The following is a 69275-nucleotide window of genomic DNA, read 5'->3' as shown; positions in this document are numbered from 1 at the left end:
ACACTGTGTTAATAAAGTCAATTGTTTTCTGGTGGCCATTTGGATTTAATAAATCAACATTTAGGACCCCATAAAATAGTCGCAGTTTTTTATCATTAGAATTTCTAAACATATTCGCTATTTTTTCATTGAAAGTGTCAAGGCAGGATCCTGGTGTTCTATTGACACAGCTTATGATGATGTTGGATGATTTTTTTAATATGAATCTCAATAGTTACACTTTTTAGGCATTGAAATCTTTGAATGTTCAACAGCATATTGTAATGAATTGGGTTATCTGTGTTGTGGTCGGAGTTGTGATGTTTCCGAGGTTCATGAATGCATCGTACGGCAAGCGAGTGGTGCAGCGGAGAAAGAAGAGTGCGAGCAGTTGTACTTGGATTAATAAAAAATAGTTAAACTCAGAGCTGGGCAGTCCGTCCCTGGGCCGGACCGGTCGGACCCTCCGGCCCCGCCTGATATGGCCATTTTTGGCGTTGGGGGGTGGGCGTTGACAAATTTAAAAAAAAATGGATTTTAGTCCGGCCCACTAATCGGCCCTCATGCATGTGACGTGCTCGCGAGGTGGCCAAATTTCATCTCAGCCTACTCGGTGAAAGGCTTCTTTTCAGGCTTCTTTCTACCCCCCGTGTCGGCGCGAACGACAACTGATGTTATAGGGATTGTGGTATTGCCCCCCAGTGCTCCCCAGTACCCCCCGCCCCCTCTTGTAATGGTATGCCCCAGTTGCAGGTGGGAGGCGCGGGTTTACGTGAGGTGACAATGAGGAAATACAAACACGCTTGAAAGCACGTTGCTGTCTCACGTCTCTTCTTACACAAACAACTGCTGCATTGATTCACATGATTGATGCATTGTGCTGTTGGTGACAGGTCTGCAACACATGCCACGCACACATCAGGATTTGTTGGTGCTCTGATCGGTCCATTATGTTGCAATGACATACGTTGTGTCCGGGAGTACATTCAAGCAGCGCGCAGCACTCAAGTATGACACTGGCACATCATGCACTTTCCTACTTTCGGAAATACGCTGCAGCAAAACTGCTGTGTACTGGTTTGCTGGCATGGTTTTATTTTGAAGGCCGGGAAGTGTGAAGGAGGAGAAGTGTGCAAAATAAGTAACTTGTTGAATGCTTGCAAACTTGTCGTCTGTTGGACCCAAATAATCATACAATAAGACAAAACCAACCCCAGCGCTCGCAATGGAAGTAAGCACACGCAGCTGGGTGAGTACGTGAGTAAGTGGCGCGTTTAAAGCCTGTCCACAGCGGGTTTGAATAGTAAGTTAGCCAGTTAATTGTCTTTAAATAAACCTCTTCCGTTAGCATGCATCTCTCCCACGGGGGAATCCTCGTTTTTTTTTTGTTGTTGTTCTTTTATTTTGGAGGGGCAGGGGTCGTAACGGGGTGGGGGCCGACAATGTTTATGAATATGGCTGCGGGGTCGCGGCCGGAAGGGTACCCAGGTCAAGGGTGGAGGGTTGCGGCTGGACGGGCAAAAAAGGGTCATGTGCCCAGCTCTGATTAAACTACGTCTGACGGCGTGTTCCTGGAAGACGCTAAAATATGATAAATCTCGCTATTTAAGTTTGACGTTTTGGGCTAAAAAGACTGCTTGCTTCCTCCTCGTCTTAGAAACATTCACAGTTGGATGATGCCGTGCATGTTAGACGTGCTAGCCGCTAGCAAACAGTCAGCGTCCGTGTGTAAGCTCGTGCTAATAAGTGGACCGAAACGAACGCAAGCGGACCGAACTGAACATGCCATACCGAAACGTATTAATACACTAGAGTGTTACACCCCTAATATACACACATATACATACACATAAATACATACATATTAGCGATGAGAATTTGCCCGCCGACTAGTCTCAAATTTTATTTGCGACTAATCGACTAGTCTATAAGTAAGAAAACTTATATTTTAATACATATTGAATTCAACCTTTAAAATGTAAATATTTTGTGTATTTACAGTAGGGGCTATTTTAGCCCAAACATTCAGGACAGTTTGTTAATTTAAATTCTATTGATGTAACAACAATTGACTGAATAAAGGTGAACAATTGAAAGAGAAATACATTTCTGATACATTTTCCAATGCAATGCATGGCATTTATTATAAATAATGTAATGAGTAATGGTACAGGCTCCCAGTCCAACAGGGTCACATTCGCCAGCACCATGTTAGCTGCATTATCATGCACACAGGCGATGACTTTCGTTTGTAGTGCCAACGTACCCATCACACTCCGCAGGTGAGCAGCCAAGTTTTCAGCTGTGTGTCTTTCCTCAAAGGCACATGTCTGAAGCACACAGCAGTGTATATGTCCTCCGTCCACATAATGACACGTTATAGTCATGTAAGATTCGGTGGCTATGGACGTCCATCCGTCTGTAGTTATGGCCACATAGTTGACCCGCTCAAACGCTCGTAGCATCTCCTCTTTCATTTGGCTATGGCTACTCTCGAGTTGGGACGTGATTTTTTTTTGCGACTTGGCACCGCGTACTGAGGCCCGATATACAGCATTAATTTTTCGAACCCTTTTCCTTCAACAAAAGAAAGCGGCAGCATATCGCGGGCAGGCATTTCACAAATTAGTTAGGTAATCTTTGCTGTGCGGTGAGCATCACGGCGCCTGGCTGGAACAAACACTCTCATGCTCGTCTGCCTGGTCCCACCGCCATGCCCACTGTCATATGCTGCATCAAAATACTGCCAAACAGTGCTGTTTTTTTTTTCGTGGTAGCTTTGACATCTTCAGAATTTACTTTTCTAAATATCCTTCCCCAATCTTAGTGTCCCCGCCCCCTACTATGTGTGTGTGGGTACGTGGGTGGGTGGTTAGGTCGGAAGGAGCAATTCTCTCTCTTGGTGCTCAGCATGTTTACAGAGGCTGAGGCAAAGGCGTGTGGAACAAGATGCGTGATACTTAATACCACGTTTAACCGACTAGTAAAATACAAAACGTTTAATAAATCCTAGGCGGTTAAACGACTAGTCGTGCACATCACTAATACATATACATACATACATACATATACATACATACATTTGCATTGTCCAATCTTTCCTTATAACGGAATTTCCTTATGTGGGAAACTAGGACTACTAGGGTACATGTCCTGTATAAACAAGTATGTTAACAAAATACATGTATAACAAGTTAACAACACAAGCAATATAATAATAATAAAAAAAATATTAAACAAAAACTGCACTATAAAGTACAGGTATATTAACAAAATACAGTATAGTATAACAAAAATGGTCCAAATATTGTTGAAAAAAAACCCAATGCAGTACAGTACTCTACTTAACTAGAGTAAACTGTACTGTATTTTAATGTTGACTTTTCTCAGACTTAAAAAATGTGTCCTTTTTGAGTTGTGTTGGCTTCAGTCTTTGCTGTATGAAAATGTTTGTCTGCGTATCATACAGTTTTGTTGCTAATTGCAAGTAACTGTCCCATTGATCATCATTGATGTCTGGTGATTCTTGTGCATACAAAAGGACACGTTCATTTACGCCACTGTACTTTGTCCGTCGAGCCGCAAGCAATTTCATTTGAGTAGGCAAACTGCTGGAATCGTACTGAGCCAGAATCGATTCCTTGTTTTTCAAAGTCTCGTAGATTTTAGTTTTTTTAATCCAAGTGTCTCATGGATGTTTTTTACTTTGTGTCCAGCTTCGTTTAATCGGATGCATTTCACTCTCTCTTCCACGGTCATTACCGTTCTTCTTCGTTTGGACGCCATGAGCTACGGACGAAAATGTAAATGAATACATTTGAATTCTGTTGCAATTCCAGCAAAACGCATGCCAAAGAAGCAACTTACATGTCGCCGTTTTGGATCCGATGATGGCGAAGTGGTCAAAGTTTTTCCATAGTATCGAGTGGGAACTGCTTGAGTTTGCTCTACTGCGGGCTTCGCTATGGCTTCCGGGTTCCGGATACCGGAACTTCCGTTGTCAGGAATCAATCATTAATGTAATATAGGAGTAGAAAATTTAATGCATACGTTTTTTTTCAGAGTGAGGGAATTTCCGTTTGATCTAATGATGGCGGAGCGGTCAAAGTTTTTCTGTAGTATAGAGCAGGGACTGCTTGAGTTTGCACTACTGCGGGCTTCGCTATTGGTTCCGGATATCGTAACTTCCGTTGTCAGGAATCGATCGTAAATGTAATATAGGAGTAGAAAATTTAATACATACGTTGTTTTTCCGGGTGAGGGAATTTCCGTTTGACAGAGGTCCGTAGGTGGGAATACTTACTGTACATACATATACATATAAATACACATACATACACACACATGCACACATACACATATACATACATGCATACATATATATATATATATATATATATATATATATATATATATATATATATATATATATATATATATATATATATATATATATATATATATATATACACATACATATATATACATACATATATATACATACATACTAGTGTTGTTCCGATCCTAAAATGCTGGTATCGGCATTGGCGAGTACGAACAAATGAAGCGCATATGCTGGTTATTGATACTGGTACTCATTCTTTGAATGCAGCACGCATATTTGAGAGCCGCACACCGGAGGGAAACAGAAGAGCCTTATCCAAATGCACATGCATGTCGCAATCTCACCAGCACGAAGAGCTATGGAAATAGGCTGTTTATTCGACACACGTATTCTGTGTGTGTATATGTTACAACATAGGGCCGTGCAATTAATCGAAATTCAATTACATTTTCGATTATTACACGCCAAGATTACAAAATTGGCATAATCGTAAAAAAACTATTATTCATACTAATTTTGAGTTGTTTTGCGGCATGCGCTCACAAGTTACTCCGCCGCCCTCTCCAAGCTAGGTAGCTAGCGAGCTCGCCAGCCATCCAACCCGTATATGTATATATATATATGTATATATATATATATTTATATATATGTATATATATATATATATATATATTTATATATATATATATATATATATATATTTATATATATATTTATATATATATATATATTTATATATATATACATATACGTATATATATATACGTACCACACTGACGTTAGAGACGCCCCAGCCAGTAGAGGGTGCCACAACCACACCGCAGGTAGATATGACTACTAACACTTCCCAGCTGCCTGAAGAGGATGAGCAACAAATGATGGCAGGCCAGACTAGTAGCACCAGATTAACTTCTACTAACCCCCTTCCACTGAACACTGCCAACCAAGGTGAATTTAGGAAAGAAGAAAGGGAGGAGAGTGTCTCAGAAGGAACCGATTCAGAATTCAGCCAAGACACCTTTCCCCCCGACCATGTGAAGCCATACAAGGGGGAAGATTTCCATCACTTCCAACCAGGCGAGTTTTTCCTAGACACCCATCGAAATGGTAGGCCCCCCAGCAGAAAGCCCTGCTCATCCCAACGCAGGAGTGGCAGCCAGCATTCAAGCAAGTCAAGCATTAAAAGCACAAGCTCCGAAATCCTAGCCCAACTCCTGCAACAACAACGCGAGGACGCACTCGTAGGCGAGGCAAGATGCGCTCGACAGAGAAAGGAGAGCCGCAGAAGCAATGGAACGGGAGCACGGTCGAGCGGCAGCCCAAGCCTTGGAGAACACACGGCTTGCAGCCGCACAACTGCAACTTGCCTCTGCCTCGAGGCAAACATCGAGAGCATCCACCAGAGAAAACTCACCTACCCGCTGCCAGCATGGAAGAGAGGAGTAGATGGCGAGGTCTCCCAGACCCCCAAGGGGGGCCCAAGCCGATTCTGGAGACCTGGAAGGGCGACTGGCTCGCCTGCGAGAAGAGTGGCACGCATCAAGTCACGGTGCCCCCCCCTTCTCTACACTAATGGCTCCTCATCAGACCTATGGCCAGCTCAAGCCCCGAGTGGCCCCCAGTTACGACCCACTCCCACAACTCCCTCCAGGGAGCGCCATCCCATACTTTAAAGATGATTCTAGGAGCCAGTATCATGACATGAGAATGTGCCTTGAGTTCCTCTTAGGTGGCACCAACTACAGCCAGCAATAGAAGTTCCTCGCGCTGTCCATGCTCTGAAAGTTACCAGCAGCCAAGCTCATATGCACTGCAAACGCATATTCCCCCACTCCCTACACTTCATCCATACAGGCTCTTGACAAGCGTTGGTTACGCCCGTGGGACCACATATTGGATGAGCTCTATGAGCTGGGAGAAATGGCAGCCATAAAGGACGACCATGCTCTGGATGTGTACTCCCTGAAGATACAGGCTCTGGTGAGCATGCTGAAGTTCCAGGGGGACGCCGGTCACAGAGAGCTGTACGTAGGCTCCAACGTAGAACGCTTTGTTAGGAAGATTCCAAAAGAGAGGGAAGAAAGGTTCGGACGGGAACATGAGCGTCTCTACCCCAACCAACCGCTGTCTAACCTCGTGGAGTTTTCGGAGTTCCTGAGGTCTGAGCTGAGGCATATCCGCCTCCCCAAGTGTGAAGAGACGAGGCGCTGTGGACGAGACAAGCCTGACCGAACCTCAAGCAACAAGGGACGGTCCACACGGGTACTGATGACCATCCCTGAAACCCCAGTAAAGGAGCAACGAGAGACCCTGAAAGGCAAACAGGGCGGCTCCTCAAAGAAAGGAGAGAAGAGACCTCCACCCCAGTGCCAGTGCTGTACCGAGACCCACTGGCTGGACAACTGTCCCGTATTCAAAGAGAAGACTATAAAGGAGAAGAAACAGTGGATGCTAGACAATAAACGGTGCTGGAAGTGTGCCCGTGAGCACCTAGCAAAGGACTGCACCTTAAAGGGACCCTGCAGACAGATTGGATGAGGAAAGACCCACCTTACAGCCCTCCACGACCTCAACATCAGGGAAGACAAAGCCAAACCTGACGTCGTGAAAGCCCAAAGTGAGCCACCAGAAGCAATCCGCACCTACTATGTGGGCCCTGTTAGGGGTAGCAGTCCCCGCGTGCTGTTGAAAATAGTGCCAGTGGTCCTTTGGCACCGTGGCAAGACCCTGGAGACCTATGCAGTTATTGACGATGGCTCAGAGCGCACTTTGCTAATGCGTGAGGCTGCCATTGCATTAGGGCTCAGGGGCCAAGCAGAGAATATGAATCTTCTCACCATCCAACCAGGGCGCATGACCATCAGTGGAGAGAGTGTGGCCCTTACATCACACCAGTCGGACGGCCTAAAGAAGCCTACGAAGTGAGTCACGTGTTTACTGCCGCCGAGTTGTGCCTTTCCCAGTACAGCTACCCCATGGAGTACCTGATGAAGAGGTACCCTCATCTCTACAACCCAGGGATCGACTCTGCAAAGGAGGTGAAGCCCACCCTCCTGCTCGGCTCTGATAATGTGTGTCTCACTTTATCCAAGCACATCATTCAGGGTCCACCCGGATGTCCTGTTGCGCTGCAGACCCCATTGGGCTGGACCCTCCAGGGCCCCATCCATCAAAGAAATGGGAACACCCGTCGGACCCACTGCCTCTACATAGGAGCTGGACATGAGGACGGGACACTGCTGGAGAATGTCCAGAAATTGTGGCAGATGGACATCACTCCATACAAGAATGAGAAGATGCACACTCGTTCCAAGGAAGACAAGAGTGCTATGGATCTTCTACAAGCGAGAACCAAGCGTGTCTGGGTGCGCGGTGTCCTTAGATATGCTACACCGGTCTTGAGAAGAGAGCCCATGCCAATCTTCAAAGTTCACCCAAGCATAGCGATGCCGTGCCTGCTTAGCACAGAACGAAGACTCAGCAAAGACCCCGAGACAGCTACCGCCTATGCTGAGGAGATGCACAAACTCATTGAGTCGGGACTCATCAGGAAGCTGGAACCTGCGGAGGCGGAAAGAAGTGCTGAGTCATGGTACCTTCCCCACCACAATGTCAAGCACAATGGAAAGAACAGAGTGTTTTTTAACTGCAGCTTCCAAGTATGCCAGCAAAACCTGAACCTCCACCTCCTGCCAGGCCCCACTCTGACTCCATCCCTCCTCGGCGTCATGGTGCGCTTTCGAAGGCAGAAGACCACAGTCAGTGGTGATATAAAGCGTATGTTTCATCAGGTCTGTCTGCTCGACGAAGACAACCCACTCATGAGGTTCCTGTGGAAAACAAATCCGGATGACCCAGAACCGTACATCTATCAATGGGGGGTGCTGCCCTTCGGGAAAACTTGCAGCCCTTGTTGTGCCACCTACGCCCTGCAGCGTCACATCGACGGCGGCACCGCGCCCCCTGGGGTCTCCGATGTTGTCTATCACAGCTTTTATGTGGACAACTGCCTCCACAGCGTGGAGACAGCAGAAGAGGCACGCAAGCTGGTGCATGATCTTCGCACCTTCCTGGCCACCGCTGGCTTTGATGTCCGACAGTGGGCCAGTAATGACCCTGAGGTCATCCAAGACCTCCCGGAGGAAGCAAAGTCTGACAGTAGTGAGACTTGGGTCTCCCAGCCCAGTGACAACGCCCAGGAGATGACGCTGGGTCTCCTTTGGCTCGCTTCAAATCCGACACCCTGTGCTACCGGCACAGGAAGATCGAGCCTCATCATTACGTAACCATGAGGTCGATCTATAGTACACTGGCAAGTCAATATCAACATCAACCCCTACACGACCCGCGCCAAGGTTCTGGTCAGAGAGCTTTGAACAGAGAAAAGGGTGTGGGATGAACCCCTACCTGAGTCACTTGGGGCGAAGTGGAAGGAATGGGGGGAAGAGCTCCCCACCCTCCAACAGGTCGAGTTCCCCGGAGCTACTTTCCTCCGGGGGTGAGTCTGACCAGCAGCAAGATCTCCCTTCAGGTGTTCTGTGACGCATCCGAGATGGCCTATGGTGCAGTAGCATACCTGCGTGCGGAAGAGCCCGATGGTACAGTTCACGTCTCCTTCATCCTCGCGCGCTCAAGAGTTGTGCCCAAAAGGCAACAGTCAATTCCCAGACTGGAGCTCTGCGCTGCTCTAAGTGGAGCTCAGATGGGAATGATGCTAAAGGAGGAACTCCACCTGCCACTGTATGAGGTTTGGATGTGGTCCGACTCCACAACCGTCATCCAGTGGATCCAGTCAACCTCGTGCAAATACAAGGTCTTTGTAGGGACTCGGGTGACGGAGATCCAAGAGCTCGTGGGAACCAGCTGTTGGCGCTACGTAGGAACCGATGTCAACCCGGGCGACGTGATCACCAGAGGTGCAACCCTCGAGCAGTTGGCCCGTCCCAACTTCTACCACCAAGGACCAGATTTCCTCCGCAAGACAAAAACCAAGTGGCTTCCTCCCCCACACTTTGATACCGCAGAGGTGGAAACGGAACTAGAAGTCTATCTTCTGCAGACTCACAGGACTCCAAGACATTCAGACCGATGGTCCAAAGGCTGAAGACTGCCATACATTGGAGGAGCTCCAGGAACGGACCTTCCGTCATGGGAACCCCGACCTGGGAGACACCACCCCCCTTAGCGCCGACGACTACGCCACAGCTGAGATTATGTTACTGCAAAGGTTGCAGCGGCAGGCTTTCGCAGCCGAAATTGCATGTCTCGAGCGTAAGGTAGAGCTACCACGAGACAGTAAACTGAGACTACTGGCCCCCGAGCTGGACGATAAGGCCGTCATACGCGTTGGAGGACGCCTTCGACGGGCTCAGGGCCTCACAGAGGATAGCAAACACCCCATCCTACGCCCCTTGAAACATCCAGTGACCAACCTGGTGATCCGCCACCATGACACCAAGCTGTATCACCCTGGTGTGGAGCGGCTCTTTGCTAAGCTCAGGAGGAGGTTTTGGATTCTTCGCGGACGGGAGGCTGTGCAACGATACCAACGGTCATGTACAGTCTGCCAGAAGCTAAGAGCTCAGCCCATCATGCCACGAATGGCTGACCTTCCACCCTCCCGCCTGCGCCTCCAAGAAGCGCCCTTCTACAACACAGGTATGGACTGCTTCGGTCCATTCACCATCAGGGCAGGAGTTGGGAGAGGAACTGCTAAAAGATGGGGAATCATATTCAAGTGCCTCACCACGAGAGCTGTCCATCTCGAGGTGTTGGCCGAAATGACAGCAGACAGCTTCCTCCAGTCGTTCCGCCGATTCACGGGAAGGAGAGGGCGACCCCATACCCTCTGACGAATTTCCGTGGAGGAGAAGCTGAGCTCATCAGGAGCTACAACCAAATGAGGGAAGAGTTGAAGAAAGAGCTAGCCAGTCAGCAGGTCAGTTTCTCCTGCAACCCTCCAAACGCACCCCACTTCGGTGGGGCCTGGGAGAGAGAGAGGTCAGGCCCGTGAAGTCTGCCCTCAGTGCTGCGCTCGGAGCTCAGGTCCACAAAGCAGAAGTCTTCAATACCGTGCTGGTGGAAATTGAAGCAATACTGAACTCCAAGCCACTGGGGTACGTCAGCAGCGATGTGGCCGATCTTGACCCAATAACACCGAACAGCCTTCTGATGGGGCGGCGAGACGCGGCCCTCCCCCTTGCGGTCTATGCCTCCACTGAGATCAAAGAAAGAGGCAACCTAGAACTAGGAACCCCAGTCATGATCGTGGATCAGGCACTCCCCCGAGCTCGCTGGCTCATCGGACGGGTGAAGAACATCGTGAAAGGGGACGACGGAAGAGTCCGCTCAGCGGTGGTGGACGCTGGAGGGAGATCTTACCACAGACCAGTGGCACGACTGATCCAGCTACCTCCGTACTCTGACCCGCCTGACCTGACCGACTGAGTACTAGACCGAACACCCTCATTTAGTAGTTGCAGATTCGCGCCGCGAATCAGGGGGCGGCTGTACTGAAGGGTCTGCAATTTATGTGGGAGCTTATCACAATTTCCCATATTTCATATTATGTTCGTATAAATAAATAGGTTCTAGTTTGTTACGCCTGTTTGTATACTAGGTTGTAGTTTGTTCTGCGGATGGTTAAGTGAAGTGTTACGTCATGCGACTGTCCTGTACAGCATTAGTACGCCCGCGGCGAGTGCGATGAAAGTTGGACATTTTTCCCCACCGAACGGAGCATGTTCGAGAAGCCGAGTGAGACCAAAGAGAAGTAACGGTCAGCGAGGTTACTAGCTGCAGAGTGCCTCCAACCTTTGCTAAAGAATTTGAGGAGTTGTTCACCACGGCGGAGAGAAAGCATTTGCCGTTCGAAGCGCGTTCTCAGCCCGGCGGCCACCAGACACGATCGCGAGCTAGCTAGCAAGCAGCTAGCTCACAATACGGACACAAGAAGACACCCGCAGCCGTTCGTGGCGTGTCACGGTCTGCAAGGGCAGGCTGTGAGCCTCGGGTGTACTGGGCAGCGTCTTCGGAGTCCCTCGTCATCACAACGGTCGGCCACCCTCGACAGTGGAGCTCCTCCCCGACGTTCGGCAGCAGGTGCACTCGGTCACTCGCTGGCGGAGAAAAGTTCCCCGCCTCTCTCCTCCATTAACCGTGGCAACGTTGGCCAGAACATTTATTAGTATTAATTTGGGCGCCCAACTAAATCTGTTTGTCATTAATATTCACTTGTTAATAAATTTGAATTGTTGATTTGGTTCCCTCTCGTTCTCTCTACACCTCATTTGAATTTGGTACAAGTAATTAAGTAGTTAAGGCATCCGTCAAACCCCTAAAGCGAAATTCCTCTAAGCTACAGCACAGGTATCCTTTATAAAACCAAGGATATCCTAAATAAGGCATCTTTATATATATTATATTGCTCATTATTAATGCCATACCTGACATACGGTGTGGAGATATGGGGACACACTTATAAAACAAACACTCAGTCTATCTTTAAGTTACAAAAAAAGAGCCATACGAATTATTAACCACTCATCTTGTATAGAACCAACTAATCTATAATTTATCAAGTTAAACACTCTCAAATTCCATAACTTAGTTGAATTTAAAACAGCACAAATAATGTATAAAGCCTATTATAATCAAATTTGCCACAGTATCCAGAAGCTGTTCAAAATCATAGAAGGTTGTTATAGGTTAAGGGGCACAGGTGTCTTTAAAAAAATCAAGGACAAGCACAAACATAAAGCAAATGTGTGTTTCTTCAAAAGGTGTGAATTTGTGGAATAATTATGATATACAACTGAAAGGTTGTAAATCATTTTCAGTATTTAAAAAGAGGTTTAAAAATATAGTATTACAAAAATATATAAATCAAGTATAGACACAGGAAATGAAATTGAAACTCTTAACTGCTTTTAGTTTTTGGTTCATGAATATGATTATCCATACACGTGTATGATAGGTGCATGTCTGTTTATATTTATTCTTTTGTTTTTTTTGTTTCTACTTATACCGTTTACTTTGTATTTATGTAAAATAAGTGTTTTTAGTTTAGTATTTATATGGGTTATGTTCAGGTATATGTATGTATGTATTTATGAATAACCCACCTTAGTATTAATAGAATATGATTTCCAATATTTTATAGTGAACAAGGGGTAGGAATCTACAAGTTTTTTACTTCTTCCTACTCCCCATGAACATATAAACTTTACTGAATTAAGATAAGTACTGACCGTTTATTTTGATTTTTTGTGTTGGTTTTTTGGTTCCTTCGTGTTTTTCATGTTATTTATATGTTCAATAAAATCAAATACATACATGTCAACGTATGTACATGCTTATTCATGATATGTTTTTACATTACATGCCATATTCTTGACCTATTTGACTGCATTTCATGTCATCAATTGATGATATTGACAATACATTTGCACCGCTACGGTCAAACAAATATGTTCATTTAATTGATAATGACTCAATGTAATGTTGCTTGTGTGTGTGTGCATGCGTGTGTCTACTCTTCTCTAATCCGCTCCCAGCTAGTTGAATGCCTCATGAAATTGTGAACAAAATAATTCTCACCCTACTTATTTTTTAGATGTTTTTTTTTTTTTTTAAAATAGCGCTATTTTTCTAAAAAATGGTATCGAGCCGTTTTTCACGCTGAAAAATCGGGGCATGGTACTGGTATCCCGTAGCAACACTAATCACGATATAAGTATTTCATATTAGTTGATATTGATATATATTGAATTTTTGGTCCTTTTATGTCCTTTTCTTTTCAACTATTGAAACCGGGGGAAAAATTGAATTTAGTTACCGTATTTTCCGGACTATAAGCCGTGACTTTTTTCCTAGGTTTTGAGCCATGCGGCTTATAGTCCGGTGCGGCTATCCACCGCTCGGGGCGCTCTAACCGGAATTACAGTACAATTCAATTCAATACAATACAGTTGCCATTAACTGGGTGTGACTGCAGGTGGAGGAGTTCAACAAGCGAGGGCGCTATGCACTAAGTTATTGCATTAGGTGATGCAATGCTTTGATTTTATATTTTCCGAGAGGTCCCTGAAGTGCACATGAATGCGATTGGCTGATGTTACGTATGTTCTGTTTTGCTGTGAAATGCTATTGTTGATTTAGTAAAGTTGGCAGCACGTCGTGTGTTGGATTGGCTGACTTTATTAACATTAAAACAAGACAGGTGCATATGTAGAATGTAGTAGAACAATAGATGGTGGAATCTGGTGGACATTAGCTGACAAACTGTAGCGGCAGTACTGAAATGATGATCAGTACTGTTTATTTTATCTTGGTTCTGTTCAGTTTTAATCAGCAACGTTGCTGCAGTGTCAAAAGGCACTGTTAGGAAAGAATCTGCTCAGGTACATACATGTACATTTACAGTTCATAATCGTTCTGTAAATGAGGTAATTTAAAAAGTTTTGAACATGGATAGGTGCGGCTTATATAAAGGAGCTTCTTATGTTTTTTTTTTGTTTTTGTTTTTTTTTTTCAAAAAAAAAATTCTAAAAATGGATTGGGTGCGGTTTATATCACAGTGCGGCTTATGGCCCGGAAAATACGGTAATTTTATTTTCACATCTAATACTTCATATTAAAACTTCAAGAAGTCAACAGAACTATGAAAAAAGTCAAATAAACTGGTCGATATGAAGACTAAATAAACTCCTTCTTAAACATAATATGCTTTGTCTAGGTCAGGTGTCGGCAACCTTTAATGCTGCGTTCACACCAAATACGTTGGGAGCCTTTCTAGCGGCGCGTTTCAATTGGAGTCGATGTAGTTCTCGCAGTTGCCTGCGGAGCGGTGCGAATGATGCGTTTTGAGAGGTGGGACGCGGAGTGAAGCACCGAAATCCGCCCATTCACCGCGTAGAAATAAAAAACTTTTGGCCATTTTGCCTCGCGGTAGTAAATCAGCATCGGTCATACTACGTCACACACAATCACACAGCGTCCTGTTCACTCGGCGGCTTTTTAACATTTTTTTTTTTTACAGTTCTTGAACTTTACCAAGACAACAATATTGTTAGCATTAGCGTAGTGTGACGGCCACTTGATTGCGATGTTGAAAAATGCTGTTGTCGTCTACTACCAAGCGAAGCCCCTCCCCTCTCCGCTGTGCGCGAACGAGCGGCTGCAGCATTCAAGATTCAAATTTCCCGCGGTCAAACGTGAGCGAATGAGGCGAAGTGGAAGGCGTCATCTGCGATTGGTGTGAACGTAGCATAACAGTTAAAGAGCCACTTTGACCCGGTTTCCACGGAAAATAAAGCACTAGGAGCCGCAAACAATTTTTGACATTACCCTCCAAAAAATGCAAACTTTTTTGAGTTCCCAGGCACCGCTTCGTTCAAGTTGTATAATACCTTATATTGCTTTTGCACACTCACGTCCACATATTTCTAAAAATCCGGATAGGTGGACTGGTCCGTCACACAGGCGATATGCCCAGCTCTGCAAAATAGTATTCAAAAAGTAATAAATAAAGTAGAGAAATATACATCAAAGTGAGATGTGAATTCACTTGGATAGAATAATGACAGAAAAACGCAAATTTTATCACTGCTCTCCATTGTAAATCCTTCGCCCATCCTGCCAGCATGACTGTGTAAACAAACACACGCGGGGATCAGTGAGGTGACGTATATATATATAACGACAACTTTCTCAACGTCGGAATTAAGTGATATCGTCTTCATTTTATTGCTTTTTGTCTTGTTTTATGAAACTTTTTTTTTGCAGCGCATAAAGTCCAGGCAACGGTCGCTGGCCCAATTTAACCTTTTGCGATTTTTTGGAGTATTAATTTGACTATTAAAAAAATGATTTATTACTGCCTGCGGTGCAAAATATGTACAGAAATAGGATCATAATAATGTCATTCATATTCATACACTGCTCAAATAAGTCTCACCATTAAAAGTCTCACCATTAAAAGTAAACATGTGAATGTTGTAAAAGTGCTTGTCAATACACGATCGGTGACCCCTGCACAATGTGAGCCACGCACACGCAAGGTCGGCCAACTACAGCAACGACACTACGTCAAAATAAATACGGAACGCCAACACAATCTGCGGGGCACATTTGTAAAAAGAGTAATTATAAAAGAAACACACATACAATCTACAATGTACCCTTACGTCTAATATATTTCATTATGCTTAAAAAATAAGTTCTATTAAAAGAGTACCAAATAAATTAGAGTTGGAATTACACTGAAATACCAACTTGAGAAAAGGAAAAGAAAAACATTTTAACATGCTAAATGAAATCTGTCCTTTAATGATTTTCTGAGACAATACAATTCCAGCCTATATGTCACTTCCGGTTATACCACGACTGCTGCCTAATTTCTTTTTATCTTTTATTTTATTTTAAAAAACAATCAGGGCTTTTATCACAGTAAAATACAAAATGTACATAGGAACTAGTGTACAATGCAAAGTTAAGTCAAGGCAAAGTTAAAGTTAAAGTTAAAACTTTGACTGCTCTGACGGATCAAACGGAAATTCCTTCACTCGGAAAAAAAAACGTATGCAATAAATTTTCCACTACTATATTACATTAACGATCAATTCCTTACAACGGGAATTCCAGGGCTGTATACGGAACCCATAGCGAAGCCCGCAGTAGCGCAAACTCAAGCAGTTCCCGCTCGATACTACGGAAAAACCGCTCCGCCATCATCAGATCCAAAATGGCGACATGTAAGTTACTTCTTTGGCATGCGTTTTACTGAAATTGCGAAAGATTTAAAATGTATTCATTTACATTTTCGTCTGTAGATCATGGCATCCAAAGGAAGAAGAACGGTAGTGACCGTGGAAGAGAGAGTGAAGTGCATCCGATTAAGCGAAGCTGGACACAAAGTAAAAAACATCCAGGAGACATTTGGAGTAAAAAAAACCTCAAATCTACGAGGCTTTGAAAAACAAGGAATCGATTCTGGATACCTGGATACCAAACACTCATCCATGACCATATTAAAATCTCCTCCCATAATGACAGAAGCAGGAGGATAAAGATGTTTAAGGTTCCCCAAAGCTACAGAGATAGAGATCAATTGCCTATTAGTAGGCTGCCTCTGATCCGCAGGCAGCCAGCTGTGACCCGCATGGTTCAGAGATGGTCTGGAGAGGCCGAGGAGGCCTTAAAGGACTGCTTCAGCACAACTGTGTGGGAAGTATTCAGCGATGCTCACGGGGAAGACATTAGTAGTCTAACGGACACTGTCACAGACTATATAAATTTCTGTATGGAGAACACCATACCCACCAGGACAGTAAGGTGTTTCTCCAACAACAAACCCTGGATCACACCAGACATAAAAGCTCTCCTGAAGGAGAAGAGGAGGGCTTTTGCGTCAGGCAACATAGAGGAGCGGAAGACTGTGCAGCGCCAGCTGAGGAGGAGGATCAGAGAGGGGAAAAGGTCCTACAGGAAGAGGATGGAGGAGCAGCTGCTGCAGAATAACGCCAGGGGAGTCTGGAGGGGCCTGAAGACCATCTCAGGCCACGGACAACCCAAGACCTGCAGTGGGCAAATGAGCTGAACCTCTTTTTCAATAGGTTCGATCAGATGCCTGCCCCCACTCAGTCTCTCCTGCTGCAGCCTCCACCTATTCCTCCTGCTGGGCGTGTCACCCCCTCCCCCCTTTTCTCCACAGTCTCCAGCTCCCAGCTACACCAGATAGCCACCACTCCCTCCTGCCCAGCCTTGGCCTTCACAACATCTCAGGTGAGGAACCAGCTGAAGAAGATGAAGGCGAGGAAGCCAGCGGGTCCAGATGGCATCCGCCCCCAGCTCCTCAAATCCTGCGCAGACCAGCTGTGTGGAATTGTCCAGCACATGTTCAACCTGAGCCTGAAGCTGGTCAGGGTCCCCCAGCTATGGAAAACATCCTGCCTGGTCCCGATGCCAAAGACCCCCCACCCGAAGGAGCTCAACAGCATCAGACCAGTGGCGCTGACGTCTCACCTGATGAAGACCCTGGAGAGACTGGTCCTTGTCCACCTGCGCCCCCTGTTGAGCTCCTCAATGGACCCACTCCAGTTCGCATATCAGCCTGGCATCAGTGTGGCATCCTGTTCACCCTCTACACCTCGGACTTCAACTACAACACCGCTACCTGTCACCTGCAGAAGTTCTCTGACGACTCTGCGATTGTCGGCCTCATCACAGGCGGAGATGATCGGGAGTACAGAGAAATTACTCAGGGTTTTGTGGACTGGTGCCAGCAGAACCGCCTCCTGATCAATGCGGGGAAATCCAAAGAAATGGTGGTGGATTTCGGTAGGCGCCAGCACTCTTCACCTGCACCAGTGAATAACCGGGGAACAGATGTTGAGAGAGTCTCAACTTACAAGCACCTGGGTGTTCATCTGAACAATAAACTGGACTGGTGCGACAACACAGACGCCCTCTATAGGAAGAGTCAGAGCAGACTCTTCCTACTCAGGAGACTGAGGTCTTTTGGGGTTCAGGGGACACTCCTCAGGAACTTTTATGACTCGGTGGTTGCATCGGTCATCTTCCAGGGAGTGGTCACCTGGGCAGGCGGCGTCTCAGCCCGGGACAAGAAGCGGCTGGACAAACTGGTCAGGAGGGCCAGCTCTGTCCTGGGCTGCTCCCTGGACTCTGTGGACTCGGTGGGGGACAGGAGGATGTTGGCCAAGCTGTCATCAATGCTGGACAACCCGGACCACCCACTCCAGGGCACCCTAACAGCACTCCACAGCTCCTTCAGTGAAAGACTGTTACACCCTCGCTGTGCAAAGGAGAGATTCCGCCGTTCCTTCTTGCCTGCTGCTGTCAGACTCTTTAACAAGAACATTGTGTAGTCTCTACAAACTGGCGGACATTAGTGCAATTGTGCAGTCCTGCACCTGAGCTCATATCGTGCAATACCCAATATTCCCCACTACTGTAATACCGTGCAATACTCAACATTCCCCACTACTGTTAGTCTAGTTTTATTTTTATCCAATGCTGTCCCTTACATTTCACTACAGCACTGCAGCACTGTCACTTACTTAGAGTATTTTTCCTCTGTACTATGTACAGGCCAAAATGAGTGTTCCTCATACTTTTTATGTAGATGTTGGTGTGTATATACATGTGTATATACACGTTACTGCGTATATTTACATAGGTTTGATCCTGAATGTTTGCCGTCAATGTTTTACATTAATGGCTACATTAAGCCGCCGTCCCTGTGTGACCTATATCTTTGCTGCTGTAACAATGAAAATTTCCCCACTGTGGGATCAATAAAGGCATTCTTATCTTATCTTCTTAGTATCGTTGACATGTTGCTGAAGTGATGTTGCCCAAGTCTACATTTGCTGTTCCGTGTGATTATGAATGAGTTGAAAACTGCTATCAGACGGACAAACAGCAATTATGCTGTGATCTTCCCTTTTCATGCTTATTGAGCCGATTAAAATATCGCTTCATACGTTGATGCTTCATTTTTACATCAATTCTTTTTACATCCATGCATACCTGTATGTCATCAATAATTTTGCCGCAAATGAGACCATGGGAGTGTCAGGTGCTAACTTTAATTAAGGTGAAAACAACACAATTCCGACCATGTCAAGTTGACATGGGCATATATATCCGGCACCAGAATAACTTGTGCCGTCCATCAGGGAACTTCTTTACCTCTCCAAGTCCAAATTTAGCACGGCTAAAAGTGTACCAGCTCGTGATATAGTGCAGTGTTTTTCAAATCCTGTGCCAGTGTGCCGCGAAATATTATCTGGTGTGCCGTGGGAAATTATCTACTTTGCGTACCTGTGTGGTTTAGCGCCTGGCAGCGTAATCATGTCTTTACTACATTGTAATACTCTTCCATACCAGCAGGTAGTAGCAGCAGGTGGTAGCTAATTCTCAGGGCTGCACATAACTGGTACGCAGGTACGCATGCGCAACAGAAATCACTGATGCGTAACGTCATGTGAGTCACGACGCGCCTTTGCGTACCTGTACACAGTGGTGCAATGGATCATCTTTGACCCGTGAGCGGTACGGATCAAGCATCACGGTTCGGGCCGGGCACGATCCACAGAATGGCTGGCTAATAAAAACCGTGCGTGGTCACATTAAGTCAACGTAATTAGTTCGCATTCACCGTAATAGCAGCAGAGAAAGTTGGAAACCCACATAGCTCACATAAGCCACATATGGGAGCGCTTTGCAAACATACCGTATTTTCACGACCAAAAGGCGCACCGTATTAAAAGGCACAGTCTCAGTTATGGATGCTTTTTCTGTACTTAACATATACATAAGGCGTATTATTGGGCGTGAGCATGGTAAAACATATAATAGCTTAAAACACACGGTAGCATGCATGCATGCTAAATCATATGCTAGCAAGCATGCTAACGTATGTTTTTAAAAAAAACAGCGTTAGCTAAACTGAGTTTGGTTGTTTTTATTGAAACATTTAACAATGTACTCACGTAATTGTCAGTGATTAACTATCATCCACAGATCCATCAAAGTCCTCATCTTCGGTATCCGAAACGAATCGCTGGCCAAGCTCTCCATTAAACATGCCAGGTTCCCTTTCGTCATTGTCCGAGTCAGTCTCGTTGCCGTGCGGCTTCTCAGAAACGATGCCGGCTTTTGCCAAAGCTCGCACAACAGTACAAGCAGACACTTTAGCCCAAGCATCCACAATCCATTCACAATTTGTGGCGTAACTTGCCCGGCGCTGCCTCCGAGTCTTTGTGAAGCTGTGTTTGCCGTTCGTCATACATTGCTCCCACACCGCTCGCAATTTAACTTTGAACGCCCTATTTACACCGATGTCCAGTGGTTGGAGTTCCTTTGTTAAGCCTCCGGGAATAATGGCAAACTCGGAGTTCATTTGCTTCTCTTGTTTTTTCACAGCGGCTGTGGGATGGGCGTGCATGCAGTCACAGATTAACAGCGATGGTGACGTGTGGAAAAACATCCAGTGTCTTTGGCTAGGTTCACACCGCAGGTCTTAATGCTCAATTCGGATTTTTTTATTTTTTTGTGTAAGCGTTCATATTACATTTTAAATGCGACCTCGGTGTTCTGAAAGTGACCTGCATGCGAGACGACGTCACTCCCGTGTTTGCGGATGTAAATGTGGTCCAGCGTGTCAGGCATTTATACAGTGAAGCGATTAGGTATGAGGTAGAAATAAATACAGTATTTGGGGAAAATCACCCGCAGTCAGCCACTCTCTCCTTTTTCTCCTCGTCCACCCAGCCCTTTTGATTGGCCTTAATGATGACTCCGGCCGGAAACTTTTCTTTAGGCAGCGTCTTCCGCTTAAAAATCACCATAGGTGGCAGTTTCTGTCCATTACCATGGCAACCAAGCACAACAGTAAAAGCCGACTTCTCGTGCCCCGTTGTGGTATCGCTACCGTGCTGGTCCCTTTCTTCTCCACGGTGTGGTTCACCGGGATGTCCTAAGTGAGCGGCACCTCGTCTATGTTGGTGATGTGGTTGGTCCGGATGCGTTTGTCGGCAATCTTTTTACTACAGTAGCAGCGGAAGATGGCCAGCTTTTCCTTGTAATCTGCCGGAAATTGCTGCGCCACGGTTGTCCTTGTCGGGATGTGTAACAATGTGATATGTTGTTTTTGTTGTTGTAGTTGTTATCAGTTACGCCAATAGGGGGCAATCACGCACTGTTGAGAGAGTGGAAGCCAAATGTATAACAGGTTGTTGACGCTGATAAGATGCATGTTCGAATAAATGCCGACCGAGTTGGGCCAAAGCAATGTTCAATTTTCATTTCTTCTGCAAGCGTTTTTGCTCTCTCTCTCTCTATCTTATAGCTTGCAGTTTGAACTGTGCTTTGTAGGCGTGTCTCTTGGTGGGTGCCATTTTCAATGTTGTTTTGCACAATGAATGCATATACCAGCACTTGATACCTACTGGGGCGTGCTTTAGTGTCCTCTGTCACACCCACCCTTCTCCCTTTAACGTCCACATGGTGTCCTCACTCACGTCCGCCTTTTCTCTATATAACCAGCGTGTTGGCAGCAAATGCTCCCAGTCAAACGCAGCGCTCAACAAAGTCACATAACAATCACAGATATTGAAACTCGGTGCACACATAAGCCGCACCGTCCATTTCGGAGAAAATTTTAGTCTTTTAAGTGCGCCTTATAGTTGTGAAAATACGGTACTCAATGAACACACCGCCTCCGCACAGGCTAACTTCAAAATAAAGCTTACCAAATAATACATTGCGTCATTGATGCCAATGCAATAGCCTTAGTAGACTTTAACTTTGAAGTTGATCTACATGGTGGCGTGACAGCTAAATTGACTTGTTTGTCGACGTCTCAGCGGTTTTAACACTTGCTACTCACACCAACGCAACGCTGTGTCGAAATCTTTTTCATTCGCTAATTTAGGACACGAACAAACCGCTGGTTAATTACGCTGTCATTGTATAATACGGCACAAGTTTCCGGCATTAGTGGCTAGGAACTGTTATCAAAGGTCATTGATAGTGTGGTGGTACACACGCCTCAGTTGTGTGCGGGTAGCGTGGGATCGATTCCCGCTCAGTGACGGTGTCTGTGTGTGCCCTGCGACTGGCTGGAGACCAGTTCGGGGTGTAGTCTGCCTTCGCCCGTTGACGGCTGGGATAGGCTCCAGCACCTCCCGCGACCCTGTATAGGATAAGTGGCTTGGAAGATGACACATGATGAGCTATTATCATTAGCAAAACGTGCCTGGCTGGTAGTCCTTGGCTTACTTTTTTTTTAACTTCTTAACTTTTAACTTCTTTTTCAATATTGTGGAGATTATTATGTAATGCGCTGTCCATGTGTAAAGGAAGGTGCCGTAAATTGCGCTTCAAGGTCTTTTTCATTATGAAAAAAATAATAAAATAAAACAGTGTCTTTATTTATTTTATAAAAACACTTTTGCTCATTAAATAATTTAAAGAAAACATTCAGCTCAAAATGTCTGGCAGAATACCTTGTTATTTTACACACTGTACCACATATAAGAGAATGTTCTTATTTTACTCTTATACAGTGTAGAAAATAACAAGGTATCCTGCCTTATATGACAGTTTTTAAATCCTAAATGGCCATATTGCACATTAGTTTTTTGTTTTAATGGGCAAAAGTGTTTTATAAAATAAATGAAGTCAAAGTTATAATTATCTTTTTTTTTTCTTGATCCGAAACACAATACGATCCATGACTCAAAATCCGTGACCGATCTGAACCGTGGTTTATGTGATCCGTTGAACCACTAGTGAGTACCTAAATCAATCTCTTGGTAGTCATGTGAGTAACCCATGAAAAAAATTATGTGCACCCCTGCTAATTGTCTTTGTTTGAGACAAGCAAATTAGTGACGCATGTTTATCCAAACAGGCCCATGTTTCACACTGAGTATCAATATAAAACATTATAAAAAAAAAATCTCTTTGTGTGTTTATTTAATTCCTATCCAAGACGTTACAACATAACGTCATTCTTCATTGTTAAAAAAATGCTTATATAAACAATATAACACTTATATTGTTAAAATAGGCTTTATTTTTTTTCCCCACAATTTCAGATGGTGGTGTGCCGCGGGATCTTTTCAATGAAATAAATGTGTCTTGACTCAAAAAGGTTTGAAACACTGATGTATTGGTTAGCGTGTGGAACCAACAGTGCTTTGTGTCTTAGGGTTCAAACACCGCTCTCTTACTTTGTATGTATATGATTTACTATGTTACAATTTCTCACAGCCCATGGGAAGTCGTAAACGAGGCGTTTTGTTTCACACAATTATTGAAGAATTATGTAGTTGAGCAATTTTGATGTAGCTTGTGACGAATTTGCAGACAGGAAACGCAAAATTACTGACATTGCCCAAATGGTCACAGCTGGAACTGGGAGCCAGTTAATCTGGAAGCCAGTCCAACAGTAACACCGGTCACAGCAAAAAACAAAACAAAAAAACACGGCCAAATAAATAAATGAAATTAAACGAAACTTAAGGAGCAAAAACCTTGAACGCAGTAGGAAGTATACAAACCTGCTCTGAAGCATAACACGAGGCTGCAGGCCAGCAGGTGAATACATTGCTCGCTCTTTTCTTTTACTCCACAGTGTTCATCTTTGTACTTTGGTGTCGTTCTTGTACTCATTTTCACAGGATAATCCCAACAAATTCGGACTCTGTCTCTGCCTGATGGTGGGTCGTGTGCTTCTCTTAGCTAAGATAAGATAACTAGACCGAGAAGCATCAACGCGCGCCGAAACGAGTTAATCGGGTCACAAGGACTTAATAAATGATGTCGCAGTCCTTTAAAGTAGTGATGGACGTCCTTTGTGAAGGCTGCGGTCGGTTGTTCAGCACAAATTCCGAAAGAATGATTTTGCAGAGGATGCGGCACGGTGGTTGACTGGTTAGCACGTCCGCCTCACAGTTCAGAGGTCGAGGGTTCGATCCCTGCTCCGGCCTCCCTCTGTGGAGTCTCCCCGTGTCTGCGTGGGTTTTCTCTGGGTACTCTGGTTTCCTCCCACATTCCAAAAACATGCATGCTAAGTTGATTGGACTCTCTAAATCGCCCCTAGGTGTGATTGTGGGCCATTTCAAAAAGCACATATGTTCTTTTGTAATTTTACCTTCATTATTCTTAATTTTAGCACTTCTTTCAAAGTCATGAAATAATTTATTTCTAAATATTTGATCAACATTTTTATTATTACATTTTGTGTCATTAAGGGAAATATAGTTTAATTGAATATTTGAATATTTGTCTTTTAGAGTAAATTATGAAATTATTCAAAAATAATTTTGAATCATGTTTAATAAGGCCTTGGGAACAGCTTTTCACACTCGTTTATATTCTCTTTTAGAACTTGTAAGGCATTTTTTTTTATCTCAAAATCTTCCATACTCAGGAATTGACCATCTTTGTCTAATATATCTGTAATAAGGATGATATTTTTTTCGAACCATTTTTGAATAAACAAGATTTTCTTGTTAGACATTATTACTCTGTTGTTCCACAGGGTGGAGTCATGAGGTGTAAAATTAGGAGAAAATAACATCTTCCAATAGTGTAACACCTGTTTGTGATATTCAGATAATTTCACTGGCAATTTAGATATTTCAAAATCACATTTTAAAAGAAACTCAAAACCTCCAACTCGTTTAAAAATATTATGTGGGATGTGAAACCATAAAGAATCCGGTTTCTTAAGAAGAGCTTTTATCCAATTAATTCTAAAATCTCCAATCATAGATTCAGTCTATTGTTTTTAAACCGCCATTGTTATAATCTTTTATTAATTGTGATTTTTTTATATAGTGGGTTTTGTCGCACCAAATAAATTGCTATATTATCGTATTTGTCTTTTTAATACTTTGTGGCGTGATATAAGGTGAATAACTTGAGTATACTAGTTTTGATATACCTTCTAATTTTGATAATATATTTCGGCCTAATATAGTCAGATCCCTAGTCAGCCAATGGTGTAACCTTTTAGTCCTTTCCTCAATGTTTTCCTTCATATTTCTAGAGTCTCTTGTTTCGGCATCTCTGGTAATGTTTATGCCCAAATATTTAATATTTCACAGGAATAGACTTTAGGTCCTTATCAGCACAATCATAAAGCGGTAGTAATTAACTTTTTTTGTTTTAGATTAAGCTCAAGTCCTGATGCCTGAGAAAATGTAGAAATAACATTAAGGGTCTTTTGAAGCCTTAGTTTGTCTTTTAAAAAGACTACCGTATCATCAGCAAACTGATTTAAATTCTTTATTAAGTATTGTTTTGCCCTCTATATCTGGCCAACAATTGAGTACACAGAATGAATAATTTCGTCGAAATTGGACATCCTTGTCTAATACCAGGGCGGCACGGTGGTCGACTGGTTAGCACGTCCGCCTCACAGTTCAGAGGTCGTGGGCTCGATCACGGCGATCGTGTGGAGTTTGCATGTTCTCCCCGTGCCTGCGTGGGTTTTCTCCGGGTACTCCGGTTTCGTCCCACATTCCAAAAACATGCATGGTAAGTTGAGTGGACTCTCCAAATTGCCCTAGGTGTGATTGTAAGTGTGAATGTTTGTTTGTCTTTGTGTGCCCTGCAGTTGGCTGGCAACCAATTCAGGGTGTCCCCCGCCTACTGCCCGAAAACAGCTGGGATAGGTTCCAGCACGCCCCGCGACCCTTGCGAGGAGAAGCAGTATCGAAAATGGATGGATGGATGTCTAATACCACAAGACACATTAATTCTTTGGGTGATACTGGGATGCAGTGTAACATAACTGTAAATTTCCTTGTAAAAAATACCCATTATCTTGCAGAGGTTTTCTCGTGAGGAGAACTGTCATAAAGTCACCGTCAGATGTCGTAATTTTTCCTGCAAATTGAACCACTTCTCTCATATCGCACAAAAAAATTGTCTTCAACAAGAAGTGGTCGATAAAACAGGTAAATTATTAACACATAAAAACTAGTATTTTTCTTTAATGTGAACGTTATTTTTGTTCCACTTTTTGGGGCCGGCTCTTATAGTATGGGGAGAGAACTGTTTAAAAATATATATCCATGATTTACACATGCTTTTAAATGTTGTGTGTGCATTTATCATGACTTACTATTTGTAAATATTCAATTCTGCTTGTGAGTTCTTGAATGCGTGTTTGCGGATCAGTGGAAAAGCGCAGTTCTTTTTGAGACAAACATCATGCGGTTTTCAAGATATTCACACAAAGTTTCAGACATTCACATCTATGGAAAGGTCCATCCCTCTAACCCAGGGGTAGGGAACTCCAGTTCCTCGAGAGCCTGTTTCGGATCTTTCCCTACTACAACACACCTGATTCAAATAATAAGCCCATCATCATGCTCAGTAGAAGTCTGAAATGATCCTGATAATTTGTGTATATGCATGTACAGATAAATGTGTGCATAACAATTGTGTATGAATGTGTGCGTGTGTGGGTGTATGTGTGTGTCTTTGTGCTACACAAGACACAAAAACTTTTCTCTTAGCTGTTGATTGTTATAACTACTTATGTATAAAGATATTTAGCTAAGATAAGATAGGATAAGAATGCCTTTATTGATCCCACAGTGGGGAAATTTTCATTGTTACAGTAGCAAAGATATAGGTCACACAGGGGCGGCGGCATAATGTGGCCATTAATGTATAACATTGACGGCAAACATTTAGAATCAAACCTATGTAGATATACGCAGTAACATGTGTATATACACATGTGTATACACACCAACCTACATCTACATAAAAAATATGAGGAACACTCATTTCGGCCTGTACATAGTACAGAGGAAAAAATACTCTAAGTGACAGTGCTGCAGTGCTGTAGTGAAATGTAAGGAACAGCATTGGATAAAAATAAAACTAGACTAACAGTAGTGGGGAATGTTGAGTATTGCACGGTATTACAGTAGTGGGGAATATTGGGTATTGCACGATACGAGCTCAGGTGCAGGACTGCACAATTGCACTAATGACCGCCAGTTTGTAGAGACTACACAATGTTCTTGTTAAAGAGTCTGACAGCAGCAGGCAAGAAGGAACGGTGGAATCTCTCCTTTGCACAGCGAGGGTGTAACAGTCTGTCACTGAAGGTGCTGTGGAGTGCTGTTAGGGTGCCCTGGAGGGGGTGGTCCGGGTTGCCCAGCATTGATGACAGCTTGGCCAACATCCTCCTGTCCCCCACCGAGTCCACAGAGTCCAGGGAGCAGCCCAGGACAGAGCCGGCCCTCTTGACCAGTTTGTCCAGCCGCTTCTTGTCCCGGGCCGAGACGCCGCCTGCCCAGGTGACCACTCCCTGGAAGATGACCGATGCAACCACCGAGTCATAAAAGTTCCTGAGGAGTGTCCCCTGAACCCCAAAAGACCTCAGTCTCCTGAGTAGGAAGAGTCTGCTCTGACTCTTCCTATAGAGGGCGTCTGTGTTGTCGCACCAGTCCAGTTTATTGTTCAGATGAACACCCAGGTACTTGTAAGTTGAGACTCTCTCAACATCTGTTCCCCGGATGTTCACTGGTGCAGGTGAAGAGTGCTGGCGCCTACCGAAATCCACCACCATTTCTTTGGATTTCCCCGCATTGATCAGGAGGCGGTTCTGCTGGCACCAGTCCACAAAACCCTGAGTAAGTTCTCTGTACTCCCGATCATCTCCGCCTGTGATGAGGCCGACAATCGCAGAGTCGTCAGAGAACTTCTGCAGGTGACAGGTAGGGGTGTTGTAGTTGAAGTCCGAGGTGTAGAGGGTGAACAGGAAGGGAGCCAAGACAGTTCCCTGTGGGGCCCCCGTGCTGCAGAGGAGCACGTCAGACACACAGTCCTGTGTCCTCACATACTGTGGCCGGTTTGTGAGGTAGTCCTGGATCCATGTGGTGAGGTGGTGCGCCACCCCCGCCCGCTCCAGCTTGTCTCCCAGTAGGGTGGGCTGGATGGTGTTGAAAGCACTGGAGAAATCAAAGAACATGATCCTCACAGTGCTCCCCGCCTTCTCCAGGTGGGAGAGTGAAGTGTGGAGGAGGTAGATGATGGCATCATCCACACTGATGCCAGGCTGGTATGCGAACTGGAGTGGGTCCATTGAGGAGCTCACCAGGGGGCGCAGGTGGACAAGGACCAGTCTCTCCAGGGTCTTCATCAGGTGAGACGTCAGCGCCACTGGTCTGAAGTGTAGCTAATTGTGTATGATGACCATAAATGTGTAATGCCATTACCAAAAATGTGTAAGACAATTATTATCTGGTCCATGTATCACTAATATTCTGATTCACATAAAACCATGATTATCCATATGCAATACAATAATCACTTGACTAACCTCTAGCTAACCTATTGGTTAATATATTCACCCATATCCTTCAATTCTTGTCCAGGATACGTGTGGAGACTGAAGTGTGACTGGAGTACAACTGAACAAAAAAATGTTTTTGATTGGGCACCTAATTTAGAAATAGATTTGATAACTATCAGAGAATGCTGTAATTATACTTATTATAATGATATTTTGTGCATAAAGGTGGCATTTGGTGATCATCTACTGAAGTGCACAAAAGCATGTTTCAATATTTCTGTAAGTGCCGACGTGAAATACTGTGTAAACAAGCTCGTGGAACAGGCATGCCCAGGCCACGCCCACCAAAATCCACTCATTTCATCCTAGGCTGTCAGTGACCTTCCTATTGGAGCCTGTAATTCTACAAAAAGGTGGCATTTCTTGAAAAAGTGTTTTGATAACAGTATTTGGGCATCCAGGGGATGTTTGTTTTTGCCACTGCAAAGCTCATGTTAGGGGCTCTTTAATTCAGGTCACCAACTGGTTTACAGGCCAGCCAGATCGGCCGTGACGTTCAAAAACCATTGAGAGATACTGAGACTACTTACTTGTCTCTTTTGTGTTCTTATAGTTCACCTTTTAGTTCTGTTGTTTTCATATTTTGACACAGTGTAATGAAGGCCAGTTGAGCAAGTGATTTTATTGACGACTGTGGAAAAGGGCTGCGATAAGATGCATAAGCAGTTTCTTCTCACTCATTTTCCATTACGTACAATTAAAAACACAACTAAAAAGCACAACGTTCACAAATGTGGCAAAGACAATTGACATCTTATTTCATTTACGCCTGATAATGTAAACACTTGAAAAAAAAACATCACAATGACAGTGGTCCTTCTGTAACTGATAAAACTGGCTTTGTGTCTTAAAGCAGAAGTCAACCCAAACATATTTTTTTCAAGAATATGTTCCCAGTAGGCCTACTAGTTGAAACACTGCATTTTGATTAATTTTGATTTTGTGGAATATAAATTAAGCAGAACATGCACTCATTTTTAGCCATCTCCGAGGGCGGCCATTTTGTCTTATGTTGACTGAAAATGACATCACAACTGCTCACAACGACCAATCACAGCTCAGATTCAGAGAACAGGTCAGCCGTGATATGTTTGGGTTGACTTCCGCTTTAAGATCTTTGCAAAATTCAACATATCATATTTTATTCATTATCATTTACACTTTTACCGCTTAACACAAGGAGTCAGTTGATTCCGTTTATTTATATTTTGGGGGAAATTCAAGGAGTGCTGCTATTCTCACCAACACACTTGTGTTTCTCAACACACTGTTTAGTAGAGAAACCTTTAGCACAAACACTGCAACTGAATGGTTTCTTCCCATTGTGTGTTCTTGTGTGCTTTAATAGGTTCGATTTTTGAGAGAAACTCCTGCCACAATCTAAGCAGGAAAAAGGTTTTTCTCCGCTGTGCGTTCTTGTGTGTTGTGTTAAATGTGGCTTTACAAAGAAGCTTTTGCCACAAACTGAGCAGGAAAATCTTTTTTCTCCACTGTGTGTTCTTGTATGTCGTGTTAAATGTGATTTTACAGAGAAGCTTTTGCCACAAACTGAACAGGAAAAAGGGTTTTCTCCACTGTGTGTTCTTGTGTGCTTTATTAAATCTGATTTATGAGAGAAACGTCTACCACAATCTAAGCAGGGAAAAGGTTTTTCTCCACTGTGTGTCCTTGTGTGTTGTGTTAAATGTGACTTTACAGAGAAGCTTTTGCCACAAACTGAGCAGGAAAAAGGCTTTTCTTCACTGTGTGTTCTTGTGTGCTTTAATAAATCAGATTTATAAGAGAAGCCTCTACCACAATCTAAGCAGGAAAAAGGTTTTTCTCCACTGTGTGTTCTTGTGTGCTCAGTTAAATTTGACTTTACAGAGAATCTTTTGCCACAAACTGAGCAGGAAAAAGGTTTTTCTCCACTGTGTGTTCTTGTGTGTCGTGTTAAATGTGACTTTACAGAGAAGCTTTTGCCACAAACTGAGCAGGAAAAAGGTTTTTCTCCACTGTGTGTTCTTGTGTGCTTTATTAAATCTGATTTATTCGAAACGCTTTTGCCACAAATTGAGCAGGAAAAAGGTTTTTCTCCACTGTGTGTTCTTGTGTGTTGTGTTAAATGTGACTTTACAGAAAAGCTTTTGCCACAAACTGAGCAGGAAAAAGGTTTTTCTCCACTGTGTGTTCTTGTGTGTACTTTTAAAGACCACTTTGAACATAACGTTTTCCCACACTGAGAACATTTCCAGGATTTGTCGTCAGCGTGACATGCGCTATCACCTTTAGCTTGTTGATCATCATCATCAGTGTAAGGAGAGTGTGATGATGTGTCATCACAATGTGCTTGTGATGGTCCCCAGTAGTCACTTTCGGTTGTCACATGTTGACTTGAGCTGCTGCTTGGAGGCTCCGCCCCTCTGTCATCCTCACCCTTGTTTTCATCTTCACTCTTTAAAGGCACAAAGGGCAGTGGTGACTTGTTGATATCCGCCTCTTCCTCCTCCTTTTTGATGTGAGTGATGTCTGGCTCCTTTTGCTCAAGACGAAGATATTTTTCACCGATGTCTGCAGGACACAAAAAGACCAACACGCATTTGGTTTGGTCAAGTCAAACCTCAGGCGGTGATTTGGATGTTGTGTATTATTGTTTTTACAGTGCTACATTGACTTGTGCCCGCCGCACGCAGAGCGATGCGTCCAATCCCTACTTGAACTGGACCATCAGAAAAAGAAAAAAAAATAGATGGCTGGCTACTCAACCCTGCACATGGATTGATCTATGACACCCTGCGACGTAATATGAAATTAAAAATTCTGTTGCTCTCTGGTAAAACAAGACATTTGCATTCCAAATTATTACACAAATTAGAGTTTTTCTCAGATTTTTATAAATAGTCCATGCCAAGGGTCACCAACTCCGGTCGTCAACTGCCAATAATCCTTTGTTGAATTTGCAGCATTTGGAGGTTACATGCAAAAAAAAAAAAAAAAAAAAAAAAGCTCTCACCCACTAATAGTTATTCTTTGGCACCCATTTTCTGGACTGATTTGATTTGCCATGAACAATTGTAGCTCTCTTCCCCGTGAGCCGTCACCTTATCGTGGTGGAGGGGTTTGCGCGCCCCAATGATCCTAGGAGCTAAGTTGTCTGGGGCTTTATGCCCCTGGTAGGGTCACCCATGGCACACAGGTCCTAGGTGAGGGACCAAACTAAGCACGGCTCAAAATGACCCCTTATGAAGAAAAAAATTAATGGATCACGTTTTCCCTCGCCCAGAAGTGGGTCACCGGGGCCACCTTCTGGAGCCAGGCCTAGAGGTGGGGCTCGATGGCGAGCGCCTGGTGGCCGGGCCTGCGCCCATGGGGCCCGGCCGGGCTCAGTCCGAAAAGGACACGTGGGTCCCCCTTCCCATGGGCTCACCACTGGTGGGAGGGGCCAAAGGGGTCGGGTGCCGTGTGAGCTGGGCAGCGGCAGAAGACAGGGACCTTGGCGGTCCGATCCCCGGCAACAAAAACTAGCTCTTGGGACATGGAATGTCACCTCTCTGGCAGGGAAGGAGCCTGAGCTGGTGTGTGAGGCTGAGAGGTTCCGACTAGATATAGTCGGGCTCACCTCTACGCACAGCTTGGGTTCTGGTACCAGTCCTCTCGAGAGGGGTTGGACACTCTTCCACTCTGGAGTTGCCCAGGGTGAGAGGCGCCGAGCAGGTGTGGGCATACTTATTGCCCCCCGGCTTGGCGCCTGTACATTGGGGTTTACCCCAGTGGACGAGAGGGTAGCCTCCCTCCGCCTGAGGGTGGGGGGACGGGTCCTGATTGTTGTTTGTGCTTATGCACCAAACAGCAGTGCAGAGTACCCACCCTTTTTGGAGTCCTTGGAGGGTGTGCTGGAGGGCGCTCCACCTGGGGACTCCATCGTTCTGCTGGGGGACTTCAATGCTCACGTGGGCAATGACAGTGAGACCTGGAGAGGTGTGATTGGGAGGAACGGCCCCCCCGATCTGAACCCGAGCGGTGTTCGGTTCCTGGACTTCTGTGCCCATCACGGATTGTCCGTAATGAACACCATGTTCAAACATAAGGGTGTCCATATGTGCACTTGGCACCAGGATGCCGCAGTTCGATGATCGACTTTGTAGTCGGCCGCATGTTTTGGACACTCGGGTGAAGAGAGGGGCGGAGCTGTCAACTGATCACCACCTGGTGGTGAGTTGGCTCCGATGGTGGGGGAAGATGCCGGTCCGACCTGGCAGACCCAAACGTATTGTGAGGGTTTGCTGGGAACGTCTGGCAGAATCCCCTGTCAGAGGGAGTTTCAACTCCCACCTCCGGCAGAACATTTCCCACGTCCCGGGGGAGGCGGGAGACATCGAGTCCGAGTGGACCATGCTTCGTGCCTCCATTGTTGAGGCGGCCGATCGGAGCTGTGGCCGCAAGGTGGTTGGTGCCTATCGTGGCGGCAATCCCCGAACCCGCTGGTGGACACCAGCGGTAAGGGATGCTGTCCAGCTGAAGAAGGAGTCCTATCGGGGTCCCGCAGGCAGCTGACAGGTACCAGCTGGCCAAGCGGAATGCAACTCTGGCAGTTGCTGAGGCAAAAACTCAGGTGTGGGAGGAGTTTGGGGAGGCCATGGAAAATGACTTCCGGACGGCTTCGAGGAAATTCTGGTCCGCCATCCGACGTCTCAGGAGAGGGAAGCAGTGCACCATTAACACTGTTTATAGTGGAGATGGGGTGCTGCTGACCTCAACTCGGGACGTTGTGGGTCGGTGGGGAGAGTACTTCGAAGACCTCCTCAATTCCACCGACACGCCTTCCACTGAGGAAACAGAGCCTGGAGACTCTGAGGTGGGCTCTCCTATCTCTGGGGTTGAAGTAACCGAGGTAGTCAAAAAGCTCCTCGGTGGCAAAGCCCCGGGGGTGGATGAGATCCGCCCGGAGTTCATAAAGGCTCTGGATGTTGAGGGGCTGTCATGGTTGACACGTCTCTACAACATTGCGTGGACATCGGGGACAGTGCCTCTGGATTGGCAGACCGGGGTGGTGGTCCCCCTTTTTAAGAAGGGGGACCGGAGCGTGTGCTCCAATTACAGAGGGATCACACTCCTCAGCCTCCCCGGCAAGGTCTATTCAGGGGTGCTGGAGAGGAGGGTCCGTCGGAAGGTCGAATCCCGGATTCAGGAGGAGCAATGTGGTTTTCGTCCCTGCCGTGGAACAGTGGACCAGCTCTACACCCGCAGCAGGGTCCTCGAGGGTGCATGGGAGTTCGCCCCACCAGTCTACATGTGTTTTGTGGACTTGGAGAAGGCGTTCGACCGTGTCCCTCGGGGAATTCTGTGGGGGGTGCTTCGGGGTATCGAGCCCCCTGATAAGGGCTGTCCGGTCCCTGTACCACCGATGTCAGAGTTTGGTCCGCATTGCCAGCAGTAAGTCGGATTCCTTTCCTGTGGGGGTTGGACTCCGCCAAGGCTGCCCTTTGTCACCAATTCTATTCATAACTTTTATGGACAGAATTTCTAGGCGCAGCCGAGGTGTCGAGGGGGTCCGGTTTGGTGGCCTCACTATTGCATCTCTGCTTTTTGCAGATGATGTGGTACTGTTGGCTTCTTCAAACCGCGATCTCCAACTCTCGCTGGAGCGGTTCGCAGCCGAGTGTGAAACGGTCGGAATGAAAATCAGCACCTCCAAATCTGAGACCATGGTCCTCAGTCGGAAAAGGGTGGCGTACCCTCTCCGGGTCGGGGATGGGATTCTGCCCCAAGTGGAGGAGTTCAAGTAACTTGGGGTCTTGTTCACGAGTGAGGGTAAGATGGAACGGGAGATCGACAGGCGGATCGGTGCAGCGTCTGCTGTGATGCGGACCCTGTATCGGTCTGTCTTGGTGAAGAAGGAGCTCAGCCGAAAGGCGAAGCTCTCAATTTACCGGTCGATCTACGTTCCTACTCTCACCTATGGTCATGAGCTGTGGGTCATGACCGAAAGAACAAGATCTCGGATACAAGCGGCCGAAATGGGTTTCCTTCGCAGGGTGTCCGGGCTCTCCCTTAGAGATAGGGTGAGAAGTTCGGCCATCCGGGAGGGACTCAGAGTCGAGCCGCTGCTCCTCCGCGTCGAGAGGAGCCAGTTGAGGTGGCTCGGGCATCTGATTAGGATGCCTCCTGGACGCCTCCCTGGTGAGGTGTTCCGGGCATGTCCCACCGGCAGGAGACCCCGAGGACGACCCAGAACACGCTGGAGAGACTATGTCTCCCGGCTTGCCTGGGAACGCCTTGGGATCCTTCCGGGAGAGCTGGAAGATGTTGCTGGGGAGAGGGAAGTCTGGGCTTCCCTGCTGAAGCTGCTGCCTCCGCGACCCGACTTCGGATAAGCGGGAGATAATGGATGGATGGATGGATGGATGGATGGAGAATGTCATAAAAAATCTGATACAGGTCGCATATGGGCAAAAAAATCCGATCTGGGTCGCATTTGCCTGCGGTGTGAACCTAGCCTAACATGGTGCTAGCAAATGAGAACCTGCTAGACTGGGAGTCGGTACCATTGCTCATTACATTATTCATAATAAATGCCATGCATTGCATTGTATTGGAAAATGTATCAGAAATGTATTTCTCTTTCAATTGTTCACCTTTATTCAGTCAGTTGTTGTTACATCAATAGAATTTAAATTAACAAACTGTCCTGAATGTTTGGGCTAAAATAGCCCCTAAATACACACAACATTTGCATTTTAAACTTTGAATTCAATATATATTAAAATTCAAGTATTCTTCGTTATAGACTAGTCGACTAGTCGCAAATAAAATTTGAGACTAGTCGGCGGGCAAATTAGTCGAAATTCCTATCCCTAGTAGCAACACAAGAAATAAAACTTCCGGCCATGAACACATGACATTATCAACAATAATTAACATATTAACAGGTTCCCTTTTTGTTACATCTAAGTAATACATTACTTATATTTACATACAATTATGTATTAATTCACGACATAAATAAATGAAGTTCGGACTCAACTAGCAAACTATGAATTATTAATTTTCAAATCCAAGCGTTGCAGAGCAACACTTCCAAACATTGATGAGATGTGCCAAAACGGTCACCGTGAAGAGCAATTCTGTTCCACCGTGGGCCATATGGATTACGAGAGAAACAAAAGTTTAGTAAACACACACACTCAGAAAACAGTCGCTGAGGTGAGCACCAAACACAAATGCACTCACGCACACACACACACACTCAGTACTTTAGTGAGCAAGTCAAACGTGACATCCTGGATGTTCGGTTAACATTATTCAGTTTACACACTTGTAGTCCGCATCATTCATAACTAGCCTGTATTCCCGAGGCATGTTGCACAAACTATGGCGGCTTATTAGTGTGACGCCAGGATACACCCAAACATGAATAAAGTCACAAGTCTACATATCACATCAATGAATGAGTGGGATAATGCAATGCACTTTTCGGTAAATTGAAGTTTTGTTATTCAACTTTATTCTGAATACGGTGTCCAATGTATGAGAATGGGTGTTGTCATGACGACGTCTTGTTTTCTCTCTCGCTGGGTGACACTTCTGTCACACAAATCATATATCAAATACAATACAATTTTATTTGTATAGCGCATTTCACAACAGCTGGAGCTGTAACAAAGCACTTTACAGTCTACCATATTTTCCGGACTATCAGTCGCGTTTTCCCCCCCATAGTTTGGCTGGGGGTGTGATTTATACTCTGGAGCGACTTATGTGTGAAATTATTAACACATTATTACTGTCATGGCTTGTTAGTGCTGACTTGTATTTATGATGTTTTGCCTCCCTCTGCAGGCGCTTTAGCATGAATAATTTAAACGGTGAAAATCTAATGTTTTGTTAAATAAGTAATTAAAACAGTATGATAAAAAGACGGCGGCACGGTGGTCGACTGGTTAGCAAGTCCGCCTCACAGTTCAGAGGTCGTGGGTTCGATCCCGGCTCCGGCCTCCCTGTGTGGAGTTTGCATGTTCTCCCCGTGCCTGCGTGGGTTTTCTCCGGGCACTCCGGTTTCCTCCCACATTCCAAAAACATGCATGGTAAGTTGATTGGATACTCTAAATTGCCCCTAGGTGTGATTGTGAGTGCGGATGTTTGTCTCTGTGTGCCCTGCGATTGGCTGGCAACCAGTTCAGGGTGTCCCCCGCCTACTGCCCAAAGACAGCTGGGATAGGCTCCAGCACGCCCCGCGACCCTTGTGAGGAGAAGCGGTACAGATAATGGATGGATGGATGATAAAAAGACAATTTGACTGTTAAGGCCTTGCTAGTCGAGGAAGCTAGCTTATCCAAACAGCTAAACATTCACAAACAAACTACACAGACTCCAGGTGTGCAGCGTAGTTGCCTGTTTATATTGTGAGACTTCACAAGAAACAGAAAATACTATCAATCTATGCATTACATACACATGTATTTTCATAAATATGAACAAGATGAGCTTATGCTAACGACTAGCGATCGCGATTAGCGATAGCGATTAGTATGTTCAGTCAACAACGTACAATCATCCACAATTCACCTCTAAATAAATTTCGTTACACACAATTGTCTAAGTTAGTTTCAGACGATGGTTTAACAAGAATGAACCACAAACAGGCAGACATGCTAACGATTAGCAACCACGATTAGCAATAGCGACTAGTATGTTCAGTCAACAACACAGTACAATCAGCCGCAATTCAGCTCCTATATAAATGTTGCATGCTCATTACACACAATTGTCTAAGTTACTTACAGACGATGGTTGAACAAGAATGAACCTAAGGCTGGGCGATATGACTGAAAAGTATATCACGATATAAGTGTTTCATATTGGTCGATATCGATATATATTGAATTTTTTTTTTCTTTTTTTTTAAACTATTGAAAATAATGACAGGAAGAAAAAAACAATTAGGTTATTTTATATTAACATAATACTTAACCTTTAATAAGAGGTCAATGTAACTATGAAAGAGTGAAATGAACCTGTCGATATAAAGATATATTATTTGAGCAAAGTTACGGCGCTCGCTCGCTGGACGCGGGCGTAGCGCACGGACGCCGGCCGCGAGCGTAGCGCACGGACGCCGGCCGCGAGCGTAGCGCACGGACGCGAGCGTAGCGCACGGACGCCGGCCGCGAGCGTAGCGCACGGACGCCGGCCGCGAGCGTAGCGCACGGACGCCGGCCGCGAGCGTAGCGCACGGACGCCGGCCGCGAGCGTAGCGCACGGACGCCGGCCGCGAGCGTAGCGCACGGACGCCGGCCGCGAGCGTAGCGCACGGCCGCCGGGCCCGCGAGCATGCGCCATCGAATTATCAGTCAGCCCTAAATGAAGCACAAACAGGCAGTTGCCTGCCTCTGGCTGGAGTATTGCATCATGCAGCCACACATGTAAGGAGCCGAGCGTATCGGAGACGAAGACATAATTACGACCGAATACATAAATACTTTTGGAGACTTGGAAACATTCTACATGGTCGGGGATAAATAAAAGACTTATTTAATCGATCTACAACCGTTTTGGTGAGTTTAAAGTTATCTTACGGTAGCTTTCTTGTTTGCTACATGTGTGAATGTTAGCTAAATATTACCATTGTAGCTCGGTGGAAATGATGTGTACTAATAAGCGCACAATTTCCTCCAAAAATGTGACTCCAGTGCGACTGTTTTTTTATTCTTTTCTATGCATTTTATGGCTGGTACTCCGGAGCGACTTATAGTCTAGAAAATATGGTCCATACAAACAACAAAACAGCCATAATACAACAAGTGGAATCAATAAATTAAAACACTATATACAACAGACACCGGAAAAGAGACGAAATTTCAGGTCTCAGGTTGGATCAAAAGCCAGAGAATAAAAATGTGTCTTTTAAAAGTGGACAGAGGGGGCTTGGCTAACATCCAATGGGAGGTCATTCCATAGGGAAGGACCAGCAGCCAAAAATGCGTGATGTCCTCTGAGGCTCCGATTAGTCCTCAGCACCCCGAGCAGCGCCTGGTCCGCAGACATTGTGATTGCTATAGTTAACACCATTTTCTCATTCTGATTGCTCGAGTAGTTGGCAGTGGTACTCCAGGACTTACTGCTGCTCAAAATGTCATTATATATGTCATATCATTATGGAATAATAGGAGACATTTAAATGACATAAATATTCCCAAAAATCAATGTAAGTCTAGACATAATTTTTAGTTCATTGTTAAATATTGTCATAGAACAGGGGTGCCCATTACGTCGATCGCGATCGACCGGTCGATCGCAAAGGCATTGTGGGTAGATCACCAGCCTATCATCCGTCCTCACTACTGTATTGCTACGTTCACGCCAACTGCGTTGGGATCGTTTCTGGCGGTGCGTTTCATTTGGAGTCAATGTAGTTTGCGCGGGTGGACGCGGTTGCGTATGATGCATTTTGAGCGGTGCGACGCAGAGCGAAGCAATGGAAATCGGCCCATTTGCTCGCTCGTCACATATAAAACAAGTCAACTTTTTTGCCATTCCGCCTCGCGGAAGCCAATATTCATCGGACCCCACGGCACCCTGTTCACTCGGCGGCTTTTTTTTTTTTACAGTTCTTGAACTTTGCCAAGACAGCAATATTGATAGTATTAGCATAGAGTGCAAAAAAGTTGACTTGTTTTATACGCGCCGAATGGAGCAAATGGGCGGATTGTTGTTACTGCAAATCTGCTTGAGGCTGGCTATCAGCTGCTACTCTCCGGACTATGCATTCATGGCTGATTCCATTCCATGCAAGTCATCAGAGTAGGGTAATTACAAAACATTTTTGTGGTTGTATTGTGCTATATATAGGTTGATGCAGTCATGCAAGGTACACCAGCATATACGGTACATATAAAAAATAATTCTCAATATGCAGTATTTATAAATAATGTGTTTTGGATTTTTAGTGGGCGGTAGATCATTTTGACTCGGTCATATCATAAGTAGCTCTCAGGCTGAAAAAGTGTGGGCACCCCGGCCATAGAATATTGTTATGTTTTGAAGAAGCTGTATTAAGCAATTTACAATATAAACAAGAGCTTAAAAAAAATGGAAACTGAGGCACTCAAAGTATTTTGGATTAAAAGGCCAAAACATGGCCAGTTGGAGATAATGCCTACCCGTTTCAGCCTTGGTAGGCCTTCTTCAGGGCAAGCTTGAGTGGACTAGCATGGTACTGCTTTTATACAAGTCGGTCACATGATCTATGTGGGCTGGACCCAAGCAGTCAGCTGGTGCAAAGCATCCAATCGGCAACATTCCAAAAGTAGCTACTAAAAATAAATCACAATTGACAATTAATAATTGAGACCAGGAAACTCTGAGGCTCTTAATGTATAAATCCAATAAGATTCCCTCTGTAGCAATCTTTTTAATCCGTCCCCTCCCCTTATGGGCTAGGGAAAATGTTCAATACCATAGGCTTTCAAAATTGTACTGCAATGATTTGAGTGTTTATAGTGCAGTGCCATAGGGTATAGAGGGTTACCGGCCCTTATGGCTTGTTTGTGCTCCGCAAGTCGGGATTTGAATTTGCGTTTAGTTCTACCTATGTAGAAGTGGCCACAAGGACATTCAAGTCTGTAGACTACATAGCGAGTGTTACAGTCGATAAATTAATTAATATTATCGCATTTTCCGGACTATAGGTCGCACTAGCCATAAAATGCATAATAAAGAAGAAAAAACATATAAGTCGCACTGAAGTATAGGTCGCATTTTGGGGGAAAATTGTGCGCATAGCACATAATTTCCACTGAGCTACGATGCTACATGTAACATACAAGAAAGTTACGGTAAGATAACTTTAAACTCACCAAAACAGTTGTAGATCGATTAAATAAGTGTTTTATTTATCCGCAGCCATGTCGAATTTTTCCAAGTCTCCAAAAGTATTTATGTATTTGGTCGTAATTATGTCTTAGTCTCCTTTGTGCTGAGTGTGCTCCTCCTTAGGTTTGTGGCTGCATGATGCAATACCCCAGCCAGAGACAGGCAACTGCCTGTTTGTGGTTCATTCTTGTTCAACCATCTCCTGTAAGTAACTTAGACAATTGTGTGTAATGAGCTTGCAACATTTAGTTAAACAAAACATTAGACTTTAACCGTTTAAATTATTCACGCATTTTAATAGCTTTTAGGATGTATCTTATGTTTCTTTATGTTGGCTACAATAACATGTGAAATGATATAGAAGTAATTGTCATGGCTCATTTGAATAGTGGAAAGACTAAGCGAGAGGCTGCAATGATGCGCACCTAGTCAGTTCACGTACAGTACAGTGTGTGGAAAAAGTAAATCCACTTGTGCCCTCGTTGGTCGAGCTCGCGCTGGGAACCAGTCACGCACCTTTTATGAGTGCCTGCGGGTATGTACAAAGCCTCCGAGTCAACTCATATCTTTGAAACAATGCGTCTTTCTGCAATATAGCTGCCGAAGTGGCTGTGTTGTTTCATTTTAAATTTGTTGTGAATGCTTCTGAAACATCTGCAATGCACTGAGGGCGCAAAAGTTGAAGCGAGAAGTAGCGATGGATCACTGTATACTAATATTGCACATGAAGAAGGACTTACAGCTCTTACGCATTATTTGGAAAGGAGTTCCTCTGAACAAATGCCACCTGCTGGATTCATAGTGGAACTAACAAAGTGGACTCTATACAGTAAGCATTCTCTAGTAAGGATTCATATTTGCATTGTTCAATCTTTCCTTATAACAGAATTTCTTTATGTGGGAAACGACTACGGTACATGTCCTGTATGAACGTGCAAGTATGTTAACAAAAAACATATGTAATAACACAAGCAATATAAAGCCCCAAAAACATTTTCCCCAAAATGTTTACTCAAGAAAAACTAAACTATAAAGTACAGGTATATGAACAAAATACAGTACGTACAGTATAACAAACATGGTCCAAATACTGTTGACAAAATACTGTAAATACTGTAACACAAATACAGTACAGTACTTGTAGAAAAGGCTCAGCCTTCTCTTTAATTTCGTTACCGTCAGTTCACGTTCACGTGTTTTGTATCTCGTGTTGTTCCAGTTTTTCCTGCTTCCGGGCTTGAGTCAGGTGCAGCCTTCCAGTGCAGCTCGATATCAGCCTAGTCTGATGATTCCTTGTTGTTTCTTATTTCATTGATGCACCTTTAAGCCTTGAGTTTATGACAAAAACGTAAGTCTGTCTTCATTTACTCGTATATTTCCGTATATCTCCTCAAATCCTGCGCAGACCAGCTGTGTGGAATTGTCCAGCACATGTTCAACCTGAGCCTGAAGCTGGGCAGGGTCCCCCAGCTATGGAAAACATCCTGCCTGGTCCCGGTGCCAAAGACCCCCCCACCCGAAGGAGCTCAACAGCTTCAGACCAGTGGCGCTGACGTCTCACTTGATGAAGACCCTGGAGAGACTGGTCCTTGTCCACCTGCGCCCCCTGGTGAGCTCCTCAATGGACCCACTCCAGTTCGCATATCAGCCTGGCATCAGTGTGGATAATGCCATCATCTACCTCCTCCACACTTCACTCTCCCACCTGGATAAGGCGGGGAGCACTGTGAGGATCATGTTCTTTGATTTCTCCAGTGCTTTCAACACCATCCAGCCCACCCTACTGGGAGACAAGCTGGAGCGGGCAGGGGTGGCCCACCACCTCACCACATGGATCCAGGACTACCTCACAAACCGGCCACAGTATGTGAGGACACAGGACTGTGTGTCTGACGTGCTCCTCTGTAGCACGGGGGCCCCACAGGGAACTGTCTTGGCTCCCTTCCTGTTCACCCTCTACACCTCGGACTTCAACTACAACACCCCGACCTGTCACCTGCAGAAGTTCTCTGACGACTCTGCGATTGTCGGCCTCATCACAGGCGGAGATGATTGGGAGTACAGAGAACTTACTCAGGGTTTTGTGGACTGGTGGACTAACCCTAACCCGGGGAACAGATGTTGAGAGAGTCTCAACTTACAAGTACCTGGGTGTTCATCTGAACAATAAACTGGACTGGTGCGAAAACACAGACGCCCTCTATAGGAAGAGTCAGCTGGACAAACTGGTCAGGAGGGCCGGCTCTGTCCTGGGCTGCTCCCTGGACTCTGTGGACTCGGTGGGGGACAGGAGGATGGTGGCCAAGCTGTCATCAATGCTGGACAACCCGGACCACCCCCTCCAGGGCACCCTAACAGCACTCCACAGCTCCTTCAGTGACAGACTGTTACACCCTCGTTGTGCAAAGGAGAGATTTTGTCGTTCCTTTTTGCCTGCTGCTGTCAGACTCTTTAACAAGAACATTGTGTAGTCTCTACAAACTGGCGGACATTAGTGCAATTGTGCAGTCCTGCACCTGGGCTCATATCGTGCAATACCCAATATTTCCCACTACTGTAATACCGTGCAATACTCAACATTCCCCACTTCTGTTAGTCTAGTTTTATTTTTATCCAATGCTGTTCCTTACATTTCACTACAGCACTGCAGCACTGTCACTTACTTAAGAGCATTTTTTCCTCTGTACTATGTACAGGCCGAAATGAGTGTTCCTCATACTTTTTATGTAGATGTAGGTTGGTGTGTATATACATGTGCATATACACATGTTACTGCGTATATTTACATAGGTTTGATCCTAAATGTTTGCCGTCAATGTTATACATTAATGGCCACATTATGCCGCCGTCCCTGTGTGACCTATATCTTTGCTGCTGTAACAATGAAAATTTCCCCACTGTGGGATCAATAAAGACATTCTTATCTTATCTTATCTTAATGCCTGCTCGTGTGCTAGTTAGCCACATTAGCCGCCTAGCATTGGGCCCCGCCGTTCGCGGCCATTAATGTGGGACCATAAGGGTGTGGTTTGTGCCTTACAGTATGTTGCAGTGTATTTCAATGTTGTGGCGACCATAATTCATTACTGTGTTGACTTGGAGGTGGAATTTTGTATTGAATGTGTCGGCTTTCACATCGTCCCTAAGTGTAGTTACGTCACTAAATGTCAGACTTTTTCCATAGTACGAGCAGGAGCTACTTGAGTTTACACTAGTGCAGGGGGTTCAGGATACAGTACCGGAACTTCCGTTGGAAGTAATCTATCGTTAATGTAATATAGTGGAAGAAAATTTAATGCATACATTTTTTTTCCGAGTGAGGGAATTTCCGTTTGATATGATGATGGCGGAGGCGGCACGGTGGTCGACTGGTTAGCAAGTCTGCCTCACAGTTCAGAGGTCGTGGGTTTAATCCCGGCTCCGGCCTCCCTGTGTGGGGTTTGCATGTTCTCCCCGTGCCTGCGTGGTTTTTCTCCGGGTACTCCGGTTTCCTCCCACATTCCAAAACATGCATGGTAAGTTGATTGGACTCTCTAAATTGTCCCTAGGTGTGATTGTGGGTGCGGATGTTTGTCTCTGTGTGCCCTGCGACTGGCTGGCAACCAATTCAGGGTGTCCCCTGCCCACTGCCCGAAGACAGCTGGGATAGGCTCCAGCACGCCCCGCGACCCTTGTGAGGATAAGCGGTACAGATAATGGATGGATGACGATGGCGGAGCGGTACAAGATTTTCCGTAGTATAGAGCTTGGACTGCTTGAGTTTGCACTCACTGCAGGCTTCGCTATTGGTTCTGGATAACGGAACTTCCGTTGTCAGGAATCGATCGTTAATGTAATATAGGAGTAGAAAATGTAATGCATACATTGTTTTTCCGAGTGAGGGAATTTCCGTTTGACAGAGGTCCTTAGGTGGGAATACTTACTGTATAACGATGTTTTTCTGTTCCTCTACCAAATGTACAAAAAACAAAAGGGTACAGCAGGCGTGCTTTGCACCCAATTATGCCAATTTATATTTGTGTTTTTGGGACGAAAAAAGTGTTTATTCCAATTCAAATTTGTTTTGAGATAAAATAATATGGTGGGGACGCTATATAGATGATGTATTGCTCCTTTGGTCTGGGTCGGAAGAAGAATTGATTCAATTTCTTTGCTATTTGAATAATACAAATACAAATCTTCATCTTTGTCTAGAATTTTCTGTCTCACAAGTTACCTTTTTAGAAATAAAAATCTACAAAGATCACAATAAAGATCTCCATATTACAATCTATAGGAAACCTTCCGATCGCAATTCAATTTTGAAGGCGGAGAGTTACCACCCCCCATGGTTGTTAAAAAACATCCCTTATTGTCAGTTCCAACGATGATTTGTGATGACACCCATTTTGACAATCTTACTCAAGATATGGGACACAGATTTAAAAGAAGAGGAGACAAAGAAGAAATAATTTCTACAGCTTATCAGAGAGCTAAGAGTCAAAATCGAAGTGATTTACTAATTACAAAACCCCAAAAATGAACGATCTAATTCCATTGTAATCAAGGCGAATTGGATTTTATTCCTTTCCTTTGAGGTATTTTTTGTAAAAAGGATATTGTTAATAATTGTATATATTAATTTTCAATTGTGATTTATTTTTAGTAGCTACTTTTGGAATGTTGCCGATTGGATGCTTTGCACCAGCTGACTGCTTGGGTCCAGCCCACATCGATCATGTGACCGACTTGTATAAAAGCAGTACCATGCTAGTCCACTCAAGCTTGCCCTGAAGTAGGCCTACCAAGGCTGAAACGGGTAGGCATCATCTCCAACTAGCCATGTTAAAATAAAGGCCTTTCAATCCAAAATACTTTTGAGTGCCTCAGTTTCCATTTTTTGAAGTCCTGCATTGATCCCTCGACTGAAGAGCACCAAAAAGACAGTTTTGAGAAAACTCAAGACATCCGAGAAGCACCCCTATATGCATTGATTGCTTACAAACAAGAGCTGTTGTTCACAAACGATGTCTATCAACAATTGTTCTGTGAAGCAAGTGCAAATTTAAAATATTTTTCGTAGAATATAGTCAAATTATCGTTATCGAGTTTTTTGGAAGGAAAATATATAATATATATATATAGCCCACCCCTACAGCTACTAGTAAGCAAGATTACATTGAAATACAACCACACGATGCATTTTTTCATCGATAGAAAGTCGTTCTTTCCAAAGCAAATGAGAGGTACAAACCTGCTGCGTGTAGCACAACACGAGGCTGCTTGCAATCTTCGCCCAGCAGTTGATGTTGCTCGTTCTCTTTTACTCCACAAAGTTCCTCCTCGTACTTTGTTGTAGTTATTGCACACATTCTCAGACGACAATCCCAACAAATTCGTACTCAATCTCTGCTTGACGATGTGTCGTGTGCTTCTCTTTGTTAGCGGCTAGCGAGCTAAACTAAGCTAGGCGAACTTGGCCGAGAAGCATCAACGGGCGCCGAGTCGAGTTTATCCGGACACAATGGTGTCGCAGTCCTTTAAAGTAGTGATGGACGTTCTGTGTGGAGGCTCGTTCGACATTAGGTGTGTCCAAATTCACAGGCTGGGTCCTTCGAAGCCTTCGAAGGCTCCTCCTCATGTAGCCTCCGTGGAACGCCAAGAACTATAGCAGTTAGCAACAAATTGGCACATTCTGAATTGTCGGTCCAATAACGTAATAACGAGGCATTATTAAAACACAAACATCAATGCTTCTACCTAACCACAGCAGTTCGTGTACAAATCAATCGGCTGCGTCCTCAAATGTCCAACCTTATGTTCACGTGACGTCACTTCCGGCGCGACAAGACCGTGATATCAGTTTTCTTTCCTGGAAAAAAACTAAATATTTACTTGAAGCGTACAGCTTAACTCCAGACAGTTCACACAAATTGTATTTATTTCATGTGAAGTACATACACAATTTTCAGACAATGACGTGTAATGTGTATTTAGATTGCATTTAGGGTTGCCAACTCCCGGAAAAGGTGGCGGCACGGTGATCGACTGGTTAGTCCGCCTCACAGTTCAGAGGTTGTGGGTTCGATCGCAGCTCTGGCCTACCTGTGCGGAGTTTGCATGTTCTCCCCGAAATTTCTCACAGAAATATATAGCGTGACATCATCAGCAGGGTTCTCCCCGTGCCTGCGTGGGTTTTCTCCGGGTACTCCGGTTTCCTCCCACATTCCAAAAACATGCATACGTTCCGATTTTCTCGCGTTTGACCGCGGGAAATTTGAAACCTGAAATGCTGCAGCCCCTCATTCGCTCACAGCGGAAAGGGGAGGGGCTTCGTAGTAGACTACGACGCAATTTTTCAACATCACGATTAGATGAAGAACATCACACTATGCTAATGACTATGCTAATGCTAACAATATTGCTGTCTTGGTAAAGTTTTTTTTTTTGCTGTCTAGGTTGTTGAAGAACTGTAAAAAAAAAAAACGTCGAGTGAACAGGACGCTGTTTGGCTGTGTGTGACGTAGTATCCCCGATGCTGATTGGCTGCCGCAGTATCCCCGATGCTGATTGGCTGCCGCAGTATGCGATGCTGATTGACTGCCACAGTATCCCCGATGCTGATTGGCTGTTGCAGTATGACCGATGGTGATTGGCTGCCGCGAGGCGGAGTGGCGAATAAAGTTGACTTGATTAATACGTGACGAATGGGGCGAATGGACGGATTTTCGGTGCTTCGCTCCGCGTCCCACCGCCCCAAACGCATCATTCGCACCGCCCGGCGCGCAACCGCGCAAGCCCGCGCGAACTACATTGACTCCAATACAAACGCACCGCCAGAAACGCATCATTCGCGTTTGGTGTGAACGTAGCATGACTCTAATACAAACGCGCCGCCAGAAACGCATCATCCGCGTTTGTTGTTGTTTTTTTTTTTTTTTTTTTTTTTTATTATCACGTTTCAACAAATCTCAAATACAAACAAATAAAGCACCGCAGTGTTACAATCAAATGACAGGTAAAATACAAAAATACAAACTAAAAAACAAAACAAAACAAACAAAAAATTAAATTAAATGAAATAAAACCACACAGAACAAGGGGCATTGTCAGAAGTCATCAAAAAAGGGAAAACAAAAGTTTGTTAAACAGTGACAACAAAATATTACCTTAAATCAAAATCAGACAAGAATGCTTCAAGAGCTCGGGCATTTTTCTGTTCTATTAGCTTCAAAGATTTTACAAAGAGACTAATCTCGTCATTCAAGTGAGATATACCGTATTTTCCGGACTATAAATCGCTCCGGAGTACAAGTCCCACCAGCCATAAAATCCATAATAAAGAATTTAAAAAACATATATAAGTCGCACTGGAGTATAAGTCGCATTTTGAGAGGAAATTGTGCGCTTAGTACATATAATTTCCACCGAACTACGATGCTACATGTAGGATACAATAAAGTTATGGTAAGATAACTTTAAACTCACCAAAACGACTGCAGATCGCTTGAATAAGTCTTTTATTCATCCCCGACCATGTAGAATGTTTCCAAGTCCCCAAAAGTATTTATGTATTCAATCATAATTATGTCTTCTTCTCCTCTGCTGAGTGTGCTCCTCCTTACGCGTGTGGCTGCATGATGCAATACCCCAGCCAGAGGCAGGCAACTGCCAGTTTGTGGTTCGTTCTTATTCAACCATCATCTGTAAGTAACTTAGACAATTGTGTGTCTAATGACCATGCAACATTTATATAGGAGCTGAATTGTGGCTGATTGTATTGTGTTGTTGACTGAACATACTAATCGCTATCGCTAATGCTAATCGTGGTTGCTAATCGTTGGCATGTCTGCCTGTTTGTGGTTTATTCTTCTTCAACCATCGTCTAAAACTAACTTAGACAATTGTGTGTAGTGACATTTATATACGAGATGAATTGTGGATGATTGTACGTTGTTGACTGAACATACTAATCGCTATCGCTAATCGTTAGCATAGGCTCATCTTGTTCATATCTATGAAAATACATGTGTATGTAATGCATAGATTGATAGTGTTTTCTGTTGTGCACACAATACAAAGAGGCAAATTCGCTGCACACCTGGAGTTATTGGAGTTTGTTTGTGAATGTTGTTAACTGTTTGGATAAGCTGGCTTCCTCGACTAGCAAGGCCTGTTAGTTTAACAAAACATCAGACTTTAACCGTTTAAATTGTTCATGCATTTTAATAGCTTTTGGGATGTCCATCCATCCATTATTGATGCTGCTTATCCTCACAAGGGTCGCGGGGCGTGCTGGAGCCTATCCCAGCTGTCTTCGGGCAGTAGGCGGGGGACACCCTGAATTGATTGCCAGCCAATCATAGGGCACACAGAGACAAACATCCGCACTCACAATCACACCAAGGGGCAATTTAGAGAGTCCAATCAACTTACCATGCATGTTTTGGGAAAGTGGGAGGAAACCGGAGGACCCGGAGAAAACCCACGCAGGCACGGGGAGAACATGCAAACTCAGTCAGCACTAACAATCCATGACAGTAATGTTTTAATAATTTCACACATAAGTCGCTCCAGAGTACATAAGTCGCACCCCCGGCCAAACTATAAAAAAAAGTGTGACTTATTGTCCGGAAAATACGGTAGGTTTCGTCTTTTAAAAAACAACATTTATGAATAAAATGTTTACACATTACTAGTAAATTATTGATTCCAAAGTCTATTTTATTGTTCTTAATAGTTATACCAAATTGAATCGGTTTCATTGTTAACATAGCTAATTGAATCCCCTTGAGTTGTAGCCAGTCATGAAAATCCTTCCAAAATTTCTGTATTATATCACAAGAGAAGAAAAGATGTTCCAGGTTTTCACTTTCAGTTTCACAGAAAACACATTTCCCACGTTCCATTTTGAATTTATATTTTAGATATTCATTCGTTGGGTAAATGTTGTTTATGATTTTGAATTGGTTTTTCCTTCATTTTAAATGGGATCAGAAAAGACAGGTAATTACATCTGATCTTCTTAATTTCTTCTTTTTTAAAATCTTTTAAGATGTAATAACTTTTTACAGAGTTTGGGAAACTACAATTCTGTAAATAATGTCTTAGAAATTTGTTATTACACTTAGGATTACAAAAGTCCATGCCACCAATACCTATCTGGTTGTTTTAACTGGTTGTTTACGTGATGTATCAGTTGCTCTGCAGTTGCTATGTTCCTTTTATGCTTTGTCTTTATGATGTCATATAGGCTGTAAGTCTTACAGTTTAAGTCTTTGAGTTACACACTGACACATTGTCAGTACGTCAAACCTTATTGGAGTGAGGATGCACTCTCTTCCCGTCCTGATCTCTGTTGTTACTTTGTATTTTTCTTGATAAAGACTTTGTACTCTTCAACTTCCATGTCATATCTGCGAATGGGTCCAAATCCCGATCCACACATGACAGAACATATTGACCAGTCATGGACCCAGCAGACTCAGACAATCCCTCAAGCCAAAGACATCACCACCTGCTCCTAAACATCCCTCCACCTCCAATCAGGTAGTGATTGTCTCACCGGGTGCTGCTTTGCCTTTTCACTGGGAACCTCTCGTGTCGCTCCTTCACGATGGGTCACTCAAGCCGTCGCAAGTCACAGTCTGCCTCCAACCGCCCTCAGCCTGCTGACCACCCCCAAACCCTTCGTGTAAGCAAATGGTGTCCCATGTCTCTCTCATCTTTGTCACCTACTTGTCCTAATTTTGTATGGTCTCCTTCTAGTTTAACAGCCGATGTTTTGTTTTTAGACTGATTTTTCTGACTGTGAAGTTGCCCATGATTTGGTTAATCTCCATTCTAGTTGTGATTCTGACATTGATTTTGGGCTTCCTGCTTTTTCAAGCCCCCCTCAGTTTTTGTACGATGATGATCCCTTAGTTTCCGATTCAGATTTTGACACTGATTTTGGTTTTCCGAGTCCCTTCCCAAGTCACGATTAAAGCCCTTGTCAATTTTTGTCAAGTTTTTCTGATGATGACTCCTTAGTGTCCACTCCAGAACACTTTCCATCAGACCCTAGCTTGTGCGCCCGGTTGGCCATTTACACAGGACCCCAGCGGAGTGGCCAACGTATACGCCCGAGTAGAGGTTCTGGATCCTCCCGTAAGTCCGCTTTTTCCACGTTGCGTCATTCCGAACCTGTACCCCTAGTGTCCACCACTGAACCCTGCCCTTCAGACCCTACTTTGGGTGCCCGGTTGGCCATTTATACGGGACGTAGGCATCCGAGTAGAGTTTCTGGTTCCTCCTCAGCTTTGTCCAAGTCACATTATTACGAACCTTTACCCAAGCCACTTCACTCCCCACCTTTTTCGGCACCTCGTTCACTGCGTACTTCTTCACCTAGTCCCGTTCATCCCATTTCTTCTAGTTTACATTCCTCACTATCTGTACTCCCAATCCCTCGTGTCTCGTGTGCGTCCCAACCTCTCTGGTGGCAGGCTGATGAGGCAGGACCCCTTCCCGGCGCCTCAGCAGTGCCAAACCCCCTTCCCGGCACCTCGACAACTACAGGCTCCCATGCTAGCTCTTCTGCTGCAAACAAAACCATGTGTGTGCTGCCGCTGCGCTCACACCAGTGGGAGGGTACACATCATCAGTTGAACCAAACTACTCCAAACTATTTTGTTATCACTTCCATGTCATCTTGTCAGAGAAGGGTCCGGCTGTGGCCGGGGCGTTCCTGTAAGGATACAAGAACACCCACTGGGCGTTGCTGTACGCGTTTTGTCGACCAATGAGAAGGATACAGTTACAGCCGGGGTGTTCCGCGCGGGTCCTCACGACTTCACAACGTCCTATTCATTATTTAAATCAAATATTTAAAAAAAAAAAAAAAAAAGACATTCTCTTGCTCAGGAATGCAATGTTATCCAATTCACACGTAGTTGACTGTAAACCACATTCAAAATTAAATGTTTGGAGTGTGCTGATTAGAAATTATTTAGTGAGTACAGCTACTCCACCAGGGGCTGTCTATGCTAAAGTAACCTACCATCTGTAGTAGAAGCAGCGGCAGGATGGGAAGGAGAAAAACTGTGTATGGAACCAAGACGAATGTTGCGGCCATGTTCAATGAAAGCTACAGCAACCCACGAATATTTTCTATGTTTTATTAAAAACATAACATGGAGGACATGCGTGTGCATTATTAAGCCTGGGTCCAAATGACAAAATGCCTCCTGTGCATACACACTAAACTAATATGCTTTTCTGAAACGCTTTGGGCATCATATGGTGAAGCTAAATGCTGTATAAGTTCACTCTATGACAAACTCTCAACACGTGAACTGTATCTAAAAAACGGAGGCGTTTTGGAAATTTAATACTGGAGAACAGGCGTCTTCCTGCCAGAGTGAACAGGACGCTGTTTGGCTAGTTTTGAGGTGAGGGGGCGTTCCCGTTCTCAGAACGGGGCGTTTCTGTCAAAATCATTTGTGGCTGCAGCTGGACCATATTGGGTCTTGTCAACAGTGGCGTGGACTCCATGCAGTGCCTACAAGTCGTGGGCCTTCATCCTGATCGTTCTTCATCCAATTAAATGCGTTGACAAAGTTCTGGTGGGCGGGACCAGAGCCAGCAGTCTGTTTCTGCCAAGGCAGAAAGCTCTTTGCCCTTGGCAACACAGCAAAAATGCTGATTGGATGACAATACAACCTTCTAAATTATGGTTTAATATCGTAAATGGACTGTATTTTATTTAATGAATGTACGTATATACGACATTTACACTTATAAAAATCCTACAAATAGCTCTGGGTCAAATAGCAATAATATTCATTTGTTTGAATCAATGTCGAGCCCTAAGACGACATGGAAAAAAATGCTTTAAATCGCAAAAACATTGTTCGTTCCCTCGCAAAAACTTTGCGTTCTCTGAAAAGAATGAAATGATTGTGAGGGAATGCTAGTTTTTTTCCCTTTCAATTTCTCCCTTGAGGCTCCAAGTTCGTAATGTTGCGCTATCATAATATTACATGGAGCAACATGGTCTACTTATAAGTGGGTCCAATACATCATGTTGTGGTTGCAGCACAGCGTAGCAATTTAATAACTTTAGCGTTAATGTAACAATGGAATATGAATCACAACATAGTTTTACTCAGTGGTGACAGAAATTTTAAGACATTTTATATAAGCAGTAAGCACCTGTGTATGGGCTGATATTTGTGCCACTAGAAACTGAATCTGAACTGCTTAACTTCCATCCATCCATCCATTATCTGTAAGGGTCGCGGGGCGTGCTGGAGCCTATCCCAGCTGTCTTTGGGCAGTAGGCGGGGGACACCCTGAACTGGTTGCCAGCCAATCGCAGGGCACACAGAGACAAACATCCGCACTCACAATCACACCTAGGGGCAATTTAGAGCATCCAATCAACTTACCATGCATGTTTTTGGAATGTGGGAGGAAACCGGAGTACCCGGAGAAAACCCACGCAGGCACGGGGAGAACATGCAAACTCCACACAGGGAGGCCGGAGCCGGGATCGAACCCACGACCTCTGAACTGTGAGGCGGACGTGCTAACCAGTCTACCACCGTGCCGCCACACTGCTTAACTTGAATATTTGAAACTGAATTATTGAATTGAAAACTGATGTTTGAATTGAAAACTGAATTATTGAATTGAAAAACTGAATTATTGAATTAAAAAATGGAATTATTGAATTACATAAATTGGATATTTATTGTTTAATTTGAATCTGAATTGTTCGATCAGAATTAGAATTTTTTTTTGTTAAGAACTGTATCCCAATAAACTTGAAACTGAATTTAAGACTGTAAAATGCGTTTTTAATTCCTAAAACAAAATTGCATCTCACTAAAAATTCAATGCTGCAAATGCTCACATTCAGTTCGACGAGTAAAAATTCAAACCTGAGTGACTGACATACGGGTAACTTTAGGATGAGCAATCGATTGAAGACACAGAGATCTCTTCACCCGCTGTTAACTCTTATAACACCTTTTATTAACCTTTGTGGTACAAGCCATCGGGTCGCGGAGGGATGGAAAGGCGCTTCCTTTCAAATTTAGGAAAGGACAGTGTAGTTTTAGCAACGTATCAAAACGAAGCGCCATAGTCAGTACAGTACATCTCGATTTGCGGGTTGTTTTTTCAAACCATAACGCCAATTGGACTCCATTCCTTAGGCCAGGGGTGTCAAAGTCAAATGGACGGAGGACCAAATAAAAACTTTTGCTACAAGCCGAGGGCCGGACTGATAGAATGCTCATTGAATTTTTTTTAAATGTCCAGATTGGATCAAGTCCTTCGCGGCTGCTGATCATCCATCCATCCATCCATTATCTATACCGCTTATCCTCACAAGGGTCGCGGGGTGCACTGGAGCCTATCCCAGCTTTCTTCGGGCAGTAGGCGGGGGACACCCTGAATTGGTTGCCCAGCCAATCGCAGGGCACACAGACAAACATCCGCACTCACAATCACACCTAGGGGCAATTTAGACAGTTCACTCAACTTACCATGCATGTTTTTGGAATGTGGGAGGAAACCGGAGTACCCAGAGAAAACCCACGCAGGCACGGGGTGAACCCTGCTGATGATGTCACGCTTTATATTTCTGTAATATATTTCTTTGCCTCTATGTTTTTCACCCCCATGGCTGTTGTGTTTTTATGTTCTGAGTTACTGAATAAAAACTCAAATAAAGTACATTACTGCTACTTTTGCGAGGCAAGGCAGCCCGTACGTCACTTCCGCTTATGACCCCAGAAGAAGCCGCTGCCCGTCTTGTGAAATAAGATCAGCGGAATGTTTGCGTTTCTCCTGCCAAACTGGAAACAATTTTCTTGTTGTTAGTTTCTTGACTTGGGCTGCAAGATTGTATGAACTGTGCATAATCTGAAGTAAAACGGAGAGGATCATATGATTGGTATGATGTCTCCAGCTGACTCTATTTTAGAGTGGCAAGGTATGGATGTGGGTGCTCCTGTCAGAAAACACAGGCCCGTATTCCATTTTATGATACTGAATTTGATAAAAATTCAGTATCATAAAAATCTGTATCAATTCATAACTTTTTTAATAGTAAATGGTTTATAGATAATCCATCAAAGTGTGATGATAATGTGGTCAACCGATGAGGAGAAAATACATAATTATCAGCATACATTTAAAATTTTATTCTGGATGGGATGTTCTTAACTTCAGCCACTGTTCATATTTTGCTTCTCCGTGAGTGTGTTACCTGTGTTCTCCGGGGCTCAGGTTTCCTCTCCTCCCTTTCTACCCCTCTCTCTCTCCTAGTGCTGACAACCATATACAAATAAATTAGTAAGAGGTTTTGTGTATTTCTTCATAGTTACTGTGGGTAATAGACTCTCACCTGAACATGGTGCTTTTTTACAGAAAAAAAATTGCGAACGTCAATGCTGGCGCTGGGAGGATGACCACACACACATAGCTTATACACACGCAACAATTAAGATAGGCTGATCATTGTTGCATTCGATTCAATGCAGCTAAAATTAGGACTAATATCTGTTGATGATAACAAAGACGTGGTATCGGGTGGTAAAATAGTTGTTCAACATAACCACCGTATAACATACTCTCACCGTAATACACTGGGGCCTTCACACAGACTCCGCCGCAAGTGACGAGCGGAGCGAAGGAGGAGCGGGAACCCAGGCGAGAGCGGTGCTGGGAATCAAATGGACTGAACCATTTCGAGGCATGGGAGTATTTACGATGCTGCGTTGTTCACATTTTCGTTTTGTTTTATTTTTTATCCAGCGTTTTTCATCATATTTAAGCATATCCTGTTCTTTATTAGAGAAACGTGGGTTTTAAAAGAGCTATAATTTTTGTGGGTGCTTGGGTTGAATTTGGGGGTGCTTGCACACCCCAAAACGGGCTGGTTACGCCCATGTGCTGGAGCATTAATGAAATAACTGAATATGAAAGATGAGATGGACACACTCATTTATTTAAGATAGTCTGTGCTTGTCTTTGATACTTTACCTTATAGGTCCAACATCATTTGCCATGATTAATGATTACAAAAACTGTATTCTGTTTGTACTCAACCATGTGTACAATTGACTGTTCGAAAAGACACATTCAAAAAGTTTAGTCAGGTAAAATTTATTCAATGAAAAAGGTCTCAGTGCTTTAAAAAGACCACGAGGACAGCCCCACATCTTAACCCCCACGAGGGCAATAAAAAACTCCAAACACAATTGAGAAAATTGAGAAACCTTGAGAAGAGGTGCACTCGGTAGTAATTACGGTGTGTGCGCATTGACTTCATATATTTTATTTTAGTTATGCAGAAGGCTAAACGTGCACAAAATTATAATCCTGATGTAATCGCAGCACTGCAAAGGACTTGCTCTAAATTGTCGTATAGCGCAGGTGACTGCTATGAGTAGCATTCGACGTGAAATTAACAGAATTTAGCTTGGTAAGAAGAAAAAGAAAGGGGTCAACACCATTCTGTCCTTCAGCCTAACTTTTTTTAAAACTAGGAGCACAGTGGCCCATCACCTGGAGTTTCAGGAGAGCAAGTTAAAATTCTAGGGCCCATGCCACAAATAAACTTCCATCCATCCATTATCCAAACCAGATATCCTAAAATTGAAAAGAAAAAAAAAGTCCCTTTCTAAGATCTTAAGGGGGAAATGCCAACAGAGAATGTAGTCATGCATCATTGGCAGACATCATTTCTATAAGAACTACATAAGAGCAGTTGCTATTATTATGAGTTGCATAGTGGAAAATGTGCAGTGCAGTATAACCACTACTCTGAAGAAATGGTCTTGAGTTTATTAAATTTTATTTTGTCAGTACAAACAGTTCATTGTGCACTGCATAAATAAAGATGACTGTATTGTATTATAGGAAATATGAGTAGTGTAAATGGCTACAGTACTTCTCACTGTGTTGCATGCACTTTTTTTTTTCATCAGTTTTTTCCCCCTTACTTTTAGTCTCCCAAGAGCATCTTAAACAGCTCCTCAAGTTTTGGGTGGGATGGGAGATAACCTATGCCCGATATTAAAATTGGACGGTGGTGAGAGTGGAACACCCCACTTCAGCAACGTGCTTCTGGAATTTAAGATTGCCTGGCCATTGCAGAAATGATACAGAATTTTATGATCATTTAAAGACGAAGTCAACCCAAACGTTTTTTTTTTCAAAAAATATATTCTGTGCAGGCCCACTAGTTGAACCATGCCATTCTGATTAATATTACGTTTGTGGAATATGAGTTAAGCAGCAAAATCCACCCCTTTTTAGCCATCTCCGGAGGCGGCCATTTTGTCACTTCTGTCCACTGAAAATGACATCACAACTGTTCAGGACTCAGGTAACGACCAATCACGGCTCAGCTTCAGAAAACAGGTCAGCCGTGATTGGTCCTGTGCCACTTCGATGTCATTTTCAGTCAACGAGCGTATTAACTCTTATTCCACAAACGCAATATTTATCAGTTGTTTCAACTAGTGGGCTTGCATAGAACATATTATTGAAAAAAATATGTTTGGGTTGACTTTCTCCTTAAAAAGAACTGCAATGCCACAACTGATAGTGGCTTTGTGTTGTTATAGACTGAGGTTTTAATTTTGCAAGTTTAAACCAAGTAGTACTGATTTTGTGATAGATAGTTCAGTTACAGTTTATTCAACATTTGTACAGTTTGAAAACATTTACCAAGCTAGTTTTTTGTTTGGCCACACAACTAATGACTCAATTGTTACTTTGTCACACAAGCAAATAAAGACTTTGCTTGACATTTCTTGTGCAGTTTTTTCTCTTTACTGGAATTGAAATAAATACAGGTATAGCAATGACAAAAAGAATATGAACTTAATACAATACATTGTATTATAATAACTTTCAGGCAACAATTTTGCATGGAGACTGAACATTTGACTGAATGTTGTCAATATGTAATATTCTGTCACATGGACAATCAATGTAGTAGTGGGGGTGGTTACATGTTAACACAAGTTTTGCGTAATTTTCAGTCATCGCAATCCTCATTTGGCCCGTGAACAAAAGTAGTTGCAACAGGATTATATTATGTTTTTCCGCTGTGATTAGACAAACTTCAGATGACCTTACCAGGGCTCCAGAATGCCCCTAAATGGTGGCATTTTTGTCCTTGAAATTTAAATCAGAATTAAATATAATATATATCTTAATTTGTAACCAATAAATTTGCTGATTTGTGGTTTTAAATTGTTGATCATTTTATTTTCAGGGACTAACTCTTGCTTCACACTTCCATCCATTTTTAGGTAATGTAGTTTAAATGGGTGCAATTGTGAATATAAATTTTGCATATCAATTTGTGATTCATGTGGCCACTGATTTTTCGACTAAAATTTCCGGTTATGCCGATGCCTCGAATAAATAAAAGATGTCTTGAGCCTTGGGCCTTAGACATACAATGCTGTGCCTGTACGCTGCTGCTAAATATTTGTCTATTCCCAAGCATGTGGACGGATTTGTTGGGTCCACAGCAGCATGAAGTCCAGCCAGTTCCTCGGGTCTCAAAGGGCAGTCAATCTCCGGGACATGGACACAAAAGCTGGAATCACTGGACACAAGGCCACTACTTTCCCAGTTAATCATGGGGATGTGCAAACCCTGTAGGTGATGTGTAATAATTCATTATGTTGCCTGAAAAACTGCATGTTTTGTTTACCATAATTCAAAAGGACTTACGCAATCATTAGACTCCTGTAGATTGTGCTGCAGTCCCATGTGCCACAATTGGTTAGCTGTACCATTTCCCTTAGTGCTCAGTGGATGACTGTCCCAGCCATGTTTGAAAACATTGTTGGGCTTGCAAGCGTACAGAAAAGGTGGACGCTGCTGGACAGGTTCAGATCATCTTCCTCCAGTTGGTGCTGCACGGCATGTAGTGGAGGCAGGTGATTGCTGCGTAGACATCTCGTCAGAGAAGTTCAATTCTGTCAAGTCCAAATTTAATTAGTTCAGCTTTTAAAATACCCTTGTCTAGAAAGAAGATAAGTGTATATTATTGCAAACCATGTAAGTCATAAAAGAAAAAATAAATCGAGTATAGGTTCAAAGATGAATCTACTAATCGGCTATCAAATTACGGTAAGCTTTTATGATAATTGATTAATTATTTTCATGTTTGGTTTGAAATTATCCAAATCCCTCAATTTTCACCCTCTCAACAGTAAATATTCTCAGGTCTATGTAGCCTTTGATGAAAGCACCTATTTTTTTTGCTTCTTCAAAAATAAGATATTTGCTTTTACTTAAATAAGCATGGGCGGCACGGTGATCGACTGGTTAGCACATCCGCCTCACAGTTCAGAGGTCGTGGGTTCGATCCCAGCCCCAGCCCCGGCCTCCCTGTGTGGAGTTTGCATGTTCTTCCCGTGCCTGCGTGGGTTTCCTCCGGGTACTCCGGCTTCCTCTCACATTCCAAAAACATGCATGGTAAGTTGATTGGACTGTCTAAATTGCCCCTAGTTGTGATTGTGAGTGCGGATGTTTGTTTCTGTGTGCCCTGCGATTGGCTGGCAACCAATTCAGGGTGTCCCCCGCCTACTGCCCAAAGACAGCTGGGATAGGCTCCAGCACGCCCACGACCCTTGTGAGGATAGGCGATATGGATAATGAATGAATGAATGAATAAATAACAATGATCAACATTTTTCAATATGCTTTGATGTGCCAAAGACAAATCTAATTAAGAACTTGTGCATTTTCTGCACAGAAAATTTGAAAGCAGTGTTTTAGAATGAAAGGATGGAAATAAAATGTTTGTTTTGATTCATAAGATTACTAAATACAATTGATTATTAAAATAAGCATTAGTTGCAGCCCTACAGCAATTATGTTTTGAAAGAAGGTAAAAATTGCTGTCCTTTGCTGTGTTTGAATGACTGCTGGCCTTTGGTAAATTGTTGCTCTAAATTGTTCTCTTTACATGTTTTTATTTAATTACCAACAGTAAAAGATAAATGCAGCTGATACATTAAAAAATAGTCATTATTTTAACTACAAAGAAATACACGTAAGAAGTTTGAATGTCATAGTTATTGTAACGCAATTCCATGAAAATGCAGTGCGTCTAAGTACCTCTGATTGTGCATACACTATCCCCTACTTCATTCTTCTGCTACTAAACAATTCCAATGGAAATTGACATCCTACTTCAGTATGTATGTTATATGCGTCACGTTTAGCCTTCTGCATAACTCAAAGAAAGAATATGAAGTCAATGCACACACACCGTAATTACTACGTGTGAACGACACATACGTTAGCGTTAGCCGTTTGTTGGTCACCTAAGAAATGTTTTAACCAACACAGGGGACCAGCGTACACATGTTGACTATTGTTGTACTATAATCGCAGTATTTCAGAGCAGTAGATACAATTCTATCCCTGCATGGCACCAAAATAACCGGTAAGAGACACTACGTATGTACCCGGAAGCATCAAACAGAAGGTTGCCAAGTGGTGGTTATAGGGTGCTCCAGCGTGCGCGCTCCCGCTTGGCGACCAAGGTTAACCAATGAGGTTGAGCTTCAGCCGCCCAAATCCGTCGCACTTGATTGGTCGAGATGGTGCATTTCACCTAGCCCCATCCCTAGCCCCACCCCCCAGCACCCTCGTGTGCCTCGTGTACAAGTACAAATCGTGAATCTTACAAGTACAAATCTGTTTTGCTCCACATGGTAGTGGTAAATGTGGTGCAAAAGTCACTTGTGCGTCCAGCAGCAGAAAAAACACTCGTGACCCCAAGTGGGGACTTCTTCAACTACAAATTGCCATCCATACAGGGACAAATCAGTATTTCCCTACAAGTACAAATCAGATTTAGCTTCACGTACAATTGTTTTTCCACAACTAAAAGTTGTTTTTCTTACCAAGTAGAATTTTGTTTTTCCACACATACAAGTTGTCATTTCTACAGGTACAAATTTTCCTTTTTTTACAAAATATTTTTTTTTGTTTTTCAGGTACAATTTTTTTTTTTTTTTTTTTTTTACAGATACAAAATTATTTCACACGCCTTCAAATTGTTTTCTCTACGAATAGAATATTTTATCCATTTCTTTGTTACAAGTACAAATTTCCGTGGTACAAGTAGAAGTTACTATTGCACCAAGTGTACCTCCATAAAAACCCCACCTCTTCCTTTCTGACAATACCCCTCCTCCGGCCAGATACCTTTCCCTAGTTTTGTTGTGCCTTCCATATGTCTCCACTCTACGGAGCCCCTAAGGCACATATGTCAAAGTTAAGGCCCGCGGGCTGGATGTGGCCAAAATTTTAATTGCTGTCCGACTGATAAAAAAACAGTTTTTGGAACACCGTAGGTGTTGATAAACTGGATCAAATTCTCTAAAAAGGGGATAGGAAGTAGTAAAATAAAATCTAGGGATACACTGCAATATAAAGATTGGAAGTTTGTCGAAAAACGGATCTTGATAAAATGAAATACTTAAACACATGGATACCTATTACGACTTTAATGGTTAGTTAAATACACGAAAAATAGCCGAATTGCAGGACTTAATCATAAAAAAGTAAAAAAAAAACAAATAAAGAAAACCCCAAAAAGATTAAGAAAAATGGGTTTGAGGAAACAGAATGTTGGATGAAAGTAGCATTGTATGGAAGTAAACGAAAGCAAAACGCAGTCCTGAAAGCTAACTCAAGTACAGTGTGTAGAATTTAGTGCCATCTAGTGGTGAACTGATAGAATGCAAGGACAATCCTCTATGACTTTGATTTCAAAGAACAGATTTGGCCGTGTGCAATGGTCACCACTAGGTGTCAGAAATGATCCATCCCAAAATAATTGTAATTTGGGCTTTTGTCTGTTGAAAAGTTCTCAGTCATCAAATACACAGCATATGTGGAAGAAATACTCTGGAGAGAAAAGTCATGTGTATCGATTCAAATGATTTCAGTGCAAATGAAGCTAGGCAATCACACTCAACAAAAACAATCACACGTACCTCACCACATGCAAAAATCATTCATCATCCGAAATGACTCCAATAGATTTGGAATGAAGTTCAATTCATTCTCTCTTTATTGTAATTATTGATAAATTGGTGTTTGTCAGGTGGTTCCAACTGGTTGAAATGTGTACCTTAATATTGTCTCGAGGAGTCGAGCGCTTCAGCCGCCTTTTAAGCTTGAACACGTGGCTCCTACGCACTTGTGGCCACCTTGACTTTGCTTTTATTGACAATTTTCACCTATTCTGGAATCGCCCGTCTTTTTACCAGCCGGATGGTGTTCATCCGAACTCTCTTGGTAGCAAGATTTTAGCCGCGAACATCCACCATGTCATTACCAATTCCACTCCCAGCTGACTCTTGTTTACCAATCATATTTCTTCTTCTACTCATAAACACTGCAATGACAATGTCACTACAATCACCTACAGGCCAATACCAGCTGCTCACAGTACCACCACCCTCACTAGGTTCCCCTGCAGGCCCTCATTATCATTACCACCATCGGACAGCTTTCCCATTGAAACCATCACCGGCAGATGCTTCCCTCGCACACACAAAGAATGTGGTTTTAACAGTGGTAATCTGGTATATGTTAATACTGCTCATCCATACCACCATGAGCGCACGTCCAGCACAATAATTAATCTGGCTGTGCTGAACGTGCCCTCCCTTTTAAACAAAACTTTTATCATAAACGACCTGATTTTAGACAATAATTTACATGGTATTCTTTTATCTGAGACATGGCTTGGTACAGATGCTCCAGTTGCTCTCACCGAGGCTTGCCCACCGAATTTTTACTTTTTATTTTCTACCAGGGATGGGAAAAGAGGAGGCGGGACTGCATCAATTTTTATTAATACTCTTTTATCAAAAGAGATCATTTTTAGCAGCTATTTATCGTTTGAACATCATGCCTTTGTTTTTAGCAGTCCCCCTATTCTCTGCATTACCGTTTATAGACCTCCCCATCATTCCAATTCTTAGCCATTTTATATTCCAGTTATAATAGGATTTTAATAACTGGCGATTTTAATATACACATAGACAATATCTCGGACCCACTATCCAGAGAATTTTTAAACCTTTTAAACTGCTTGGATTTTAAACAGCACGTTGTAGTGTATTTTCTTTAGTTGAGCAGGGTCAGTCGATGCGTTTGTCCGGAGCAGACGCAAGGCCAGTCTGAGTTGATGATGAAAAGACTTCTCTGACAATTCAATTGACTGGGAACAAGATTTTATTGATACCAATACAGCTGATGCCAAAAGAAGTTGCTCTCCAAGTTGCTGTGGCGCGCGCTCCTCCCGTCTCGTGTCTCTCTTCTTATGGGGAGCAGGATGAATATTCAAACTTGATTATTACATATGCATTGGGTGCCCTTGAATAGCTAATTCCTTCGTCTATTTCCCGCCTAACACCTTCCAGACCCCCTCGGCAGGGAGATGCCTAACCCCCTAGGATGCCCCAGAAAAAGAGGTGCCACAAAGTTTACTACTCCTAACCCCCTAAGATTGATTACCTTGAGACTATTCAACTTCAGTCTGGAAAAACAAAGGAGATCTTATCCAGATGTCCCCTACCTGATGACAATTACCGACTTCCGGCGCCGCGCGAGTGGCAGCCCGCTACAGTAGCTCCGGCTCATCGGTGAGCCTTTTCGTGTGTTTTTGTTCTTTAATATTACTCTACCTCATACCTTTTTCGTATAATTGATAGTCGTAACTTGCGTAGCAATGGACACCCAAACTGCGGTATTCTTGCTGCTGCTGATGGCTATTTTTTGCGCGATCGTGTCCGGCGACTTGGCTCGGAGCCGAGCCCCCATTGTTTACAGCCGGAATCAGCTGTTAGCACTCCGTGCTAACCATGCGCCGGCTCCCGGGGCGAGACCCGATATCCCCCGTGAGCTGAGGAGGAAGAGACGGGGATCTCGTGCGGGGGTTAAACGCAGGGAAAGGAGGAGACGATACCATCCCGTCCTCCCGTCTGTTATCATGGGGAATGTTAGATCGCTCCCCAACAAGATGGACGAGCTAGCGGCGCTTACCCGGCACGAGAGGGACTTCCGGGAGGCTAGCCTGATGCTATTCACGGAGTCGTGGCTAACAACGCTAACACCGAACGCGGTCGTAGAATTGGACGGCTTCCAAATCATACGCGCGGACAGGACGCTGGAGAGTGGAAAGAGGAAAGGAGGAGGGCTGGCTGTGTTTGTGAACGATAGATGGTGTAATCCTGGGCACATCACGATTAAGGAGCAGCTTTGCAGCAGGGATATTGAGCTGCTAGCTGTTGGCATGAGGCCATTCTACATCCCGCGAGAGTTTAGTCACGTGATCGCGGTGACTGTCTACGTCCCACCAGCTGCCAGCAGCGACACAGCCTGTGATGTCTTGACTGCAGCAGTGAGCAGGCTACAAACACAGCACCCAAATGCCCTGGTACTCATCTCTGGTGACTTCAATCATGCCTCCCCTTCCTCCTCTCTGCCTTCATTCACACAGTATGTCACCTGCCACACCAGAGACAATAAAACACTGGACCTTTTCTATGCCAACACCAAGGAGGCATACACATCACTGCCCCTCCCCCCGCTGGGCAAAGCTGATCACAACCTGGTGGCTCTCCAGTCTGTGTACAAACCTCTGGTCCGCAGGCAGCCAGCTGTGACCCGCACGGTTCAGAGATGGTCTGGAGAGGCCGAGGAGGCCTTAAAGGACTGCTTCAGCACAACTGTGTGGGAAGTATTCAGCGATGCTCACGGGGAAGACATTAGTAGTCTAACGGACACTGTTACAGACTATATAAATTTCTGCATGGAGAACACCATACCCACCAGGACAGTAAGGTGTTTCTCCAACAACAAACCCTGGATCACACCAGACATAAAAGCTCTCCTGAAGGAGAAGAGGAGGGCTTTTGCGTCAGGCAACATAGAGGAGCGGAGGACTGTGCAGCGCCAGCTGAGGAGGAGGATCAGAGAGGGGAAAAGGTCCTACAGGAAGAGGATGGAGGAGCAGCTGCTGCAGAATAACGCCAGGGGAGTCTGGAGAGGCCTGAAGACCATCTCAGGCCACGGACAACCCAAGACCCGGACTGGGGGGGACCTGCAGTGGGCAAATGAGCTAAATCTCTTTTTCAATAGGTTCGATCAGATGCCTGCCTCCACTCCGTCTCTCCTGCTGCAGTCTCCACCTACTCCTCCTGCTGGGCGTGTCACCCCCTCCCCTCTTTTCTCCACAGTCTCCAGCTCCCAGCTACACCAGATAGCCACCACTCCTTCCTGTCCAGCCTTGGCCTTCACAACATCTCAGGTGAGGAACCAGCTGAAGAAGATGAAGGCGAGGAAGGCAGCGGGTCCAGATGGCATCAGCCCCCAGCTCCTCAAATCCTGCGCAGACCAGCTGTGTGGAATTGTCCAGCACATGTTCAACCTGAGCCTGAAGCTGGGCAGGGTCCCCCAGCTATGGAAAACATCCTGCCTGGTCCCGGTGCCAAAGACCCCCCACCCGAAGGAGCTCAACAGCTTCAGACCGGTGGCGCTGACGTCTCACCTGATGAAGACCCTGGAGAGACTGGTCCTTGTCCACCTGCGCCCCCTGGTGAGCTCCTCAATGGACCCACTCCAGTTCGCATACCAGCCTGGCATCAGTGTGGATGATGCCATCATCTACCTCCTCCACACTTCACTCTCCCACCTGGAGAAGGCGGGGAGCACTGTGAGGATCATGTTCTTTGATTTCTCCAGTGCTTTCAACACCATCCAGCCCACCCTACTGGGAGACAAGCTGGAGCGGGCGGGGGTGGCGCACCACCTCACCACATGGATCCAGGACTACCTCACAAACCGGCCACAGTATGTGAGGACACAGGACTGTGTGTCTGACGTGCTCCTCTGCAGCATGACTCGGTGGTTGCATCGGTCATCTTCCAGGGAGTGGTCACCTGGGCAGGCGGCGTCTCGGCCCGGGACAAGAAGCGGCTGGACAAACTGGTCAAGAGGGCCGGCTCTGTCCTGGGCTGCTCCCTGGACTCTGTGGACTCGGTGGGGGACAGGAGGATGTTGGCCAAGCTGTCATCAATGCTGGGCAACCCGGACCACCCCCTCCAGGGCACCCTAACAGCACTCCACAGCACCTTCAGTGACAGACTGTTACACCCTCGCTGTGCAAAGGAGAGATTCCGCCGTTCCTTCTTGCCTGCTGCTGTCAGACTCTTTAACAAGAACATTGTGTAGTCTCTACAAACTGGCGGTCATTAGTGCAATTGTGCAGTCCTGCACCTGAGCTCGTATCGTGCAATACCCAATATTCCCCACTACTGTAATACCGTGCAATACTCAACATTCCCCACTACTGTTAGTCTAGTTTTATTTTTATCCAATGCTGTTCCTTACATTTCACTACAGCACTGCAGCACTGTCACTTAGAGTATTTTTTTCCTCTGTACTATGTACAGGCCGAAATGAGTGTTCCTCATATTTTTTATGTAGATGTAGGTTGGTGTGTATACACATGTGTATATACACATGTTACTGCGTATATCTACATAGGTTTGATTCTAAATGTTTGCCGTCAATGTTATACATTAATGGCCACATTATGCCGCCGCCCCTGTGTGACCTATATCTTTGCTACTGTAACAATGAAAATTTCCCCACTGTGGGATCAATAAAGGCATTCTTATTCTTATTCTTATTCTTATCCTGTCTCCACCTTAGCAGACCAGTGTCCTGCTGATCCCTTAGATCTCACGCGTGCCCACTTCTCACTTAACACAGGCGTAACTGAAGTCTAACTGCACTATTCTATATTAAAATATACCTCAACGTCTTGCAGCCAACTCACAATAGAGGACACACCCTGGATTTGGTCATAACCTATCGCTTGTCCGCTGGTGTGTCCTCTGTTGTTGACTTGGCAGTGTCAGACCACTACTGTCTATTTTAACATCGCCAGTTTTAACCATCTAGCAGTCCCAGTGAGAACAGTGAAGAAACGCTACCTATCTTCTGAGGTGGCTGCAAATTTTATCGAGATCTTAAAAAGCACTCCTCCTGACATTTTACCTGCACTGTGTGATCTTATTGTTGACAATTTTAACCTAAATCTTAAATCATCATCAGATTCAGTAGCTCCACTTTTAATTAAAACAACAAAGACAAAGACTGTGCCCCCGTGGAGAAACAATGCAATCAAAACATCAAAGAGAAAATGCAGGAGTGCAGAGAGGAGGTGGAGAAAAAGTAGACTTACAGTACACTACGAAATATTATGCGAACAACTGAAATCCTACAATAAAACAGTCAAACTGGCAAGATCTTCCTATTTCTCAAACCTCATTACAGTCAATAAAAACAACCCCAGAGTTCTCTTCTCCAACTTTGAACTTTTAACTAGTTCTGATTTTAATAAGTCCCCACAGAGACCAACAGATGCTTTCTATGAGGACTTTGCAGACCACTTCAGAAGTAAAATCGATGACATAAGATCCAGTCTTTTAGCCCGTCAAAACACACGTTTTAATAAATCTGGACAATCATATTTACATGAGGAAACACTGGAAAGTTTTGCCCTGGTTGATGCAAGGACACTTGGTCGGTTTTCTCCCAGGTAAGCCCAATAACCTGCCTTTTGGATCCAATTCTCACACTTCTTTTTAAGACATTTTATGGATTTTTTGAGGAACAAATTTTAAATATAGTCAATTGCTCTCTTCAGACGGGCGTCTTCCCCGCTGTCTTTAAAACGGCGGTGGTAAAGCCGCTTCTGAAGAAGAGCAATTCTGACCCGAGCGTTTTTAATAATTTCAGACCTGTATCCAACTTACCGTTTTTGAGTAAGATTTTAGAAAAACTAGTTTTCATCCAGTTGAATCATTTGTTAAATACAAATAATATTTGGGAGAAATATCAATCGGGTTTTAGGATGAACCACAGTACAGAGACTGCTCTTTTGAGGATTTTAAATGATATTAGGCGCACTGCAGACGTGAAAAAACTCACAGTCTTGGTGCTACTGGATCTTAGCGCTGCTTTTGATACAGTAGATCACCAAATTTTATTAAATAGACTTAAAAATCTAGTGGGCATCTCCGGTACTGTTTTTAACTGGTTTTATTCCTATCTCACAGACCGATATTTCTTTGTAAGTATGGATACTTGTTCCTCCAAAACCCATGAAATTAAATGTGGGGTTCCCCAAGGTTCGATTTTAGGCCCCCTACTTTTTAATCTTTATCTGCTTCCCCTTGGGGATGTCATCAGGGGACACGGCATCAGCTTTCACAGCTATGCTGATGACACACAGCTGTATATTGCCGTGTCTTCTGATGACACAGGACCCATTGATACCCTTTTAAATTGCATTTTAGATATCAAGTCATGGATGGCAGATCATTTCCTACAGCTCAATCAGGACAAAACTGAGGTTTTAGTTATCGGCCCTGAAGGTCAGAGAAACTTTTACTAAAACTACAAGTTTTTAATCCCTCACATTGTGTGAAGAACCTTGGCGTTTTATTCCTCATATTAAAAAATATAACCAAGATTGTTTTTTAATCACCTTAAGAATATCGTCAGAGTCCGTCCGTTTCTCTCTCAGGCTAACACGGAAGTGTTGATGCATGCTTTAATTTCCTGTCGTTTAGATTACTGTAATGCCCTGCTCTCTGGCCTAATGAAAAAGAGCATTTCACCATTGCAACTACTGCAGAATTCAGCCGCTTGGGTGCTGACGAGAACCAGAGGGCGGGAGCACATTACGGCAGTTATGAAATTGCTGCATTGGCTCCCCGTGTGTTTCAGGATCGATTTTAAGGTACTTTTATTCGTTTATAAATGTGTTAATAGTCTTGGGCCATCTTAATTATCTGATTTGCTTTTATCATACCAGCCCTCGCGGATCCTGAGGTCCTCTGGCGCCGGCTTTTTAATTATTCCAAGGGTGAGGACCAAAACGCATGGCGAGGCAGCATTCAGCCATTTTGGTCCTATAGCCTGCCAGAGGACGTCAGGTCTGCAGAGACTGTTGATATTTTTAAGAGGAAGCTCAAGACACACCTTTGTAGTTTGGCTTTTAACAACTTTTAAATAATTTATCTTTTATTTTGATTGAAGATTATTTTTATCTTATCTTACTGGTTTTAGTTGTTAGACAATACTGCTGTTCTGTCTTTTAATTTTGTTGCTCTCTGCCGTTGTCAGCTTTTAGCTCCAGTGTTTCCTCATGGGGGCGCCTCCGCGTTGAGGGAGGGGTGGCTGCCCTTCCCATGGGGGCTGTCATCGCAGGGACTCCTTGGGTCCATGTGGCCGGCGGCCTCTACACTTTGTGTGGGGTCAGCCTGTCTAATCCGGGCTGGGGGTCTCTGTGGTGGTGGCGCCCCTGTGGCCGTGGGCTGTCATTCCCCTCAGCGCGGATGAGCTCCCCTTGGGTACCCTTTCCTTCATATGGTTTCTCTGTGCCTTGTCAGGTCTTTTTAACACATTTTATCAGGTTGTGCACTTTGTGTGGGTGTGTGTTAGTGAGTGCTGATGTACTAGTGGATATCTGTCTTGGGTTTGTTGGGAGGGAGGGCGTGAACGGATTTTTTAATGTTTTGCTTTGGATGTTTTAGAGCACTTTGAGTTGCATTTGTATGTATGAAAAGTGCTATATAAATAAAATGTGATTGATTGATCGATTAATATTGTGGCCAGTGCTTGTGACGTCACCTCACCTGGGTTCGATCCCGGCTCCAGCCTCCCTGTGTGGAGTTTGCATGTTCTCCCCGTGCCTGCGTGGGTTTTCTCCCAGTACTCCGGTTTCCTCCCACATTCCAAAAACATGGTAAGTTGATTGGACTCTCTAAATTGCCCCTAGGTGTGATTGTGAGTGCGGAAGTTTGTCTCTGTGTGCCCTGCGATTGGCTGGCAACCAATTCAGGGTGTCCCCCGCCTACTGCCCGAAGACAGCTGGGATAGGCTCCAGCACGCCCGCAACCCTTGTGAGGATAAGCGGTATGGATAATGAATGAATGAATGATTCAACAAGTAATAAATATTGAAATAAGTAAATATTTAAGTAACCGAACAAATAAAAAACATAAATAATGAAATAATTACAGATTCAAATTAATGAATGTTGAAATAAGCAAACAGATATTGAGATAATTAAATGAGTAA

At 44.1% G+C, this 69275-nt stretch overlaps 1 protein-coding gene across 1 annotated transcript; it reads right to left on the bottom strand.

Moving 5' to 3' along the window:
• Positions 1-28840: 28840 nt before the first annotated feature.
• LOC147132686 (uncharacterized) lies at positions 28841-45928 on the bottom strand. The gene is made up of 2 exons (XM_086013924.1): positions 45322-45928; positions 28841-30788 (listed from the first exon to the last, which is right to left on the bottom strand). Exons 1-2 carry the CDS (start codon positions 45437-45439, stop codon positions 29458-29460), a joined length of 1449 nt encoding a protein of 482 aa, XP_085870050.1. The 5' UTR covers positions 45440-45928; the 3' UTR covers positions 28841-29457.
• Positions 45929-69275: the final 23347 nt, after the last annotated feature.

Source organism: Filicampus tigris, chromosome 18, assembly GCF_054856515.1.
Source record: "Filicampus tigris isolate MCC_2025a chromosome 18, RoL_Ftig_1.0, whole genome shotgun sequence".
Taxonomy (NCBI): domain Eukaryota; kingdom Metazoa; phylum Chordata; class Actinopteri; order Syngnathiformes; family Syngnathidae; genus Filicampus; species Filicampus tigris.
The sequence above is the reverse complement of the archived record's forward strand: the minus strand, read 5'-3'. Positions and strand labels throughout refer to the sequence as shown.

Excerpts from the sequence above, each read along its gene's own strand:
- LOC147132686 (XM_086013924.1), bottom strand. The coding sequence starts at position 45,439 with ATGTGTGCAATAACTACAACAAAGTACGAGGAGGAACTTTGTGGAGTA. Across the intron at positions 30,789-45,321 it reads TGTTGTGCTACACGCAGCAG|ACATCGGTGAAAAATATCTT; the intron begins GTTTGTACCTCT and ends TGTGTCCTGCAG.